Source organism: Emydura macquarii, unplaced genomic scaffold (genome assembly GCF_026122565.2).
Source record: "Emydura macquarii macquarii isolate MOO-44397 ecotype Brisbane River unplaced genomic scaffold, CSIRO-AGI_Emac_v2 contig_629, whole genome shotgun sequence".
In the NCBI taxonomy this organism is placed as follows: domain Eukaryota; kingdom Metazoa; phylum Chordata; order Testudines; family Chelidae; genus Emydura; species Emydura macquarii.
In genome coordinates this window covers 1,693,143-1,758,494 of record NW_027130766.1, presented here as the reverse complement: position 1 = coordinate 1,758,494, position 65,352 = coordinate 1,693,143, and the positions used below count along the sequence as shown (strand labels likewise).

At 46.5% G+C, this 65,352-nt stretch overlaps 2 protein-coding genes across 2 annotated transcripts; both read right to left on the bottom strand.

The window, feature by feature from the left end:
* Positions 1 to 8,815: 8,815 nt before the first annotated feature.
* METTL2A (methyltransferase 2A, tRNA N3-cytidine) lies at positions 8,816 to 30,577 on the bottom strand. The gene is made up of 9 exons (XM_067540977.1): positions 30,423 to 30,577; positions 28,994 to 29,085; positions 24,316 to 24,686; positions 21,582 to 21,631; positions 19,945 to 20,005; positions 17,039 to 17,178; positions 12,835 to 12,941; positions 12,555 to 12,620; positions 8,816 to 11,309 (listed from the first exon to the last, which is right to left on the bottom strand). Exons 1-9 carry the CDS (start codon positions 30,536 to 30,538, stop codon positions 11,137 to 11,139), a joined length of 1,176 nt encoding a protein of 391 aa, XP_067397078.1. The 5' UTR covers positions 30,539 to 30,577; the 3' UTR covers positions 8,816 to 11,136.
* A 936-nt stretch (positions 30,578 to 31,513) lies between these two features.
* EFCAB3 (EF-hand calcium binding domain 3) lies at positions 31,514 to 41,100 on the bottom strand. Its single transcript, XM_067540954.1, has 7 exons — positions 40,947 to 41,100; positions 39,279 to 39,350; positions 38,111 to 38,237; positions 36,770 to 36,994; positions 35,074 to 35,251; positions 33,656 to 33,778; positions 31,514 to 31,807 (listed from the first exon to the last, which is right to left on the bottom strand). Exons 1-7 carry the CDS (start codon positions 41,098 to 41,100, stop codon positions 31,514 to 31,516), a joined length of 1,173 nt encoding a protein of 390 aa, XP_067397055.1.
* Positions 41,101 to 65,352: the final 24,252 nt, after the last annotated feature.

Sequence of the window (65,352 nt, the reverse complement as noted above, 5' to 3'; positions counted from 1 at the left end):
GGCACCAATCCTGTTTAGACCTTTTGGGTGCTACTGTAAAATAAATGTTTAATAAGACTGTTGGTCCCTAAAGTAAGAACTTGTGGTAGCGGATGAGAGGGCATTCTCACTGATGGGCTATCTGCTATGGCATTTGCCCCTGCTGGAAATTGACAGCTGTGAACTGAGTGTAGAGCTGGTTGGGAATTTTTCAACAAAGCTTTTTTTTTTTTTTGGGTGAGGGAGGCGGGGGAGATCAGAAATCCAGTTAATCAAACCTTTTTGGGAGAAAGAGCTGGCAACAAATTTTTCAACTAGAAATTTTTCAACTGCCAAAATTGTTGATACATTCATTTCCTTTTCACTTTTTTTAAATGAAAAATTTCAGTTTTCTGGTTCTAAATGACTCCTTGGTTAGAATGGTAAGCTAAAATTAGTTAGAAGTTTAAAAAAAAAAAAAAAAAGGTAGTTTAAAAGATTTTGAAATCTAAATGAAATGTTTCAAAATTTTGATTGACCCAAACTTGAGAGCTAGGGTCCTCTCTTTTGCTGTATCCATCACTCCAGATGTTCTATTCCAAATATTGCTTCTGCCTCCTTTTGATCTTTCTGAATGACGATCACAGTATTCTTCGACAGGCCTTCTCTGCTGTCAGTACTATTCTTCATATACAGCACTTGTTACATGTTTCAGAAGAACTGTCCAGCTGCTCACTAGCTTTGAGGGTCCATCCTTCAGAGCCACATACCCTCATCCAGTTTGGCTTAGTAGTTCACCCCACATATTTTTACACTCAGACATTTTGAACATGAAGCAATAGGAGTAGCCATAGGGTAGGATCGTTTTGCCTCAAGGTGACAGCTTTGAATTCAGCCTAGGATAATGGCAGCTAAAATTTGTTAAGATGTAATGGCTAAGTGGAGGTCCCTGTGAAATGTGTTTGGTGGCTCTCCCCATAGTGCCAGCTGCAAGTTGTCAAAAATCATGTCAGGCTGCCAGAAATCATGAGATTAAATAATAATGATGATGATGATAATACATTTTGAATTCTCTCTCTTTATTTCTGGTTTATGAGCCTTTAAGATGAGCGCTTCATTTTTTCAATCATTTCTCCACGTTTTTTAACCACCACCACAAAAACAAACAAACACCACACACCTGAGATTTTCCAGTAATAACATGATTCCAGCAGCTGAGGCTTTAAGGAAAACACCAAGTATCACAAGACTCATGATTAAATTGTGAGCATTGACAACACTGCTGAGAGTCTAGATCCTAGTGGAAAGATGGCCAAAAAAAAAAAAAAAAAAAAAAAAAGAAAGAAAAAAACCCAGTATCACAATTGGCACTAAACAGCACTTTTTCAGGGTGTCTCAAGAGACTGGATAGGTTACAGAGACTAAATTAATCTTACTCCCCTATGAGGGATCCCCCAGTTCAGAACCAAGGATTATTGGTGGGACAGCATGGGGGAAGTTTGTTTGCTGCTACCCACGTTGTGCCTGACCTGTGGATAAAGAGAAGACTTCAGCCTCTGGATTATGAGTCCAGCACATGATTCACTAAAAAATAATATGCCATCACCTGACTTCCTCCAGAGGCCACTGAGAGAGCCTACTCTACCCTCATATATAATGGAGAGTCCTAGTTATGTTGCTCCCTTACCATCACCTGTTTACACACACAAGGACATACAGATACAGTTATCCAACGTATAGTCACTAAACTCTTCTCTGATCCCAGCAAGCACTTGTTCTACCTGGATGGTGAAGACAAGATACATGAGAAATGTCATTATAGTTTCAGCTATGCTTCTGACCTGTTTCTGCACGGATTAGGAAGACTCATGAACCATGGATATGAACATAACATGGTGACTGCATCTGCTTTCACCAGGGCAAATGGTACCATCAAGAACAGTCATTTACTCGTTTGCACAGACACTTAAAGTGATATAATTCCCCCTTATGTGAAAGTAAGCTCTCCCCTCAGCTTCTCTTATTCAGTATTAGGTTCCCAGAGCACACAAGAGGATACTATTCTCTCCAGGTCTAGTGTGTGACCTTGGATAGGCACAAATATGTTAAGTGATTTAAGTTCCCTCATCTGTGAAACGGAAATAATATCCTAACCTTACAGGGTGTTGGAAGGTTAAATTAAACAAACTACTTCTTATGTTCTTAGATCTGTGGACAGAAGTTACCGTGTAAGTGGGAAGTTAAATCATCATATAAATTGTCCAAAGAGGTTGTGGAACCTCTATCATTGGAGATTTTTAAGAGCAGGTTAGACAAACACCTGTCAAGGATGCTCTAGATAATACTTAGTCCTGCCATGAATGCAGGGGACAAGACTAGATGACCTGTTGAGGTCTCTTCCAGTCCTATGATTCCATGGTTCTACATGGTAAAGCTAGGGTTACTGCATGTGTGGGTGGATGTGTTTATAAAGATTTATTTTCTGTCTTACTGTAAATTAAATATCACATTGTCTCTTTATAAATCCATGGTATGCCCACATCTTGAATACTGCATGCAGATCTGGTCACCCCATCCCCCCAAAAAATATATTGGAATTGGAAAAGGTACAGAAAAGGGCAACAAAAATGATTAGGGGCATGGAAAAGCTTCCATAGGAGGAGAGATTAATAAGACTGGGACTTTTCAGCTTGGAAAAGAGACGACTAAGGAGGGATATGATAGAGGTCTATAAAATCATGACAAGTGTGGTGAAAGTGAAGAAGGAAGTGTTTACTCCTTCTCGTAACACAAAACCTACAGGGCACCAAATGAAATTAATATGCAGTAGGTTTAAAACAAACAAAGGTATTTATTCACACAATGCACAATCAATCTGTGGAACTCCTTGCCAGAGGATGTTGTGAAGGCCAAGACTAAAACAGGGTTAAAAAAAGAACTAAAGTTCATGGCGGATAGATCCATCAATGGCTATTAGCCAGGATAGGCAGGGATTGCTGCTTGCCAGAGGCTGGGAATGGCCAACGGGCTGGATCACTTGATGATTACCTGTTCTGTTCATTCCCTCTTTGAAGCACCTGGTATTGGCCACTATTGGAAGACAGGATACTGAGCTAGATGGACCATTGGTCTGACTCAGTACGGCCGTTCTTATGTTTTTATTTAAGTAGCAAAGAAGTCAAATACTCAAAAGCTAGGAACTGCCAGATTTACAGTTGCCCATGCAACCTTAATCTACCCCTTTGTGCCTCCATCCTATGCGTTGAATGAGGCAGGGGTCCTATGGAAAAAATAGCAAGTGATTATGCAATTAAAGACGGTATCATTATGCATACGCCCATGCGCTGCCCCCAGAGAGAGGCCTGGCTGCTGGTGCCTTATGCTCGATCCACAGGATGTTGAGGGATTCTGGCCCTGCTCTCTGTCCCTCTGTGTCCAGGAGTTGGGGGGAGTTCCAGCCCCAGTTGGTGCCCCTGGGGGGCAGGTTAAAGGGCCAATGGGCCATGTGCTGGGTCTGGACATTTACAGGGGGACGCCTGCCTTCTCCCCTTTTCCATTACAGCTGCTCCAACGGCTCCCTCATATTCCCCGTGCAGTCTCAGAATGTGTCATGATTTTGATAGGCCGCGAACGTTTTCCAAAGGCCACAAGTGAGGGCTGGGAACGGTGATTTCTCATGTTTTACATCTTAGCCAAAGCTGAGGTGGAATTTCATGGGCCAAAGAAAAGGAAGTTCTGTGGCCCCAGGGCCCCACCGGACTGAATACCAAAGACTTGCTGCAGATAAGGGCGGTGGGACCGCTTCTCAAAGAAATGGTTGCAAGAATCCTTTATAGTGGAAAGTTGGGCAGCCTAAATATAGGGGTCACTACAGGGCTCTCCTCTCCTCTCGTACTGGAGGAAATCAGAACTGCTCAATTGTGTGTCACATGCCCTATACTGATACTAGTTAATGGAGATTCTCCTTCAGATTATGCAGTAGTGGAGCTCTGGCTTTGGAGCAGAAGGATCTAAGTTCTCTCTCTCCTTTTGCCAGTAAGTTCTGGATGGCTGTAATGAGCAGCACAGTGACAGTCTTGAAATTCCCCAGGCTGCAGCTGTGTTAGAACAGGCATTCATTTCTGTTCAATGATAGCATTTGTACAGTCAGTACTTCTTTTCACACACACCACTTTCAGTTGGTCCACATGTTGCCAAGTACCAGTAAGTGTCCCATACTAGCTTTACAGAACATAAAACTTAATTGAAATGATATTCAATTTTACAATGCAGCTTTTACGATGGAGGTAAAGGGAAAGACAGGCATGGGTCAGGTGGCCCCATACACTGAGTTTCTCTCCATCTTTCCTTCATGCTTTCATCAACCATGCTCTGTCATAGGGCAGGTCATTAGGTCCCAGATTCCCTCTCTCCAGAAACAAGTCAGGCATCTCATGTTTACTTCCAATTGGTGCTCCAGTTGCCTTCAGTGGTAATTTCTTGCACTGGTAATTTGTCTTTTATCCTTTCAAGGATACACGTTCCAGTTCAGCTAAGCACTTGAACAGGTGCTTAACTCTAAGTTTAAACTTAAACTTCATTTGAGTGAGACTTAAGCAAGTGCTCAAGTGCTTTCCTGACTCAGAGCATGGTTCAGGTCTCTGACCTTCCCACTAGACCTGCTGATCCTTCAAGATATTTCTTTAACAGTCATCACTCCCTCCCAGCACTCTGATAACTTCTTAGATCCCTTCATACATCTCATTCCCGCACAAAAAGTGTGCCATTTTAAGGTACCATTCACTCCCCCCCCTCCCCCCCCCAGTGTGAACAGTTAAACCAATATAAATGTGCTTGTACAGGTATAGCTGTTCCCATGTGGGAAAGAGAATAAGCCATATCACTAACTGCATTCACACTAGAGCTTGCAAAAAAATCACATTCCTCATCACCAAACTGTGTATAGACACACACACACACACACTTTAATTTTCATCCCAGTTCTAGCCAGCAATAACTGCAGAATTTACACGTTGTACAGGCGTTGGTCTAACAACAAAAGTCCTGTCTACACTACAACCTGGACTGTTGGTGGTAATGAGTGCAGCTGCATGTGGTTTGCCCTAGTTTCTGCTTGCACTTCAGCTATATTCAGCTCTGGTTACTTAGATATACATGCAATGCCACTGACTCCAGAGGGACTGCTTGTGAGTGAAGGCTGCAGGAGCTGGGCATGAGCATTTCGATGATATATTACATGTTCCTTCTACAGCTGTACTTTGGCCTAAATTAAAGGAGGCTTGTGGAGTTGAACTTTGGTGGTGGAAGAAGGTTGCTCACGAATCAGTAAGTGCTCTTTTGCAATTGCATTTATTGCTGTGTGAGATTCATTCAAACACGAATGTTTGTACAAGGGGGAGAATCCTAAATATTATTTATTTGCATCACAATTGTGCCCATTGTGCTAATGGCTGTCAGATGCACAGTGCGAGACAAGGAGCTTGCAAGCCTGCCTCAAAGAGTTTACAATCTGAAAAGACAAGGTAGACTCAAGCCTGGACTATGCTAGAAACGAACGTCACTTAGGTATGTGAGAAATCCACACCCCTGCGTGGTGGAGTTAAGACGACTAACCTTTGCTATAGACAGTGCTAGTCTGATGGAAGAACCTAGCTACCACCTCTCAGGAAGGTAGGTTACCTACGCCAATGGGAGAACCCTTCCTGTTGGCATAGGAAGTGTCTACACTGAAGTGCAGCAGCTGCAGCCTTTCAAGTGTAGACAAGCTCTAAGGCTGGTCGGGAAACTGAGGCACAGAGAGGGGAAGTGACTGCCCAAGGTCACTCATGAGGTCAGGGCTGAGCAGGGAATAGAACCCAGGTCTCCTGATCCCCCGGACCACACTGCTAGGCTGTAATTTGGTTTCCAGATGGCTCCTTAAGGTAGCAAAAAGGCATGAAAGAGAATACACCTCATCCACCTTACTGTGCCTCCATTTTTTAATCAAGTCTGTCTCTTCACAGGGCTCCTCTGCAAATTCCTGAATGTGGCAGCCCAAACACACTGCCCTTTGCTGATCCCTCGCAATTTTAATTCAGTCCAATCAAATCTATTTCAAAGTAGTTTGATGTTTGATTTCCACACTTGTTGCAGGGGATAATCCCAAGGAGCAGCTGTTGACTTATCCCAATCCATCCTGCTAAAGAAGAAAAGTGGGTCCTTTTTCATTTCTCTATTATGGGTAGAGTTGCCCGAAACTGTTGGCATTTTTTTTTCTTTTCTACTTCAGAAATTCTGGTCGTGTTTTCCCTGTCTAGGGGCTACTGGAGAACTAGTAGGATTATGACAGCATGGATAGTAAGGAAGTGGAACCAAAATGATTGGAAGACAAAGCATTTGGTTAGCCCTATTTAACTAAAACACTCCCACCCCTTCAATAAAGGGTGGAGAAAGCGCCAACACACATCATAAGAGTCCCAGTGAATCTTCCCAGGAAGCCCACTTAACTTTTCTGATATTCCCCCATTAAAAAACAAAACAAAAACAGACCATACCCGTTAGGCCTTCCTTAGACAACAGGAAAGAGGCACACACTCATTTCTTCCCTGCATTACCTATCAACTTTAAACTCAAAATTCAATGAATGGAAGGAATTAACCATTGGAAGATCTTACCTAGTGATGGGGTGGATTCTCTTGTCACTTGAAGTCTTTAAGTCCAAACTGGATGTCTTTCTAGAGACTCGATGTAGCTCAACCAGAAGTTATGGGCTTAATGCAAGAATCACTGGATGTAATTTATGGCCTGTGTTATGCAGGAGTTCAGAGTAGGTGATAAGAATGGTCTCTTCTGACATTAAAAGCCAATGAATCTCTGGGGAAACTCACCAACCCCACCATCAATTTGCTGGTACTAGATGAGAGAAGACTCTTTATAACACAGCAGTAGCTGTTTCCAGGACAGGGGCTATTAAGAGATAAAAAGCCATCTCTTCTGCTGGGGAGACTGGACATGATACCTCTGCAGTGAGACTCATTACCTACAGGCCAAAGGACTGGGGGCCTGGGAACCAAACCTACTCCACCCACAAGAGGCTGTAGAACAAACCTGTTTAGAATGGTTTTAAGCTAGCATGGTGCTGCTAATTTACTCAACCTAGCTTTCATTTTTTTAAGCCACTACTGACAAGGAGTTTAATGATCTTATATCTATACATCATAAAACCATCATGCAGTTCAGCCTGATCAGTGTTCTCTGCTCAGCCGGCCCTAGACTGGAATAGCAGGGTTTGCTACACGTCAGAACAGGTACAGTAGCAGAGCTGTGTGGGAGGCACAGGACCAGAATGGCAGGGAGTGCAGCAGGTCAGGAGCAAAGATTACAGAAATCGACGGGGGACCTCAGCCAGCATCAGTCTGAAGTACCTCTGGTTTGAACAAAGGCCATTAAACCTGGTGCTCTCAAGAACAGTAACATCTAAAACCAGAGCATGTTTAACCAGCAGTTTTTTTGCGCTAAGTGACTGTTTAAATGTTAAAGCAGAACAAACAAGGTTTAAAAAAAAAAAAAAAAAAAGAAGAGACAGCTACATTCATGGCTTCAGACTTAAATGGTTGCAAGTTTTTGAATGAAGCCTAGGTTAAAACCAGACAGATGTGGTAGAACAATCATAAGAAACTTCATTTCATCTTTTAAAAGAGTGTGAAACTGCTTTTAAGGGACCCCGTCAGCTTTAACTGAATAATTTATCATTAAAGAAATATCTTTCCTTGTGTTACAACAAACCCTTGGGTGATTAATAAGGAATTTTTTCTCATTACTTTAATCCCCCCCAATTATGCTGCTTGTTTACTTCAGTAAATAACTCTCCTTCAAGGGAGATAAAACTATGGTCAAAAGGGACAGCTCCCCCTCTAGGACTCAGGAACCGCAGGGAACTGGCTCAGGTGCCAGCAGTATCTGGAGAGGCGACATTTAAGCAAAGGTAGGGTTGGTTAGATCAGTGGTTCTCAACCTTTCCAGACAACTGTACCCCTTGCAGGAGTCTGATTTGTCTTGCAGACCCCAAGCTTCACCTCACTTAAAAACTACTTATTTACAAAATCAGACATAAAAATACAAGTGTCACAGCACACTATTCATGAAAAATTGCTTACTTTCTCATTTTGTCTGTATGAAATTTTAGCTTGTACTGACTTTGCTTGTGCTTTTTATGTAGCCTGGTGTAAAATTAGGCAAATATCTAGATGAGATGATGTACCCAGTGGACGACTCGTACGCATACCCCTGATGGAGAACCACTGGGTTAGATGAAAGGCAAAGGGATGTCATGCCAGAGAATTACAGGATTCTTCTTTCCTAAACTTGACTTGATCTCTTGGGTGGGACGAGGGAAAGAGAAAAGCATCATCAGCACTTAGAAGGAAAAGAGATCCTGTGAGCAACGATGCGCTTGTTACCTTAAAAGCAGACATTTATTCTCCCAGTCTCAGTTTCAAGCTCCTCAGAGCAGAGACCCGTCTTATTCTAGGACAGTAAAGCACTAACGTTCTATAAATATTAAAATCTCTTCCAGGTCCAGCAGTCAATATTTTTTTTTTAAAAGGCTAATTGAAATAATACTCTCCAGGGTATAAGCTTGGCAGTGCAGCCATCCCAGGACAAGGGACAAGCCCTCCTCTATAAAGGTGACCTGGAAAGGAAAGGGAAAATTGAATTTGTGCCTTTATCTGCTTCTTAGAACATCTGTAGGCTTGGAAGAACTAGTATTTTTGTTGGCAAATGATTTCACTGTACACGCACAAAAAATATTTCCATCAATAACAATGGACATTTACAGATACCCATTGTAATAAAAATGCTTCTTGAGAACTTAAGCGTTTGATTTAAGGGTATTTACTTTATATTTTGACATGCAAGATTGACAATTTGTGTTTTAACAGTTATATAGCTTTAACTTTTTGAATCTCAACACCTACTGTCATTGAATTGTGATGGTCTGACCCCCCATAGTTTCCCACAACTGTGAAAATTGAAGTTGATTAAAAACCCTAAAATGAAATATCCATATTATCCATCTAAATGATAAAAAATACAAACTGAATTCTGCCAAGCCCCAATATCTGAGAAGGAAAGGCGCCCTCAAGTGGTTTTTACCTTAGAAATAGGAAGCATTTTGAGTCTGGTCTCCACATTCCTCCATGTGGTTTGAAAGTTCTCTCACCCCTGAGCAGAAGGAGCAGGATTGTAGCATGCTTAACTAGAGCTTTTCTTCCAGCTGTTTACTCCAGCATTAGCTCGGTACTAACAAAGAACGGTTTTGGAGTTGGAATTTAAACAGGAAAATAGCGTCCGCATGCACAGCACCCAGAGGGGGGTTCCAAAGGACTGAGGGGGTCACCTCTGCAAGTGAGAGCTAGAATGGCCCATACGCAGCCTTGGAACCCATCACCCCACAGAGCTGGCAATGACGATGGCAGAGGAGCGGGCCGGGCCGGCTGTGTGGTGGCAGTGTCAAGAATCAACAATGCCACCTTCTAGACATGGTGGCAGTGGCAGATGTCACCACGATTCCTGTGGGCCCTCCCGGCACCCGTCAAGTCAATAGGCCCACTCCTGCTTTCGATGACAAAGCTCCCACTGACTTGTATGGGAACAGGAGCAAATTCTTCTCTCTTTACTCCCCCTTTCATCCTTCCAGGCATAGGCTCTTGTTACGTCTCTGTCAGCGAGATGACGCAGCCTCTTACAAGTGGACATCTCCTTTCTACACAGGTACTCCGAGCCCAGGAGCATCTCGCCATCAAAACGTACCTGCTGTGACGTGGAATGGCGTGAGGTGCACCAGATTGCACAGCCACAGCTCTGGTTCCTCTCCCCCCCGCAGCAACAGGAGCCAAACCAAGCTGAGGAAGGTGTCAGGCTGGGCCCTCCCCAGCAGAGATCCTGAGAGGGGCAGGCACTAGGGGAAAGGAGGTGGTGGCAGAAGGTAGATGGAGAAAAGGATGGTCACATGCCGGCAGCTACTCGGAAGCATCCCAAATCCTCTCCTGCCTTCTCCCCACTCCTCTTCTGGATAAAGTCCCTCTCCCCCACACCTACCAATCTCATTTCCTCCCTGCGAGCCTGGTCCCCTTCTTATCCTGATAATTAAACAGGCTTGATGGGATTTCCCCCACCTTTTCCACTCTATACGCAGGAAAATCCAGTTAGAAATGATTAGCTGTTCTATTCTTTGACACTAAAAGGGGAGTACTGTATATCACACCCTGCTGTTTTTGTCCTCTGCTTGACTGAACTGGTCCCAAAGATATTCTAACTGGATCTCCACCGCGCAGATCAGCTGCAGTACAGCACAGTAGCTTGCTTGGAAAGGATCAAGTAGTGGTGTAAACCCAGGCTGGCACATTGTACCACAAATCAGTTCTTTATGTTATAACTGTAACACGGACTGTAGCACACACTTTACTGAAAACAGATTCCACAGGGTACAAAAAGAACTGGCTCCCGAAGGTGTAGAACACAAGGATAGCTTCCCAAGGTTGGGGTAGGCGTCCATTAAGTTAGCTACTGATCATCCGCCACCCCCAGTTGATTACCTTAGGCAGATGGAAGGCGACCCTCTCTAAGCGAGCCTGAATGAGGACGACAGGGCTGGAATGAATCCACACTCACTAGCCAGCCTGACTTTTCATACCTGTTAGGGCAACCCACCCCTCTCCGTATCTGATTTGCAGGTCACGTGACTTTGGTTTTCGACACAGCAGCAAGTGCCAAAAAGGTGACGCGGCGGGAGGATCTGGGGGCAGGGGGTGGGTGCTTGAAATGAACCCCACTGGCCTGCAAACTTGAAAACCTGAACATCAGGTCCCAACTCCTGTTCCTTGGCATGCAGACACGCGGAGGACGGAGGAATCGTTATTCCTTTCGCTCGGGCTCAACACGAGACAGTGAGTGCCCATTTCTTGGGTAAATCGGGAGTCAGCAGTCATTTTAAAAACAAAGACTAGTAACTGGATATCGTCATGGAGCTGCCCTGAGCACAACTCCACCTTGCCCTCAGAGCGCATGAACTTACGACTGATCTGGTCATTGCAGAAGGCACCAGAATTCAGCAGGACGCAGAAATTGGCTCACTGCCACACGCTGCGCAGGAGAGTCTCAGCGAGTCCGAATACAGCGCGTGACCGACGTGCCTCGCTAATGAACGGGTCCGTTCTCCTCACGTCCTGCGGGGAAGGGCTTGCGGTATTTACACTGGATCCACACTCGATGCATCGTCACTTGCTTCCCTCGGTTCACCTGCAGGCGCCGATCGACCAGATTCTGGACTTTTTCCAAGCCAGCCGTGGTGAAAAGAGCATCCAGTTCATCTAGGAGGAGTGGGGAGGAGGCGGTTAAGACAGCAGAAGTATTAGTTTGATCAACACTGGCTTATTGTGGGCTAAACTGCTCTAACTGGGGGCCAAAAGATACTGTTGAAGGCTCAAGAAAGTGCTGGGAAAATCAAGTGCTTTTGATCCCACAGTCACATGAAAGGATCAGGTGATACCAGGTTTTGGATGTGCCATGATCTCTATACTGGGCTGGGCAACCATGGTCATCTCATGGCAAGAGTGAATACAGTCATTGGGGTACATGTTCTACTCTGCCCTGCTGAGGGGGAAGGGAAGTGCTTGGATGATCGGCATTACAGAGAGCGAGGAGGAGGAAGGGAAGACAGCAACAGCCCTGGAATGAAGAGGGGGGCACAGGCCAGGCAGGAATGCCTGAAGGGACAAGACTTTCTGAGGTTAGGGATAGTTGAGATAGGAATGTTTTTCAAGGGGGTTGATCAAGATGATAAGCACCCTCAAATCCCAAAGTCCCTGGGAATGGAGGACACTCAGCACTCTACAGGATCAGGCCCATGCTGTAAAGCTCTCAGGGTAAGCTTACAGTCCTGTATGTCTGACATGGACTGTGGCCATTAATCCAAAAACACCCCCAGAAAAGCCATATCCAGATGGGGCTGATCTAGACACCGAGAGCCCTCCAGGCCAGAACAACACAATTGCCACGTAGTCCACACACACATGTGATAGGCAGCATGCTGCGTTTTGTGACAGGGTGCTCCAGTGCTCTGGCTCCATGCAAAGTCAGAGACCTGGTAGCACCGGGGGGAGATCCAGTGTAACTGCAGCTCTGGTAGCATGTGATTTTATAGTATTTCTGTAGCGAAGCGCTAACAAGTCCCAGCTTGTGCTCTTTTATCTGATACCTGCCATGCTGAAACCTTTGCCAGACAGCCATTTTCTCACTTTCATAACACCCTGTCAGATTTATTTCGCTGTAACCTATACGCCCTGTGCAGTCAACTGAACTGAATAGTTCACTGCAGTCGTACCATTTTACACTTGACCAATGTTCACCATCAGTCGGATGGAGGTGCCCGATATCACGACCGTGGCTGGATGTTCGGAGGGCAGGGGGTGACGGGTGGACAGGAATACAAGTCCCACGGAGCAGCAGTAGAGTTGTTTTGCTGACGATACCGCAGCACAGAAGCCAGAGTAGGCTTTCGTGCCCCGAAATTGGGGGTGGCAGAAGACAAGATCCTCAGAGTGCTAATTTCCTACCTTGCGTAAAGAAGTAAACTCTAGTTCCATCGCCTCTCACGTAGAAGTTATCAGACAGACACCGACCTGGGAGCAAGAGGGATTCGGACAGTGTTACCCATCTAACTCATTTTAAATCAGCTGCACAAGAAGCTAGATGGCAATCCCTTCTCTCTACTACACACTGTGCTGAAGGGGAAGTTATCAACCTGTCTCCTAGACACGGCAGCCTCCCCTGCAGACACTCTCACATCACCCATTAATGATGTCGCAAGGGCTCCAGGGCAGAATGAGGAAATACCTTTCTTAAACCGAAGCTGTGCTAGGTCGTAACGACCATAATCTCGTAACAGAATCATTCCTCCTGGTTTCAGAAGCCGGGTCAGACTGTTAATGACGCACTGCATCCTGGGAAAAGAGCACATTAGAAAAATTCAACAGCCTTCAAAGTTAGATTTCCTGTGACGGTTTGGGCAGGAATCCTAGATACCAGACAAAAATCAGGCTAGAAACAAGGTGAACATTTCTAACAATGAGGGCAATTAACCACAGAGACAACATACTTAGGGATGTGGTGGATTCTCCATTAGAATCATAGAAGATTAGGGTTGGACGGGACCCCAGGAGGTCATCTAGTCCAACCCTCTACTCAAAGCAGGACCAACCCCAACTAAATCGTCCCAGCCATGGCTTTATCAAGCCGGGCCTTAAAAACCTCTAAGGATGGAGATTCCACCACCTCCCTAGGTAACCCATTCCAGTGCTTTACCATCCTCCTAGTGAAAAAGTTTTTCCTAATATCCAACCTAGACCTCCTCCATTGCAACTTGAGACCATTGCTCCTTGTTCTGTCATCTGCCACCACTGAGAACAGCCTAGCTCCATCCTCCCTGGAATCCCCCCTCACTCTTCTCTTCTGCAGACTAAACAAGTCTAGTTTCCTCAGCCTCTCCTCATAAGTCTTGTGCTCCAGCCTCCTAACTATTTTTGTTGCCCTCCGCTGGACTCTCTCCAATTTGTCCACATCCTTCCTGTAGTGGGGGCCCAAAACTGGACACAATACTTCAAATGCAGCCTCACCAATGCAGAATAGAGGGGAATAATCACTTCCCTCGGTCTGCTGGCAATGCTCCTACTAATGCAGCCCAATATGCTATTAGCCTTCTTGGCACCAGGGCACACTGCTGACTCATATTCAGCTTTTCGTCCACTGTAACCCCCAGGTCCTTTTCTGCAGAACTGCTGCCTAGCCCATCAGTCCCCAGTCTGTAACAGTGAATGGGATTCTTCTGTCCTAAGTGCAGGACTCTACACTTGTCCTTGTTGAGTTACTTGAAGTCTTAAAGGTAAAGATATGCTATACAGCTCAACCATGTCATGGGCTTGATACAGAAATTATTGAGCAAGGTGCTCTAGCCTGTGTTCTACAGGTCAGACTAGGTGATCATAATGGTCCTTTGTGGCCTTAGAATCTCTGAATGTATCCATGACATTTTCATGAGCGCCCAGCCTACAGCACCTTGGGCCTGATTTTCAGAAGTGCTAAGCACCTGCATCCATCATGGACTACCGCTGCAGGTGCTTAACAGCTCTGAAACTCAGACCTTAAACTGCCCCTCAATGCAAGACACCTTGATGTCCAGCATTTCTGTTATAACCTTGTTTTTCAGGGGTTATAACTCATTCATAAAACACAGGGTGGCACTGATACTTATAGCGCAAGGCAAGGTTTCCCAATCTTTTGAAAGCAGAGCCTCCCACTTCAGAAGAGTGACTCATAGTCCCAGTGAAACCCTGCCAGACGCCATCCCATCCCAAAGCTTGGCTAGTCATGTCTCAATATGCTCTGGCATCAGCTCAGCTGCATTAGGCCTGGCCAAACAACCTTTTCAAGACAGCCTGAACCATTCCAAGTGGCATTGCCATGTTAGTGGTCAGCTAAGAATGTTATCCCATGGGTACACCATTACAGATGGATTCATTTTTGTTTGTTGTTATTCTAATGTATTTATATGATCATAGTGCCTAGAAGAACCAGTCATGGACCAGGACCCTGTTGTACAAACACAGAACTAAAAGATGGCCCATGAGTGCCACTGAGTAGAAACCCACTAATCATAATGTGTTTATTAACCACAAGCAGCTTCTCTATCACATATATAAAACGTAGCCGCACAGTCATCTTCTTTCATATGGCGACAGTGGAACAGTGAAAGCAATGGTGTGACTACAGGTGGATCTTAAGGTCTCTCATCCAGTCCGGGGCAGACAGGGTAGCCATGTGAATGGCTGAGACACCTCCAGGACAAGCATGGATTGGGCAATTGTCCATGACGTGGCCGATGATTTGCACCATACCACAGTCGCATTCCAACAATTCCCTCACTTTCCATCTATGGAGGAAGTATGTGCATCTTCCATGTCGAGTGTGGGTATTGTTTAGAGCTGTCCATATACGCAGAGAGGAGAAGAAGCCCGGCACTTTCACAGTTGGGTCATCGATTAGATTATTGTTTGGTATGTTGGAAGCTGCCCAGACTTCAGACCATCTTCTGTGAACGTCCTTATCTTCCACAAAGAGGACTGTGGCAGGAGACCAGAAGTGTTTCCTTGATTTTAGTCGATGGCGAGGGTGTTGTTCTAGGTCAGGGTGGAGCTGTAGCGTGGTATTTGTGATGGTCTTTACGCACTCCCTAACTGCTGCAGCATCTTGTCGGATATTTGTTGGCTCAATGTTAGCCAGCACTGATAGCCAGGGAAGTGGCCTTGATGTGAGGGTGCCACTAATTATGCGAAGAGCAGCGTTAATTTTGGTGTCCACTAAAATGCGGGTGGCCTTCCACTCCAAACTGTGGCCCAGTATTCCATTGTGGAATGGACCAGGGCTATTGTTCCTTCCCTCAACAGGTTCCTGCAAGCTTCTGCATGATGTTGACCCTGGCCTTCGTTTTCCTGTTAGCTTGTTCCAGGGGGTGATGGAAGCTGAGCGTGCAGTCCAGGGTTGACCTCAGGTACCATGGATTATGATTGTGCATCAATGATGACCTACAGAAATTGATGTTTAACGTCTTCTTGGCCTGGATATTGTTCAGATGGGAAGATGAGACAACTGTTTTCAAGGCATTTGGCTTTAACTGTCATGCCTTGAAATAGGTTTCTAGTGCACGCGGATGACATCGTGCTGGGTACTCAGGCTTCCTCATTTGAAACCTCAGGAAAGGTTCTGGAACAGGACCTAAAAACACTAGCCACACAGTAAAGAGTAGGTAATTAACTAAGTACAGACTGGTGTGTAAACTGCATTTACCTTCACACCATGTTACTATCTGTCAAGTATTCACATTTTTAAAAGCATTACTATGATCTCTCTATGTAGTGGAGTCAGCAGTCCCTTCCATGACTGTACTTTCCAGGTCCAAACTTCAGGAAACCTTGCGTGACGACATTCAGCAGCACATGTTGTGCTAGTCACTCTGATAGCAAGAAAGCCAAAGAGAGCCACGGGGTTGGTCTGTGACCAGCGACCAGAACAAGAAACCCCTTCGTACTCATACGATCACCAAATGTCTCTCTTTCCTGCCATGAGACGTCCTACCTACCTACATTCAGAATACATCAGTTGTAAGATATCTTGGCTCTCCACCTCAACGCTCCTGTGAGGTAGGTCAATATTATGTCGCGCCCATTTTTACAGATGAACCAAGTGAGCAGAGAGTTTATGGGGACATTGCCAGGTCAGTTTAGGACCGAAATTTAGGAGTGTAAATAAAATGAAGTTTTATGAAGCCTAATATTAAGAGAAGCCTTTTCAGGAGCAAAAAAAGTCCATGAGAAGAGTTTACTTGAATCCAGACATTCCCTGGTAGCATTTGCAGCCCAAACTTTGGGGTGCTGGTCTAAGGCAGCAAATCCAGAAAGTGGAATTGACTCTACGGCATGCTCGTTGTCCAAGCTGAATTAAACGCACAAGGTAAATACAGAGCAAAGGGTGATGAGTGCATTAGGCTAAACCAGGGTTCGACAAATTTGTTTTGGAGTTGGAGCCAGCCCAAAAATTAAGGAGCCAGACAACGTGGGCTCAGCGGCGGGGCACCCTGGCTGGAGCGCAGCAGCCACTCTCCCCTCCTGGTCCCGCCCCTTCCCCCCCCGCTCCTCTCCCGCAACGTGGGCCCAGTGGCAGGGTACTCTGGCTGGAGCGCGGCAGCTGCAGCGCTCCCCCTCCCAGCCCTGCCACATGGGCCCAGTGGCACCCTGGCTGGAGCGCAGCAGCCGCTCCCCCCGGAGAAATACTAGGCGCCATGACGACCTGGCGCCCGGGGTTTGTCGAGCCCTGGCTAAACTCAGAATGCCAGTAACATGGGTAAGGATTATTTCACTATAGGATTTTTAACCTGACAATATCACTTTATTATCCCCCATTAAAGAGCTTTGGCTGCATTGGCCACATGCAGCCTCTTCTCCTTTCGTTACAGGGAATGCTGGAGCTGTAGCAGAGGCGGACTTACTTTTCCGGGAGAAGAGCTGACAGGACAAAGATGAGAATAATGATGTCAAGACTTTCCTCTGGCATTGGATATGGGCTTTGGTCCTTGCACAGGTCATGAACGAAGGCAAAACAGCGAGAAGAATCATACTCTACATTGGTCTGTAATTAAAAGAGGAGCGACACAAGAGGACACAGACACTGTCAAACACAAAGACCAACGCTACCTTCCTGCATAGTCTCCATTTTACTTTCAGGCAGAAAAGCTGGAAGAACCAGGGTGTGACGCTGGCTAGATTAGGGGGGCTCTTGAGGTGTATTCAGGAGCTCTGATTATTCCCTTCTACACCAATCTCGTGTTGGGGGTGTCATGCTGGCCGGATGGGGTGGGGAGGGGGGCATTTATTATATTAATTAACATCAGTGTGTCAAAATCATAATAATTCATGTGAGATATGCCATGTTAGTTACTGTTAGAAAGGCTATAATGTGCTAAGTAAGATAACAATGTTTAAGTTCATGTGTTATATGTGTAATGGAAGTTATGGAGATGGTTGATATATCTGTATTTCAAATTGTGCTGTCTGGGCGACACCCCAGACAGGATGGCTGCAGCACTAGCCTGCTTAATGGCCCATTAAGAAATTCACTGGTACAGGGGGCCCTGGGGGAGAAGCCAGGGATATACCTGATGAGTCACCAGGACTTACTCATGTGACTCTGGACTCCATTTTATTCCTGTAAAATTCCACAAGCAGCATGGAAAAAGCCAAAGGACATAAAAGGCAGCTGCACTAGATCCATTTTGTCTTTAGTCAGTCTTCGTCTTCAGTCTTCACCTACCTCTGATCAACTCATCTACAACTGAACCGAAGCGGTGAAACAAAGGACTGAGACCTATCCAGGTACTGGATGTACACCAGAGGGATTATACAAGCCGCAAACCACACAACTCTACTAGAAACCTGATATATATATATGAGCTTTCAAATCATTTGTATGTATCAGATTGCTTTAGTCCTTTAACATTTCTCTTATAGTTTGTTTCTTTCTTTTTATAATCAACCTTTAGTTTTAGTTACTAAAGGGTTGGCTGGCAGCGTGGTGTTTTGGGTAAGACCCAAACTTATCTTGATCTGGTATTGTGGTTGACCCTTTGGGGTCAGGAGAAACCTTTTTGGTAAAGAGCATAGAGTTTTAAATAACTGGTCTCTTTACTGGACCTAGTGGCTGATTGGGAGCCAGAGACTGAAATGCAGTACAGGGGGCTGTGTGTATTTTATTTTGGCTTCTTGATAACCAGCGTGGGGAATGAGAAGCGCTGCTTGTGGCTGGTTAGGAAGTCTGACTTCAGTGTCACCCCCCCAGCGCTGGGAGAATCTGCTCTCCTTTTGCAGCCTGCACTGACCTTGGCATTTTCAGGTGGCTGCCCTAGGCACGGACGGGTCACACAGCGTATGTCTACACTGCAGTTGGGTGCGTGCCGCCCAGCCTAGGACAGACTTGCACTAGCTCCACTCAAGCTAGTGTGCTAAAAATAGCAGTGTGGACCTTGTGGCTCAGAGTAGCCATCCAAGTCCAAGCCTGCCCAACCAGCTAGCCTGAACCACCGCCCACGCTGCAATAGCCACACTTTTATTTTTAAGCATGCTAGCTTGAGTGGAGTTGGTGTGAGTCTGTGTACTGGGGGCTGGGAGGCACACCCTTTGCTGCAGTGTAGACACATCCCCTGGATGGATCCCCTGGGTCCATCTCGGAATAACCCGTGTGTACAACTATTGTAATTAGAACATTCAAGTGCTGTCAGACAGGGAAGTGGAAGGGAACTATGGAAAATTATTAAGTAGATATGGCAGAGTTATCAGAGTCCCAGACTCATTCTATTCAGTCCTTCACTACTGCCAAAAAAAACAGTGCCAGACTGCGGGACCAGCAACAGCTCTAAGGTCAAACCTCTCACAAATGATCAAGGCTAGAAATGGGTGATTTATACCACTAAGCTGGAATTCTCCCCTTTTTAGCAGCACAAAGGGTCAAGGCCTAAACCTGCTCCAGTGAAATCAATGGTAAAACTCCTGCAGATTTCAGTAGGGAAACACTTGGCCCTGAGGTGAAACATTTCAAACCAGGATTTCTAATGCCAGGCTCCTAAAACCATATTTAGATTCCTACAGAGAAGGGGTCTGTTTTGCAGAGGTGCAGAGCAACCCCAGCTCCCACTGAAATGTAGACTCTCGTCAGTTTTACTCTGCAGCTGCTTGGGAAGGCAGGGAGCAGCAGCAGTCATACTGGAGCAGCTGTCCCTTGCTACTATTCTCCCCCCCCCTCATGATCTCTCACATCAAACTGGCTGGTAAACTGAATACGCTAGCTAGGTTCTTAAACTCTATTCTAAACAGATTTGTTTGTTAATATCTGCTACTCCATGGCCAAAGTCAACCCTTGTCCCCAAACAACAAAGTCAGCATCCACCATGAAGCCGCCCCTGCAGTCTGCGCAGCAGCAATTAAATGCTATTTCCAGACCTGGGGTTACATCAATGATACATGTGAACCAAGAATAACAATTGATTGAGACTGTAAGAAATAGCTCTAAAGGTTTCAAATCTTCAGCAGTTGCCTAGTTAAACAGCACATGGTCTGGAAAAACGATGCTGACAACAGGAGACTTACTTTTCCAGAAGCATGGTCAAACTGCCTTTTTAAAAAAAATGAATCCTACACCCTTCCTTCCTTCAGCCTCCAATGGCCAGATCCGCTAATCTACTTGCACTGAGAAGCAGTATCCAGTTCTAGCTAAATATCAAGCTGCCAGCAGACTTGAACTAATGCAGGCAGTGCTAACTGTAGATCTTTGCAAATGCTGCATAGGATCAGCTGCCTCACTTAACTGTGACTTCATCTAGAACTTACACAATATTTAGTTTACCTGGACAAGATCCACAGCTGTGCTGGAAAAATCACAGCAATAAACAAAGAGCCCCGGATCACTGAAATAGAAAAGAAACAGGAAACAGTCATGTGCCCATGCGGGGCTTAGAGTAACAGGGTGGATAAAAATTGATGCTCATAAAAAAATAGATTTTAAATTTAATTTTAAATTTTAAAAAGAAGCCTATTTAAAATTAAATGTGAAATTATGACAGCCTACATTAAGACCTACACTTACTATAAACTATTAAAACAACAAGAAAAAAATATTCAAGCAGTATATGTTTGCTGACAAAGTTTTTAAGAAAAATCAAAGCATTGAACTGGTGGACGTCACTGACTGAACACCTATGACTAGAATTTGTTGAAGTGCTAAACTATTTTTTGACAAGAGCAGCTTCTTATGCAGGTGCAGAGCGAATATTTTCTTCATTTAAATGTAGTCAACTATTTCAGTTCAATGACTAATTCATTCAAAGTTAAGAAATTGATTGGAAAAATAAAACAAATTGTCTTGCTTTTTCAACTCCCAATTTATGAATAAAAAATCAGGCAAGAGAGGATGAAAATGACTCATTCTAAAATCTTGAAAGACATGGTGATCAGAAACAATCACTTCAATTCATTAACTACAGACAGTATTTTATTTGTTTAGTATTTAAAATGGACTGATGTTTTAGTAATCTTTTTTCCTATGTGTCCACCACATTTAAGGTAGTTTTATTTTAGTAATAAAAAAAAAATTAAAATGCTGGTTTTGTGCATTTTATTTGAATTCCAATTTCCATCTAAATGTAACTGGACAGAAATCATGAATAAAAATGAATCATCATCTACTAAAAAAAGAAATGCATCATTCACCATTTTCTAACATAATAAAAAAGTTAAAAATTAAGAATCTGAATAAATGTAAATTTTGAGATAGCGTATCCTCCTCGTTAGCAACAAGCAGGACCAAATGTAGTATAAAGGCTATATTTAATTTAACAAATCAACGTTTTAATGTTTATCAGCCAATGAGAAGCAACCTTTCTTTAGGGAAAGAACTAAAAAGTACAAATGCAAAACAAGATGAAAATTGTTGACTTAAATCAGCAAGCAGGAAACTGATTTAAATCAGGATAAAAACTGTTGGATTTAAATCAATTCACCTTGCAGAGTAGTTTTTAGGGAAAAATGTATCTAAAGCTTAGAGCATTCAGGTGGTGGTTTGGAGTGCTGGGCTTTATCCCCATCTCTACCAATGACTTGCTGTGTGGCCTTAGAGTCACTTAGCACCTCTATGCCTCCATCATCTCCATCTACACAATGCCGGGGATAGTAACGCTTACATTCCTGGGAGAGAGGAGGGAAAATAGAAATTGGGAAGCTTGTCTGCAGAGTGCTTTGAAAGCCACCAATGAGTGGATGCACAGAATTTCATGACCACCAAATGTATTCTATGGATCCTCAGCAACCTTTTAACCTAAATTCAATCATTCAAAGGTGTGTGGACAGAATGGACAAGTGGGTATGTTTGTATTTAGCTGCTTCTATAGGCGATGATTCTACACATTAAAAAAAGGACCAGAGCACAAAATCCTTTCCCGTTATTCATTTTTTTTCTGCAAGTAGTAAATAATCAGAGCTGCTTACTTGTTGGTTTGCAAAATTGGGAAGACCGTATTTCCAGCACCACAGCCAACCTGAAGAAAAAGAGCAGCCAGTCATACCCCTGTACTGGTTTCCTCCCTGACTCCTGCTTTCCAGTCTGCACTTAGCAGCTGGCTCCAAACATCACCCTCCAACCACAGAACGATGTTCCAGCAATCTACAGGGAACTAATCCCAAACGGCAAGGAACACCTTCAACGCCCATTAGTAAGAGATGAAGATGCTCAGCATCTTTCATGATCAGGCCCTATAGCCGGGCATCCATAGGAACCCACCAAACTAGCTACCTAATTCTATCAGCAGTTTGACAGATTGTGTGGATCACTGATATTCTTGAAAGTTGTTACTGCTGGAATTGCAAGCATAACAACTGGTATGAGTCACTCAAGCAGCCTCAAAGGCCAGGGGTTAGTCAGTTTCATTTCCATACAGAGACAATGAGGGAGAGTGTGGGAGGAGAAGGAAACTTGCTTTGTTCTCTTTTTCCTTTCTGTTATAGTTACACCCTATTATTTCAGTCTCCTTTTCTAAATGGCTCACTATCCCCCTGAGTTATAACTGGGCCTGCAGTGCTACTGCCCCATATCCAGCACCCTCATTTGAAGAGAAGGTAAGCCATACAATTTAGTTCAGCAGCTTTTGTTCCTGAATGTTTAGGGACTTCTGTGGAAGAATTGAAGCAAGCAGAATGGAATGTACTTATTAGACATCTGAAAGGCGGATGCAGAAAGCATACGCGTGGGATAGGAAAGCAGAGATGGTTTAAATAGTATGGAAAGTTGCTTCTAACAGGGTTTCAGGTGCCAGGATCCTGCAGAGAGCTGCAGAACTATTTATGCTGATTTGCCGCTGGGTGAATAGGGCTCCAACAGAACAGGTGGCCACAGCTATTAATACAACTCTTAAACTGAACAAGCCACAGATATGATGATTGATCATCCACAGTGACAGGTTGTGGGGCAAACGCAATACAAATAATTCAGCTTTAATAGTTTATTAGCCTGGTAAGTTCTACAGCCTGTTCTAGGAATGCTGTTGATATCCCCTTATGAATCAACATTTTGAGATTTCACAACTACCTGAGAACACCTTAGCTCAGTAGTTCCCAACCTTTTTGGCTCGAGGGCCACAGATATAATTTTTACAATCCTGAAGGGCCACCAGTCTCTGCCAGCAGCCCACCCCCGTGTACTGCAGTCAGACGGAAGGAGTTCAGCAAGCTCCCGTCTCCCTGGCTGCAGCAGAGAAACCACACACATCCTGTAGCCCTGTGCGCTCCACCTGGGACCCAACGCAGTGGCTCCCTTCCACAGCCAGGGGGACGGGAGATCAGTGCTCGCCTCCCTCTGGCTCCAGCAGGGAGCTCAGCACCTAGGGACCAGGCAGAGCGCTTTGCTCTCTGTTGGAGCCGGAGGACGGAAGCGCTGATTTCCCCTCCCTCTGGCTCCAGAAGGGACCCCAGTGCCTAGGTGGAACGCTTTGCCGTGCTTCCTGCTACAGCCAGGGGGAGGGGAGCGCTGATCTCCCATCCCCTTGGCTGCAGCAAGGAGCCTGCACCGGACTTTTAGCTCCTCTGAAATGCACTCCGCCTGGGTCCTTAGGCAGCAGCTCCCTTCTGCAGCCAACGGGAGGGGAGCGGTGGGCCACTTTTGGCCCCTGGGCCATGAATGGGGAACCACTGGCTTAGCTGTACTGAGCAGGGTTTTTTTCTTTTTTTCTGATCTGCAGTATGGTTTTCAGAGTTTTATATCACTCAAGTCAGACACCGAATCAGGAGCAGAACTCAGAAGTCAGGGACCGAGGGAAGCTTCCTAAACACAGTTAGCAAACCAGCTCTTTACACAACGAGAATGCATGTTGAGACCTCAGCTGTGACTTTAATGTCAGATAGTAATAACTTGCATTTTGAACCTCAGAAGGCCTGTGGGGGACACAGTCAGATGCGAATCAATTTGGGAACAACTTGGTCACAAAGACCAATCTGAACCGAAACTCAAACAGCTTAATTCAGTTCAAAATTGTCCTCATTGTTTTTAAATACTCTCCATAGAGTGCATCCAGTCCACCTCACAGATGCAGTCCTCTCTCTATCTCCCCACACCCAGCTTGTCGTGGGTTTTTTTTCTGCTTTCCTCTGCAGCATGTGGGTATATTCACTTGCCAGGATTATCTGGGCATATCTCACTTAATCACTTCTTTGCCATTGCAGGGGTCTTGTGCAATCCTATTCTCTGCCTGTGGCACATAATAGTTTAGTCTCCTGTGGGCTGTAATGCTTCGGTCTAATTTCGGTTGTTGTTTAGTGTACAGGTGCTAGGTAGTGCCTGTGAAATACAGGGAGGTCAGACTAGATGATTTCGTGGTCCCTTTTGGCCTTAAACTCTGTGGCTTTATCCCTCTGCTCAGTCTCACTACTGCTGGTACAAGGGTCTTCTCCTCTGTAGCAGCCTTCCTGAATCTTTCCTTCATATCAAATTTCAGCTGAAAATGAAGCTCTCTCTCTGCCTATATTACAGCTACTCTCCTATTATTCAGTTTTGTAAAGAACTTTGGGATAGATTTGTATGCAAGATGGTTCCGTATGTAAAGTTGTGTTGTGCTGTAGGATTTGGTGAGGTTGTACATGATGACCTGTTAGTTTGAAGACTGTCACCATGATGAACAGAGACACTGATTAAATTGGGAAAGATGTGGTTTCTCTCATTCATTGAAGTTACCTCTAGTATACGGTAAGTGGCAGAGGATCCTGGGAAGTCCCCATCACTTGATTTCAGGTCACCCAGCTTCAGCGTTGCTTTTCCGTCCATGCCAAGTCTGTGGATGATGTTATTACTGTCTTTCATAAAATCCAATTGACGATGCTCTTCTGTTCTAGTTTTCAATGAGCAAAGACCATTTTCACAGCTTCCCAGCCCTGCGTTTCTGGTGCTACCATCTTCGTGTGCAGAGGATGTTGGTTGACTTAGGTTTTGGTTTGGTGCCAGTTCAGGAAATTCAGTGAATAGCCAGTGTCTGTCCTTGAAGAAGCCATTTTCATGGATTTTATAGAAATCATTCCAGTATTCATTAGCATTGCGCTCATATTCATCTGTAAGCAAAGACATAGAAGAAAGGTCAACAGAAGACCAGTCAAAGTTCTTAGCTTGCCATCAGTTCAATCAAACGGGGGCCACAAGCTCATGCTGTATTTAGCAACTTCTGTAAGAATTAGAGTTATTCATTGAGGAGCATCCTGATTTGAGTTTGATTGCCTCTCATGAGAATTGATCTCCCCTCTCCCCTGTTAGGACACCACGCTACTGCATTAGGAATAAAAAAAGGAAGGTGTTTGTGAAAGAAGGTCTCTGCCTTTCTAGCTAGATTTCATGCAATTCTGAAATAGAAAAGACCTATCTGCAAAGAACTAGAGGAAAGATCATCTTATCTCTGCCATTGACTCTCTGGGGGACCTGAGGAAAGTCACTTCATCCCTGAGAAGTATTGAGCACCTATTACTCCCAGGAAAGTCAATGAGAGACAAAGATGTTTAGTATATTTTGGGATCAGGCTTCTCCATCTGAAAAATTGGGCAATACTTATTTACCTCACAGGGGTTGTGCAAGGCTTAGTTAGTATTTGTAGTGAGCTTTGAAATTGTGGAGTGAAATGTTCTTTGGAAATATTATAACAGTTTGGGCCATGTCTACATTTACAAACTTACAGCGGCACAGCTGTACTGATACAGCTGTGCTGCTGTAAGAGCACTTGTGTAGCTGTGTTATGACAATGGGACAGAGCTCTTCTATCAACACAATAAAACCAGCTCAACGAGCGGCGGTAGCTGTGTCATCTGTCGATATAGCGCTGTGCACGAGTGCGTATGGTGGCAAAACTTATGTTGCTCAGGGGTGTCTTTTTTCACACCCTTGAGCGACAAAAGTTTTGCCAACATACGTGCTAATGTAGATGTGGACTTAGTCTGATTGCTAGCACAAGACTGCTCCCTACAGTACTTTATTTTCCAGTTCTTTGTGCAAGTTAGAGCAACAGACGTTTCTGAGATTACAGACAGGAAAAGGAGACCAACAGAAAGGTCTGCTCCCCCAATCACTGGTTGAGAGGTTGTGTAGCTATATAGACTAAAGAACAAGACCTTAGCGATAAGTGTTATCACTTGCTGATTCTAATCTCTCAGATCTACTGGATCAATTTCATAAAATGAATAACACAATATAGAGCAAGAGCAGGAAGAACTCCCCTCTACTGAGGATGTGGAGTGGAAGTGATTGAGGTCTCTAACGGGATCAGAAACGGCCTGGACAATCTCCACCACACAACTGCACAGATTTCAGATACCTAACACAGTTCTTGGAGCTGCTTCCCTTCTTGGGAAATGGACTCAATGTGAGGAACTGACTGGCATCTTCCAAATGTGGTGAGCCGTTCTCTCAAATGAGGTTTTGGCATGAGCAGTCCTGGCCTATTGTGCTGGGAAGAGATAACTAATTTCAGTGCCCTTATGCATCTGATCAACCAGGACCACAGACTCCAACTGCATTTTAACATTATGCAAGTCCTTAAAATCTTTGGACAGTGACATGTTATTTACTGAACTCAAAAGATTCATGTATGATTATGATTACCCACACTTTTCTACAATTCTCACTCGATTTCTCTATCATCCACCAAGGACAGAAGGGTTAAGCAGGGAAAAGGGGGCATCCTTTAAAATGGATGTTACTCGAGACAGCCTGAGACACAGAAAATTAAGCTGGAATCTCCCTAACTGTTCAAGAGAGGTCTGAAGGAGGACAAAGAAAAGAAGACTGGAAATGTCTGGGGAGAAATGCAGTCTCAGTCTAAAAGGAAGCTTGGGCAAAGGAGAAAAAACCTGTTTTGGCAAAGAATTGAAAAGTCAGTTCTGGGTGTATTTTTAGCAGGATTTATTCTGAAGCACAAACTGCTAAATATAAAAATAATCCCTCTAACTTTATCTCTGTTACAAGGGCATTGTAAAGAGCCATGACCTCAGAACCCAAGTCAAGAGAGATTTTAATATCTGATAGCAGGCTGCAGTCATAGCACCTCATGCTGTGATCCAATCCGATCTCAAAGTAAGCAGGTCAAGCCCATGCAGTATATACACGGGAGACATTCAAGGAACACAGAAGTGGCAGAGGAAGTAGTACTGTTGATTCAGTAACTGGTGCTTTATCCTGAGCTCCATGGAACCAATGCCTTAATGTGGAGGCAAGGAAGTACAGTGTGAGTGGTGTCACCTTTCAGATGAGAAAACATGAGGTGCTGATAAAATTCTACAGCATTTTCATACAACTAGGGAATGCTAACCTTGGTGTCTTGGCAAGATTCCAACTCAGCTATCTACAGTCTAAGTACCTAAATGCCTCCTTTGACAGCCATTGGATAAGGTATTATGCACTTCCTGGCCGCAAGAACAGCATAGTAGTGCTGTGCATTACTCAGAGATGTTGTGGAGCTTACCGTTTGAAAAACAACGAAGACCTCAGATAAGTGCAGAGTATTAGCAGCAGTGTAAGAACAAGAAATCAAATAGCAGCTGATAAGTATCACTCTGAAAATAGATTGTAAGGCCAGAAAGGACCATTATCATCATCTAATTTGACCTTCTCCACAGTGAGGGCCAATGAACTTCATCCATATATTCCTGCTTCAAGATCAGGAATATTAAAAATATTCCTTTGCGTCAGGACATCCATGTGTGAGCTGATTCCTGCAATTCTCTGTCCCTGGTTGGAAGTTCTGATCTCTCTGCTCTTCCTTGTGAGGACTACCCCCAAAGTCCAGCTCATATTCACCCCTTCATACTAGAGGAATCTCCGGGATGAAGTATGTCCCCAAAGAAAAATTACTGGTCACAGAGGATGGGGAGGGAATCAGAGACTCCCTGGACCCAATGAACCATTGTCTGCAGTGAGAAATAGTAGAAGCCATACTGCTTTTTCCATGCCCCCAGCTAATTAATAACCCTTCCCAGATAGCATACATCAGACACCAACCCACCCCCTTCAAAATAAATTCTGAAGGCCCATCTATTCCACAAGACATTGCCGCTGTAATGACCAATATCCTACTCTTCACTGAACGTGTGTAGTGTAACCACCCGTGCTTTAGATTATAAACTCTTCAGCAGGGATTCCATTCTGTCTAGAATACCACTATGGCGCGCCATGCACGGAGTTATAATAGTATAACTATTATACGTAACAGATGTGGCACAGTTACCATCTGTCCCCTATTCTGGAAGTAAGCAAAGCTAGCGAATAGATGGGCAGTATCCTCCAATGGCCTGATTTTCAAATGAACTCAGCACAATGATTGCTACTGGGTACTGAGCACTTTTGAGAATCTAGACCCACAAGTTTAGGAGGGTTAGTCTTAGCCATAGTAAAAAGCCTGTTATTGTGAACACCATGGAATGCTAAATGGAGAGGGCCTGAATAGCATCATCAGAATTAGCATTTTTGCCTTACAGATGTAACAGACTCATGCCTTTAATTTTAATAAAAGAAGCAGTCCTACCTCGATCCCCAGGAGCAGCCTACTGTAGAAAACCAACATAGACCATTCCTATTTAGCTACATACAAGTGTGAGGTGGGATGTAACAAGTAACATCAACTAAATCCCTGGACTAGTTCTTGAGAGAAAGGTATACCAGAGGACAGCAGAACACTTTCACTGTCTTTTGTAAAGTAGAATGAGATCTCAGAGCAGGAGAGGAAAGGTTCTGTGTGAACTTTAGCCAGCTTTAACCAAAACACTAACTGCAGGGCTATGCCTCTCCAGCCTGATTCAGGTTTAGAACTATGGTGAGTTTAAATGATGGATACGCCAATACTTCCTGCACCAAGGTCTCCGCAAAGGAAGGGAATTTGAAAAACACCTAAGAATGTTAGTGCCACGTGATTTGATGCCAAACATTCAATGTAGGATCTTGGATAAACTAATGTTTTTCTTAGTCTCTAGTTCAACTATTACCATGTATCCATTAACTTGTCCATATTTATCCACATGACCACTGATACCGCTTATAACTTACTAGGAGAAAGACTGAGCTTATTTTACAAGCAGCATAACATCATGCAAGGAACTTGAAGATTAACTGTTAGAAGTCATTAAGCTGCTAGAGAGATAGACAGCTGTGAAGGCAGAACAGAATCAGCTGTGAGAAGCATTAATACTTAAAACATCAACAAGAACAGAATCTAAAGACATCTAGCAGTTTTTTCTTTTTTTCTGCATTAAGCACCTGACAATAGGCTCTTGGAAAATTTTGGGGGGAAATAAATGAAGAGGAATCTGTTTTTGGCTAGAACCGTCAGCTATTAAATCTTGACATGTCAATATGTCAGAAATAGAGTGGCATCTAGGAGTACCTTGTTTGTCTTGCGGCACAAGCTGCCTGCTGTTCTCTTGAACTTTGTTCCTTGCACTGGCTTCTCGCTCTTCAGACCATTCTACATTATCCCTGTTCGGAAAAATAAAACAAACTACTTAGTTAGGAAGGTTAAGGCTGAAAAAAAGAAAAAGCAGTGTAACAGCATTTCAATATCTAGCAAATTCAGAACAAAAAATTCCCTTAATAAGCAAACGAAGGAAGGGAATTAGACGGCTTGCTGAATTGATAATAATAGGGTGTTTCATCTGTAGGTCTCCAATTCGAATCTGGGCCAGCGAGGTAGTGATCTAAAGCTGATCAACATGTGATGGTTGTTCAGAGGTGTATGTGAATGGTTTTGGATGCCCCATCCAGTTTTAATGGACATAAATTCACATCACAAGATCACCATCACATCTGACACTAATAGGAGCCTTTTGCTGACTAAACAGATGATTCTCCTGTCATGCACTAAAATAGCTGTAATGCACAAACAGATTTAATATTGAACAATATGCATGGATATCTTAAGAGAGAGCACTGGATACAGGGAAGTTTTCAGATGTTAAGAACGTGTTGACGGTTTCAATGTCTGTACACAGCTGAGCAGGCATTGAAGTAAGTGATCATTTAAGGAGCGAAGCCAGATGATGCAAAGGAACCTGGACAAAGAAGAATGTAGGGGCCCGGAAGAATTATTCAGGCCCTAGAAGGGGTTATTCTTTCCATAACTACTTAACAGAGACAAAAGAGAGAGCAGCTGATCCCTAAAAACTTCTCATTCCTGGGGAAAGAGGAAACTGAGGATTTACATTTGTGAAATAGCTTCATGTCATGAAACCGAGAGTCCCGGAGCACCTTCGAGACCAACAAATCTCTGCAGGCGTAACCGTCCCTGGGCTGCAGCCCACCTCGCCAGGTGCATCGGATGCAGAAACGTCTGAGTCTCGGAGGTGCTGCAGGACTCTGTGGTTTTGGCTGCACACAGACTAACCCGGGGACCCCTCCGGCACTATTCATCGTGTCACAGATCCCGACACTGGATCACCAGCAGATGGGGGGAGGGGAAGGGCTGTGCGGGTGGAGGGGGAACATTTCCAACGGGGGGGGGGGGGGGGGGGGGAATGGGGGAGCTGTGCACGCTCGGTTGCCTGGGGCAGGCTGCTCGAACGTGCACGCGCAAGGGGTAGGGGAGTCACTGCGCACGCGCGAAGAGGGGGGCGGGACCCTCGGCGCTGGGAGAAGAGGGGGTCGGAGTACGCGGGTGCCCCCCACCCGGGTCTGGGAGAGGAGGGCTGCGCGCACGCGCGGAGGGTGAGGGGGGGGTGTGCGCCTCCTGGAGCAAAGGTGGGGGCCGCTGCGCGCGCGGAGAAGGGCGGCGATCCCGGCCCGGCCCTCGGGGGGGGGCGGCGGCGGGGTCCCCTCACCAGGCGTTGTGCTGGAAGAGGCGGCTCGGGTCCGTGAGCAGCCGGGTCCCGAACTGCTGCCTCCTCCCCCGCGGCGCCGATCCGGCTTCCTCCCCTGGCCCGCTGGTCGCCGCCATGACAGGCCGCGCGCCACCCGGAACCGGAAGTTACCCGCCTCCTCCTTCCCCTCTCCCCTCACATGACCTCAGCAGCCTCCGCTCCGACCAGAGAGAGAACCGTGTCGGCCGGCCGGCCGGCCATTGGTGCTGGGAGGAACGCCCCGCCCCCAACACGCCCCGCCCCTTCAGCGCCCGGCGCCACGCTCCCCTGGCCTAGTTGCTGTGCTCGCACTGGAGCGAAGGTGGGGCCGGGCGGGAGCAGACCCGAGGTCATTTAGGCCCGGCCTTTGCCTCTGTGAAATAATAATAATAATAATTTGCCCCTCCAGGGATTTCCTCCTTCACTCACTCCCTGGGGCAGACGCTGGGCGAAGCCCTGCAGCACAAAGGGTTATTTAGATCTCTTCTCAGCTGTGATCCAGCAGCTGGGGACTGGACCTGGCCGCTTATCGCAGGGTCAGGGGCAAAGATCCCCTGGGATTTCAGCAGAAACGAGTCTATAGTTGCCCTTGTTCCCCCTCGGTAGGCCAGCAGGCGTGGGGAAATCACACCCTTTGTACAATACCTTGATATTCTCGGGGGTAGAGCTGTGTAATCAGGCATTGAACCCCCACCCAGCCCCTCACTCTGAGGTAGGGGTGAGCCCCATCTTAGAGATGCAAAGAACAAAGAACAGAAAGTCAGTGGAAGAGCTAGGAATAGAATAGAGGAATCCTGACACCCCCGCCCCACAGACTAACCCCTCATCTAGCCCCTATTCCTGAAATCAGTGATCGCTATATAGAGAAAGAGCTGAGACTGGTAGAAGAAAAACATGTTTCTCTTTTAATTCTCATAGTATTAGCCGGTATGCAAAGGGGAAACAGTTCCCTTTCCTAGCCTCACACAGTGTGACCTGTGTAACAGCCTGAGACTGTTACAGGGAAAAATAATGGAGTGTGTGTGTGGGGGGAGAATAGCCAACAGTAATGTTAAGAAGATGTATCAGCATGGCTATTTCTTCTCATTTCCTTTCCTTTTCCCACCCTTGACCTCACTGGTGTCGGAGCAGGCTGAGGAATGTTCTCTGTGGTACAGTTTGTTATCGTACTCCTGAAGTTCATTGGCTGTCACCAGCTCCTGGCGGGCATTCCATGACCAGGAGTAGGTGGAGAAAGTGTGGTAGAAGCTGTGGTTCCCGGACTCCAGCCCAATCTGGCCACCGTGCAACCTCCGCCACAGTCTCAGCATCCTGTTCCTCTCCTTGAGTGCCATCCCCTGCTTGTACATTTCAGTTACCTTCTTCACCTATGGAGAAGAGATGGAGGTTGAAAGAGGCTGTGGAGTAGCATGGAGTGAAATCTTTACCCAAATGGAAACCAGCTACTGCAGAACTTTGGATAGAAGGGAGGTAATGAGGTTGTCAAAAATAGATCCTGGGTGCCCTTTATCACGCACTGACTGCAATTATATACCAGTAAATGCCACCAAATTCATGTAACTGAAAGATTAACTGAGTTACTTGTTATCCCTTTGGTTTCATACTTCCTACAATTCCTTGAGATTACTATGAAATTATGCACATGCTTAGTTCAAATCCTTTCACCAGAAAGTTAATCATCTTAGTGTATGCGCAACGTGCCTTGGGTGGCATGTGACCAGGATTCATCACTGAATTTGGTCTGCTGGTTGGATCATTAGCTTCCCCGTCTTGGGCTGCGTACTGACGGGGAGCGTGATGTGAACACTGATCCAGGCCCCTCACAAGAAAGTTAATCATATGGGTTACACCTTATAACTACATGAACTTCAGTGTAACTACAGTCACCGTATTATAAAGGGTAGTGTAGGCACCCCATCCCCTTGCTATTGGTAATATCTAATGGTATTTGTACTTGGTGCTCCTAACCCTTGCGTATGCCTCTGGGAGAAGAGGAATGGCTGCCAGGAGACAATGAGAGTGGAATGGAGATGGAGAACCAGCAATCCACTAATTTGTACTTTCTAGTTTACTAATACTCAGACATTTCTGTAGCACCTTTCGTCTCAAAGGGCTTCACAGCACCACTGAAATGCAGCCTCCTTTGAGGGCAGCAATCAGGCTGAAAATTTGCAAACAATCTGAGGGGAGGGACGTCTTGGCCAAGTAGACTGGGTTAGCTCCCCTGTCGATTACAGAAACTAGCAGATGGACTCTAATGTCCATGCAGAGCAGTGAGGACCTCAGGGCAACAGTCGCCAATCTGTAGAACCCTGCAATTCCTCAACTATTCACTTTATATCCGTGGATATCCGCTTTATATCCATGTCCGCAGACCATGTTTGCGGATTGGATGCGGCTACAGATTTTGTATCTGTGCAGGGCTCTACCAATCTGAGTACTTAAAATTAGGCCCCTATAAAAGTCTGATTTTCAGAGAGGCTGAGCACCTGGCACTCTCAGCAATTTCAGGGGCAGCAGCATTTGCTTACACCAGGTCTGAATTTCTTCCATATGCTAAACAGTTTTATGTTTCAACAAGCAAAATGGAGCAACTCCAGAGAGACACTGCTTACCCTCTGTCTTCAAGGTTAATGGAAGGAGTTAGATTGACAGCGCTGGAAGCTGAAATCCTTTCTTTACAGCATGGGCAGTGGCAATGCAAACGTCCCTGTGCTGCCCCCCCCCCCCCCCCCACTTACGTGTCTCAGCCCTGCCTCGAAGGGATGACTGCTTGGTGAAAGGTAGCATTAGGTGGCTGTGGCCATGGCCATCTCCTTTGACTTCCTTCCCTCCCCCCCCCCAAGGGGAAGAATGAGGCCAGCTGGGATGCTGGGTCTTGTGATGTGGCCCTTGTTCATCAGGACTGAAGTCTTTTTACAAAGGCCAGAAAATAGCTCTCTTTCCATTGCTAGCAACCCAGTCAGCATTCAGACTGGTGCCCTGGGAGTGAAAGGGCCCCCATAACCGATTCTCAGTATCTTGAGCCAGCCAGTCCCTAGAAGAAGAGTGTGTCTGATTGGCAAGGATCTGATGGAATGTACAACTGGTTAGCTCCTAAAATACTAAAGATGAGGGAGGAATCAGTGTGAAACCGGCTGCTTTTCTGGAGCAGAATGCAAATGCAGGGGACCCAACGGGAGTTCTCTGGGAGGGGTGCTAAACTTTGTACTCACATTTAGACGTATCTCACCCAGGTCATCGATAGTCAAGCGGTGTCGCCTCTCCATCAAGTGAGGGCCAAGACTAAGGGAGGTTTTCTGGCTTCTGAAGTAATCAGGAGGTTTGAATGCAGTTGCCTGATTGAAAAAGAAAAAGAGAGGCATTACCGATGGTCCATGAAGACAGGCCTCTGGCAGTGGCTATGCCCTACTGCTTTCAGGGACCACAAAACCCTCTCTAATGTACCTGGCCAATTGGTTTAGTGCAGCACATCTGGGGAAATCCCTTCCTGCAGGAGTCAGGCTGAAGCATGAGATTTGATTAGCTCTATCTCAGCAATGCAAGGGTACCAAAGTATATGTACAAGACAAGATTCTGCTCTCAGTTACACTGGTGTAATTCCAGATTCACTCCATTGACGTCAGTGGAGTTACTCTAGATTTACACTGCAATACGCATGAGCAGTGTTGGCCCTGACGACTTTCAGTACTGCTACACTCCAATACTGTCCTCAAGAGACGGAGGAAGCACAACCTGCTGCACAGGAAAGATCTTTCAGCATTGCCATGTACAGCCATGATTTCCCATCAGGGGTCCACATGTCTCAGGATGAGTGTTGTGGAGGACAACAAGGAGAATGTAGACATCTGCTGTAAGTGACTCGTGTGGTCAGAGTCACTTGATCATCTCCTGAGATTGAGAAATGAGAGACGAAGGCTGTTTGTGGGACAGCCAGGCAGCTGGTCTCTTCTGCTGAATTCATGGTAAGGTTCATTCCTTTGATCATCCCCCACGACAGCCAAGCAGGCTACCATGTTATCATATATTCTTTATCTCTGTGGCACATGGGAACATGGGGAATTCAGCCAGAATCTCCTGCCTTGAAGCTTGTAGGACAGCAATCAAACCCACACCCTTTTCAGCCAGCCTAATACGTTTAAGAGGAATCAAGGTTATTTCCTTCCCTGTAAAAGTGTATTCCTGGCTTACCTAGAATAGTTAAGCAGAGGTATCAGGCTTTGTGGGCTGTGAAGGGGAGAGCTATTCCATCCATTATACCTCTGGTGAATGCCAGGTGTACGAACAACCAGAATTCCCCACTGTATGTAATCTCAGACATGTATACAGCCACAGTATACCAACTGCAGGTTAAACTATGCAGTATACATCGATTAATTTCAAGAACATTTTTGGGAACAATTTTCCAGTGGCCCTATTCAGAGATGAGTCTAAAAGGATCTAAAAGGACGTTAAGTTTCTGTCATTTACACTTCCTTCCGACATCACTGAATTTGACCCACTGAGTCCAAGTGTTGAAGAAATGTGTAGGGTCAGCACACATTCTAATGGGGAGGCATCTACAGGATAACAGCTCAGATTTGACCTTGTGCTTCATGTGTTATTACATAGATTAACTGCTTCCTTATCTCACCTCATGCAGCCAGTTTCTTTTGTGGAAAAAGTGGTTTTCAAATGATGATATAGGCTCTTTCCTTCTCTGCATCTCCAGCTTCTGGAAGTCCTTTTTTGGCTTTGGCACTGTCATTCCATCCCGGTTGGGAAGCAATGGGAAGATGGGTACCTGAGCATACGGACTGTCGGAGGGGACGCTGCTTGCTGGTAAAGAGCAGGGGGAGAAAGGGGAGGAAAGAATGCATATCACTAATTGGACACAGTGCCCACCATCTGTTTCCTATCCTTTGGCTCTTCCCAGTCCATGACCAATCCAACCAAGGCAGGACTACACACATTCTGAGATCGTATTCGCCCTATTCGCTTTTCCTCCCTTTTTTGTACCCTACTTTCCGTAGAACACATTGAAAATGCGAACCAGACCAGCCTCTGATTTTGGGTGCCCAGCTTTATAGATCTAGGGCCTAATTTTCAGAAGTGTTGAGCCCCCTCTAGTCCAGCTGAAGTCAAAGAGTTGTGGGTGCTCAGGACTTCTTCATAGTCAGGCCACAAGTGTCTAAAGCTGGGAAATCATAAACGGAGGCACCCAAAATTAGAGGCCACTTTTGAAAGTCTTAGCCATTGGTTCTCAGAACTAGAGATGGATTCTTTGGTTGCTATTATACACTGAGTGGCCACCAAGAAGAGCTAAACAGTTATTTAAGGCTCCCATGGGTTAAGTGGTGTGTTGGAATTATTTATGCAGGATATTATCACGACACTAACCATAAATTCCTGTATTAAATCCAGGAGCCAAATGGTATTTATACAATTGTTTTAAACAGGCTACAAAGACTAAATTATAAGCAATTTACGACATCCAAACAGTAAAAAAAAAAAAAAAAAGAAAAGAAAACATTTATAAGCATTCACTCAAGAGACTTACAAAGGGGTGAAACACCCACGGGTGCTTAGACCCATATTGGTTGGCTCTGATGTGATCAGGCAGGTATTCGCAATGAACCCTTTAACAAACAAGTGATGTCATTGCCAATTACTGACTTCAGCTAAAAGCCAACTTGGGATAGTTCACCCATATTTCAGTCTTAATCCAGATAAGATTTACAACGTCCTTTCTCTCCAAGGCCTTTCCTCCCTATCTCTTCCCCCCACTTCTTGCTGACCCACAGTTTTTCCTTTGTACCTGGGTTAATATAGGCCTTATTTTTTGAGATTTTGTGGGTGGAGCATGGAAGAATACTCTGCCCCATCCTCCCATTTGAATCCTTATCAAATAAGCGATCTGGAGCTGGCAAATCTGAGTTCTAGTCCTGGCTCGGAGACATCCCAACTCAGTGGTCACTTCTATAAATCTGAAGTGATTTGCCCATGATCACCCAGTGAGTCTGTGGCACAACTGGGAAGAGAAACCAGCAGTCCTGCACTTTCACTACAAGATTATGCTTCCTCCTATCACTCCTGTCTTGGTTCAATCTCCAGAGGAGTACAAGTAGTGTCTGTTTTGGGTGGGTGCAGGGGTTTATTATCTGCAAGTAGCAAATAGGGTTTGCTAACCAAGGCCCTGCTTCATAGCCCAGAAATCCAACGGGGAGAGAGGATTTCTCTTTACTTGCAATGGACAGAAGATGCTGCTGTGAATACCCGTGACCCCCAAATAGGCGTTCTTCTGCCTCTTTGGCATCTCCAGTGAATTCCCACTCAGGTAGCTGAGCCACGTGCAATTCTTACCCCTGAGGGTTTCCACGTAGGCTTCCAGCTCTTTGTCATTCATCACTGAGATGCGGGCAGCGCCTGCAAAGGCAGACATAGAGGTGACTCTGCCTTTCGGAGGAGCTGGGGCTTTTCTGAACTTGTGGAGCTTCTTGCCATGGTCCATTAAGCTGCCAGGGTCCATCCAGGCCCGCCTGCCAGTGGACTCCAGGAACTTCTGCCGATAGTAACTAGAAGAGAAAAGATGGCTCAGTGTTACCAAATGCTGTATGCAGGACGACGCTAACCAGGGAAAAGCTCGCTTCTTTAAACAGGACCCGCAAAGGGGGCAAAAATGGAGCCTATGTCCTTTTACTACTTCTTTATGATGGATAGAGGAGGCTGGGGAGGATTTTAAAGTTTTTCCCCCCTATTTTTTGTTTTAGCATAAATTCAGCTCTTACATATCTTTGGAGACTCTATGGACAACTAGAGAACAAATAGGATTATGGTATCTCAAATATGCAGAAACTGGATCCTGATTCATTGTGAGAAGGAAGTGATTTCTCTTCAGACTGTTTAATGCTCTTTGGTCACAGTGGGACATCCCGGTGCACACTGACTAGCACTGTCCCCTACTGATTTCAACAAGACTGCTCATGGTGGAAGGTACTGTTCATTGCGAGACAAGCTCTCTGTCTTAAGGATTCAATTCTGGGCCCTGCTGATAAAAGGCAGAAAAGCTCTGAGACCATACCTCCGAGTCCTCCAACCAGAGCCGGAAAGGCAAGACTTGACAATCCCACTGCTTCCAAGGGGGGAACAAAATCCTTTCCAGGCCTTCTCTACCCATCATAAGGAAGCAAACCACAGTACCTCTTTCTTTGCAGGTCACTTTTTGGTGTGTGGTGTGCTCTTGATAGAAGTGTGTTTGTTCTCCAAGGAGTGGGGGGAGGCATGAAATATATCTACAGAGTCCTGCTTTGTCCTCATTTATGTGGCTTTCCTTGCCTACCCGGGTACAGTGCTCACTTATGTGCCTAAAGAACTGGGGCCAGACTTACAAAGTTATTTATTTAGGTACCTAAAGATGCAGATAGCCACTACTGTAAATTCCACTAGGTGCCTAAGTGAGTTAGAGGCCTAATTCCCATTGACTTCCAATCAAGTTAGGGGCCTATCTCACTTAGGTGCTTGTTAACCCCACGAGGTGCCTATCTGCACCTTTAGGTGCCTAAATACCTTTGTAAGTCTGGCCCTGGGCCCACTATTTGAGGCTGCCGGGCTACACCATGCATGAGTGTGCCTCTGAAGTAGAGAGCCCCCTTCTTCTCTTTGGAGATCTTGCTGGAGCTTTTAGTGCTCACCTGACTATCTCAAGCATGGCCTTCCTGGGCAGAGCCGACATTTCCACCAGCTTGGACAGGACTTCAAACAGCAGGATTCCCGTGGCGTCGACGGAATCAAAGTCCTCCATGCTGCCTTTCTCAGGAGCTGTGGAGGAGATACCCAATAATCAGAGCACCTCCCCCACCTCATCATCTCCTTCAGAGATCCCAAGTACCCCAGTCAGCACAGCACAGTGAATTCCACAAGGGTTTTGTTTGGGCAAAGTATGGCGTTGTGTGTATCTGGGACCGTGTCCCCTCTGGGGCAAGTGCTAGCTACATCTGCAGCCAGGGCTACTTCTCACTGCCCTCTCCCATCACAATATCTCCAGACAAGGCTGCTCCTCCTCTGCTTTGTAAGGGTATGTCTTCACTCACGGCGGCACCGACAGTGCCGCCGGATCGACTCTTCGGGATCGATTGAGCAGCCGTGGAGGCCTACTCAATTGATCTGGAAGTGAACTGCATTAATCCACCCCTGCAAGAAGATGAATGCTGCGTTGATGGGAGGGCATTTCCCATCGGCACAGCGTAGTGGGGACGCCGCGCTAATTGGATTTTAGGGAGTCGATGGGACATATGCAAGCTTGCGTATCTCCCGTCGACTGCTGCTGAATTTCGGCATGGGTATAGATCAGGCCTCAGCGGCAGATTTGGTCCTGGTATTCCAGCCAGAGAGACGCCGATTGAGTATGTGGAGCACAGCTTTGGTTTACCTCACCCTGGCTATCTGAATGCTGGTCATGTGCCCCAGAGTTCCCAGGCTCCCGTCATTACTCCCCTTCACGGCGTTTCCTCCCCTGGAGCCAGGCTGTCTCGGGGAATCGTGCCAGTGCTTCCACTCTTCTCTGGGCCCCCAGACTCCTTAGCCTGGAATCAGGAGCTGCCTCTTCCCCCTGAGCTGGACTGTCAAGGTTTTGGGAGGCTGGACAGCTCTTTCTAACGTGGGCCAGTTGTGCGTGAGCTCTTTCTTTGGGGGATCCCCAGATGCTGACTTCTGAGTCCACATCGCGTGAGCTCCTGATTGCCCCCAGGGTCGGGGAACATGGATGCCTCTAGGGAAGTGGGGTTCTGGCCACACTCCAACATCGCTGGGGGGGGGGACAGCGGCCAATCCCATGGGCTGGGCAGGGTTCACCGCACTCACCTACAGCCTGGATGAAGCGCTTGTTGTCACTGACAATGGTCAGAAAATCAGAGAAGTTCACCTTCCCGTCTCCTGCAAGGTAAACAGCATTTCCCACCGATCAGGTGCCTGTCACCCCAGGTAGCTCAGAACCAGGTTAGCTACATGCACGTTCCCCTGACTGCTGGCGGAGAGTTGTCAGCAGCACGGCTCGGACTAAGTTCTCAGGCCCTGCTGCTCAAGGGAGCCTGTGTCCGAGAGCGATCGCCGTATGGCTGGCTTGCTTCTGACCTGTGAGCATGGGATGGGCTGGGGAGGAGGGTGGATAATAATGGGGGGAGAAGGGGAACTACGGCAGGTTTGAAACCTGGATCAACGTAAGGGGCCAGTACATTTTGGGCCCCAGTATGGCTTTAAGTCACTGGTTCTGCATTGGAAAGGGGTGAGGAGGGGCCTTGGCTGCACGAGTGAGTGCTGTCACAGAGGGACTTGCTTCGGAGGCTTGCTGAGGGAGGTGTCCTTTGGCTCAGCTGGCAGCAGCGTGTTTCTTGGGGCATAAGGACGGGAGTGCTAGGCTGGACTCCTCACACAAGTGTAAGAGAGGTGTGCCGATGGTGCCTTGGTGCTAGTGTAAGAGAGGTGTGCCGATGGTGCCTTGGTGCTAGTGTAAGAGATGTGTGCCGATGGTGCCTTGGTGCTAGTGTAAGAGAGGTGTGCCAATGGTGCTAGTGTAAGAGAGGTGTGCCGATGGTGCCTTGGTGCTAGTGTAAGAGATGTGTGCCGATGGTGTCTGCCTTACATCGCTCGGTTCCCGTGTGCAGCAGGGGCAGCCCAGCCAAAAATTCTCCTGGACTCCGCCACGGTTCCTGTAGAGGAGGCAGGCACGAGCTGCTGGGCAAACTCCACTGCCTCTTCACATGGTGCCCTCGCGGCTGGGCTGCCCGATGTGGAGGTGGGGCATAGTCCTACCCTCCCTTTGCCCCACCCCTTTGGATCACATGTTGCCAGCCTGGCGCCCTGCCTACACTTGGCCCTGCCCAAACTGGAGCGAGCACTGTGCCCTCTGCCCCCATTTCCCCTGTAGGAGCTCTGCTTTCACACTGAATTGGTCTCACTTTGCAATCACCAGGTGCTCCACTGCGCCAGCTGGAGTTACCCAGCAGCAAGCCATGCTGGCACCAAGCGATGGAACCCCCCATCCTAATGCCCATGCCCCAGGGGGCAGAGTTAAGTATGTTTGGGCACCTTTAATTCCCTCAGTTCCTGGCTTTTGTGGCTATGAAATCTCACCCTTGACAGGTCCCTAACATGCTTTGGATGCCCTGTAAAAGTCACATTTGAAACCTGGTGCAGGAGACGAGGAGTGTGTTGGCGGCGAAGGCGCTGGCCTGCGACGCAGAAGATCTGGGCGCAACTTCCCAGCTTGTCACAGATTCGCTGGGTTGCCTTTGGCAAGTCACCAAATGCAGACATCATCCGTCCTTCCCCCACCCTTTGTGTTTCCTATTTAGACTGTAAACTCACCGGAGCAGGGACTGCTTCTTGTGGCGTATAGGTACAGGGTCTAACGCCGAGCTCTGCTTTCCCCAAGTGACGGGAGTTTCAAGGGAACAACTCCACACACTCACAAACACATACTCTTGGAACATACCACTGTGGAATAAACCAGCAACTACAGTGTACGCTCACCGTCCATATCAGCATACACCAACTCGTCATAGGCCTCTTGTTCGGTTAAACTAATCCCCAGCTGCTTTGCAGTTGTCTCCAAGCCTTGTAGGTCAATATTGCCATCCGCGTCCTTGCTGAAGAAATTGTAGGCATAACGGAAAGCTGTGGGCATGTAGGGAAAGTGCCATCAGTTACGTCAGGTGGGACTAGGGCCATAACGACTAGGGGGTTTTTGTGCCAACACAAGGATTCTGCCAAGGTGAATGGAGCACCTGTCCCCAGTGTAAGAGAATCACAGAACCAGAGGAAAGGCAGGATGATCTTGTGGTTATGGGGCTCATGTGACATTGGTTCAGCTCTTGGCTGTGCCACCCATTTCCTGTGTGAACTCAGGCATGTCACTTACTCCCTCTGTGCCTAAGTTCCCTATCTGCAAAAGGGGAAAAGTGACACTTCCTTTGGCTGGCGGGTCAGCTGAGATTGTAAGCTGTTTGGGGCAGGGGCTGGCTCTGTACAGCATCCAGCACAAGGGGGCTCTGGCCTCAGGTAGGGGCTGTTCCCACAGGCGCTACCTGCAGTAGAAATAATAAGGATCTAAAAAGCTAAAGAATAAACCTTGATCAGGATTCTTGTCAACCTGCATTTCAAGGTGGAAGACACATAACGGGGGCATCATTACCTTCTAGTTGGTCCCTGGTCAGGTTCTTTGCTGCTTTGCACTTACTCCTGTCCAGGAGGATGCCAGAGACCTCCCTGCTATACAACATTGAAGAAGAAAAGGGCAATGAAAAGGTGCAAACTGACACTCCTCTGCAGACATGCAGCTCCTGTTGATGGAACGGCAGCTGAATGCATGGATTCAGGGCAGGAGGCCAAACACCTCTCTCAGCTACACTGGTGCAATCACATGGACTTCAGTGGGTTTGCATTAATTTAACGGAGAAGTTTATTACCTGATTCTGATTCTGCTGTCACATCAGTTTTACACAGATGTAAACACCACTGCAATGCAGTGGAGTCACTCCAGAGTCACTTCTAGGATCTGATTCTGTTCTCTTATGCAATCCCCTTGACTTCTTCAGGGTTGCACAAAGACTTAGGCAGTTACAGACTAGGATCCCAAATGACTGAGTCCCCCACAGTTCCCACTGACTTCAATAGGAGATGTGGGTGCTCAGCACCTGGGAAAACCCAAGCCATTAATCTTGAACTCTGCCACTGCTATGCACCCTCGTCAGCCAGCCTGCTCCTTCTCCTCCCCTGGAAAGCAACAGTGAGGTAGCACTGATCTGGGAAGCTCCAGCTTTTGCCAAGTTACAGCATTAGAGAGAATGAAACTGTGTGGATCACATGATTCCTAGGAGGCAGATGGCTGCCTACTCCCAGACTTCCTCACTCCCCACACATCAGTTAGTCTCTAATGATTAATTTCCTCGCAAACCGGCAATGCGTTTGTCATAAAAGGTTAAATGAATCCCCTGGATAAACGTCAAACTGCTGAGTATGGAGCCCAATGAATAAATGAGAAGCAACAAAAGATGTCAGCCTGAGCAGCTGACGGGGGAGACCCCCAGGTCACAGCAGAGCCCAGCCCAGGATCTCGCGACACTGAAAGAATTCCTCACAGGCCGCCTGGATTCAATCTCCAGAGGTATCCGTGGCCTCACTAAAGATGCCTGTGGTGCAATTGGCTCACTTGGAAAATTAGCTGCAAACGGCTGCCATTGAAACCAGTCAGATTAAAGAAGAAATGGCCTTCTTAAAGCTTAGACTGGACAAACTGGAAGAAAACCAGGATGACCTAGAAAACAGAACTTGAAGGAACAACCTTCATCTCTTGGGCACTGCTGAGGGTCTAGAGGAGGCAGATCTTATCAGCTTTCTTCAGCAGCTTCTCCCTAACATATTTAAATTGCATCCCCTGCAGATATTGAAAAGGCTCATCAAATGCCTGGTACTAGATGGCGGGAATCTGACAAGCCCAGACCCATCATCTTCATGCTGCTGAAGTTCAGGGATAAATGATGGTAATGAATGCTGCCAGGAACACTGAAACCCTTATGTACAAAGGCCACAAAATCTCTCTTTTTCCTGTCTTCACAGCTGTGCTTAACAAAAAGAGGGCTGCATTCAATGGCATAAAGCAAGTCCTGAGTGGGATCAATGTCAGATAGAGCTTTAAGCATCCATCCTACCTTCACTATGCATTTAGCAGGCTCCACAAGATTTTGCAAAACCTGCTCTGAAGCTTGGCAGACACTTCTAAGACTGAGATCAGATTTGACCACAAATAGCAGAATGGGGCTTTTTTTAAATCACTAAAAAGCAAACCTCAACAAGTTTAAAAATCAGTTTGTTTTCCGCTGTATCCCTGTAGATATCTAGTCACTTACATAAACTTCCAACTCCTAGCAAATAACCAGCTAGGCTGAACTCTTCGAGTGATCTCCTTTGGAACTGAGCAATAACAAACGTATAGTACCACACCGCCTAGACTCAGAGAAGTAGTTTAACACTGAGGTCGGGGGTATAGCACCATCTACTGACTGAAGTATTATCTGCACTAATCATCAGATTGCCCTGCTAGACAGGAACGCTTCAATAACTTTGCCTCTGATGCATCGTATTATGGTAACCACAAGTCCCATGTGGAACAGTCAGTACTCCTGCCAGGTAAAACAGACTATAACCTAACATGAAATAGGGCTAGTTATTCAATTTGTGCAGGGCATTTGATATATTATGAATATGAAACTTTTTTTTTAATGTTGTATTTTTTGTAGTTAGATTTTGTATTAATTTGTATTTGATTTACCAAACCAACTGTAAAGTTTCATGTGATGAGTCTTATGCATATACATAGGCGTATGTAACTATACCTCAGAACTTCTGTATGTAGGAATATATTACACATATTTTTAGAAAACCCAATGGTATTTGCAGGGTAAGATATGACTTAAAATATATTTGTATTTAGAGATACTTAGGATATTATTAGATAATATAGGGAGGGGAGGAGAGGATAGAACTGAAGTCATCAGGATACGAATGTGCCCACATGGGCATGTTTTAAGTCTTAAATCTTTTTTTTTTTTTTTTTATGTTCCAAAGCATATTTGTAAGACACATGATATTTAACTATGGATCTTTTTGTATATCTGACACCCTTAAAGGCTCAGTTGAAAATATAAATTCATTCAGAACTAACCAGTGTCTAATATGTATAAATATAGACCATATCCTAGAGATGTAATTTTGACAATATCAAAGGGGAAAAATGAATCTTTATAATAAGATTATATATCTTAATATGTCTTTTACATTTTGCAATGAATTTTCTTAGTGTGTGCTCCTGGAATGTGAGGGACTTAATCAACCTTCCAAAAGAATCAAAATCCTGAGACATCTCAGATAAAAAAAAAGTAATAAGTAGCTTTATTGTAGGAAATGCATCTAGCAGAAAAAGATGCTGATAGAATCAAGAAGATGTAGGAAGGTGCTGAGAATCATTCATCACTGAATTCTAAGAGCAGAGGCACATCCATCTTAATTCATAAAAGTATAACTTTTCAATGTGTACAGTCTTGATTTGATCCTGAAGGAAGGAACATTCTTTTTGAAAGTGTTTCAACTTAAAAGAGTTAATTCTAGGAAGCATTTACAATCCAAGTGGAGGTAATTCTGAATTTTTTCAAAGACATTGCAGATATTTTTTCTAATAAAAAAGACATCCCTGTAATACTGGGAGGCAATTGGAATACTACGCTGGACAGACATCCGGACCAATCCAATTACATGAGACCCAGCTCTCAAAGCACAATAGGGCAACCCTCATTACTAATGAATGAACTTGATTAAAAGATAATAGAGACTGAGACATGCCAAGGAGCGTGATTATACATATTCCTCTACAGTGCATTCTTCTTACTTCAGCGCTGAATTTTCCTTGTGTCTTCAGAACTGATTCCAGCATGCCTGGAAGCACCATTGATAATTTCAGATCATGCTCCAATTATATTTAACATAGATGCTGGTTACATCTCATTAAAGTCTTCTAGCTGGAAGCTGAACATGCTGCTACTAAAAGATGCAAAATTTCATTGCACAGTTAATTCCGTCATCTCTCACTTTATACAAGAAAATAAGCACTCGGTTACCTGAGATACATCTTTTGGAAAGCTCTGAAAGCTGTGCAAAGGAGGCCTCCCAAAAGGAGGGAGAAAGACTCAAGTTACTCGACTCTCTGTCCAAGGAAATAGATGAGTTGGAGAGAAAGCACAAGACTGACCCCTGATATTGAAAACCTCCAACATTCTCTAATCAATGCCAAATATAAATAGAATAAATGTTTATCCAGCCAAGGCAAATTGACACTGAATAGGGTCAAACAAAGATATGATGAATGGGGAGATAAAGCCAGTAAACCACTTGCCAGGAGACTTAAGATGGAACTAGCCAACAATATTTCTTCGTTATTAGAAGAAGATGGGAGGGCCATCCTTGAACCAATAGATATAAATAATCAATTTAAGCTTTATGTAAATCAGACAACCAATTTGACTCAAATAAATTGGATCATTTATTAACAATCTGCCTTTTAATACCCTAAGTTCAGAACAAGTATTGTTTACGGACACAACTTTCTCAACACAAGAAATTGAACAGGCTACAAAAAATATGAACTCCAGCAAGGCCACTGGGATGGCTGGCTTTCTGGTAGATTTCTACAAAATATTTTGTAATCAGCTGTCTTCTATTCTTTCAAAGGTCTTCACTGAAACATTCCCAAAAAGAACCAGGTCTCAGGACATGAGAACTGATTTCATTACTTTAATATTAAAGAAGGACAAAGATTGTCACAATGGTGTCATCTTCCATCCCAAATCTCTATTCAACACAGATTGCAAAATAATTGCAAAAATTTTAGCAGCATGACTGAGCACCATCATCCCATTAATTATACATGCAGATCAGGTTGGTTTCATTAAAGGAAGACTGGCTGCTGATAATATGAAAAAAAAAATTGCTCACTTGATCCAGAAAGCTCAGCTGTTAGACATTCCATCCATAGCCTTATCTCTAGATGCAGAGAAGGCCTTTGATAAAGTTGAATGGCCTAATCTAATGGCTGTTCTAAAAAAAACCCCCAAAATCGGATTTGGACCAATATTCCTGAATTGGCTCAATGTGTTATACAACTCTCCCCTCACTTCACTATCAACTAATGGAATTATTTCTCCCACATTTCAGCTAAAAAGAGGGACACAACAGGGCTGTCCCCTCTCACCCCTCCCTTTTAATCTCTCTTGAACCGCTGGCAATGTACATGTGTCTGCACTCAGTCATTGAAAGTGTGACTGTAAACAGGAAAGAATACAAAATCAGTTTGTATGCCGATGACATTTTTATACTACTGAAGAATCCATCCTCATCAATCTCATGATTACTAAGTGTAGGTGACATTTCTGGAGAGCTCTGGTTTTCGCATGAACTGGAATAAATCACGAGCAATGGATGTATCCAAAAGACCAGATCCCTCTCAGTCTCAGCATTTTCCATTCCCAATATGCAAAGAAATAACTTATTTAGGTTAAGATTTATCCTGATCTTCCCAGAATTGTTTCTATAAAGATGGACTATATATAAAAACAAATATCCAAGGATGTAGAGAGGTAACGTCTCCCTGTATCCTTACTGGGGAAAACTAATAGCTAGGAATTTGCCAGAAAGATTTATTTATATCATTAGCCTATTGCCTTTCCAGGCCACTCCCTCAAACCTTTGCTCAAATAAATAGGCTTATCATGAAATTTAAAAGGGGAGAAAACCAGTCTCACTTGTCACACAAGACCCTTACAAAATTGTGGGCAACTGGAGGTATGCCATTATTATCTAGCATTCCAAATGCATCCTACTGTAAGGTGGATGCCCTCCAGTTGCTCTGCATACACACTGGCCTGGTCTGAGATTGAAAAAAGCTTAGCTATGCCATTTGGTCCCCTCTCTTCCTTTGTATACCTTAAGAGGTTACCCACACCCTTAAGAAAAAGTCCAGTCATTGTATCTACACGGGACATCTTTCAGTGCACTAAGATGATTGCAGCATCCGATCTTTTCTTCTCGTACCACTATGGGATAACCCATGCCTCAGGATCAAGATCAACTCCATGCTTAAGATAAACGATAGAAAAAGGATTAGCAAAAATTGGAGATATAATACAAGATGACAGACTGGCCTTCTTCGATTAAATGTGTAACCAATATCAGCTACAGCTGTCTCGGTGTTTTCTTTCAGCAGCTCAAGGATTCATGCAAGGTTAGGGGACAATTCAACTCTTTCACCTCTAGAAGAGGAATGTTAAGAAATGTGGAAACAAAAGTCATTTTGTAGGAATTACTTAGAGGGCTTAATGCTTTGCAGGATCCTCTCAATCTCAGTCTCAAAGAAAAACGGGAAATAGAATTTAGCCTTACTATTACAACAGAAATCTGGGAAGGTATCTGGCTTAATGCGAAAGATACTTTAAGTTCTTTAATATCTTGTTCTGGAAGAATCACAAGGCACTAAACAGGTACTGCTGGACTCCAGAATGCATAAGGCTAGATTAGCAATGCATAACGAATACTGGAGATGCAAACAATCACATGCCAACCTTTTGCACATCCTCTATACCTGTCAAAATTGCACATATTCTGGAACACCATATTCAAGACATTAAGTTTGCTATCTTTCCTTCTCCAAGCTTATGTATTTTAGGGGTGTTGGAAGAGTTGGTGTTACTAGTTACCAGTAAGAAATGGATTGCAGTAACTAGTTTAGTGGCCAAAAGAGTTATTTTGAGAAATGGGAATCTGCAATATCTCCCTCATACGCAGACTGGCTTAGTGAATTCTCAGCTACTGCATTAATGGAAAAAATAACCGTCTAATAAAAATGCTTGGAAAAAGTAGGAGGATATCTGATCACACATGAAATGATTGCATAGTTTTGCAGTTCAGTAGATATTTGTTCCTATTTCTCATGGGTTATAGTCTCATTTATCTATCTATTTAGTCACTTTATTAATTGATGCCCTGCGTGGCCAGTATAGGTTCAGGATTCTCTCCCCCAGATTTTGTAGATAACGAAAGTTGAATTTTGTTATTTATATGCTATTTCTATCTTCTGCATGTATTTATGTGTTTTGTTTCATTATGTGTTTATATCTTCTATAAAAACAAACATAAATAAAAAGTAATAAAAGAAAGAATGAAACTCAGTTACACATACAGCATCACAGCCACAGAGCTTCAGGGGGGCATAGGAGAGCCCAGCTCAGCCAGCTCCTTCAGCTTGCACATTCACTGTTTAAAAAACGGCAATTAATGCTTATTATTGCCCCAAGCGTGCTGGGTGTTTTACTGGCAGGAGGGAAGGCAGGGTCCCTGCTCGGAGGACCGATGGCATCGCTCTATTCCACACTCACCTGCTGGTCTTTTTGGGGAGGGGTTTCAACATCATCTTCTTCGGCAGGGACTTCAGTGTCATATTGATGTCAGAGATGGGGCCAAAGGTCGTCTGAGGTTTCTCTGGGGTGCAAGACAAACATGCAGAGAGGGTCAAAGGCTCTTCTCCTCCCTCCCACTTTAAACCTCCTTTGATCCCTGAACTTGGGACTGGAGACAGAGTTACGGATGAGGGCAGCGAGAGGAAGGCCACTGGACAGATGTTGCAAGAAACCCCTGAGTGATGAGCTGCTCTGCAAGCACTTAGCTGCCCTGTGCCTCCATTTCCCCATCTGTGCAATGGGGATAATGGCACTGTCCTCCCTCATGAGGGGGGTCCTGAGGGAAAATATATTAATGATTGGGAGGCGCCCAGATTCTACAGCAATAGGGCTAGATAAGCACTACAGGTAGAAAGGGGAGGAGGTGTGGGGGAGACTGAGCGAACAGAGCTAGTTTCCCTCTTCTTTCCCGGCTACCTCACCTCATGGATCGGGGCCGTCAACTCTGTGACTTGCATCCAGAATCACGAGACTCCTCCAGGCTTAGCAGCCCTGGGCTTGAGCTACTCCTAGCGCTCCAGAGCCTTGACTTACCCCCCGTGAGATGCCGATCTCACTGGGGCTCCTGCCAAGCAGCCAAGCCTGCCATGATGCACCTCAAATAGCGGCCTCGGTACTGCCCCACCCTGACCGACTAGGGGGTCCTATGTCCCCATTGTTGTGCAAGAGCTAGCGTAAAAAAGGTGAAACGATGGTTAACGAGGCACAGTCAACTGGGGGATGCACTGGAAGTGGGAATCACCACAAGCTTCATTCAACTCACCAGCCCTCAACCTTGCTCAGCCATGGGCACTAGATCATGTGATTATGACCTCACCACACCACGTGCCCAGACAATCCGGAACCCTCAGCCTCCAACAATCCGGAACACCCAGCCTCCAACAATCCGGAACCCTGGCAACGCAGAGTAGCTGAGAGACAGCCAGCAGGAGCCATTCAGGAGACACCACCCTTTACCCACACGTTAGCACCCCCAAGCATGTCTCTGTGGGGACCGCTGGGGGGCGACGACTTTAGAACAGGAGGCTTGTTGGCACCGGCTCCTTTCTTCTACATGAGGGCACAATTCTGATCTAGCTGACACCAGTGTCACACCGCTGACTCAGAGGAGTGACTCCTGAGTTGCACCCATGGGAATGAGAGGGGAATCTGGCCGTCAGTGTGGGTAACCGTGGCTGACAAAGCCCTTTGTAACACGGGGCTGGATCTGCCAGGCTTCCTACCAATCAAACCTTCAAACCAAAGGGAATTGCTGAACTTTAGAGTGCCTCCATTAGCAACACTGTTCCTCCAGGCAAGCCCTGTCCAGGTCCTCTCCTCTCAGGGCCACCTCTCTTTATTGGCTGCAGAGCACACTGGTAATCTACTATAGCTGCAATCTATTTTAGGCACTTATCTGGCCCCGTCACTGTAGTATCTGAGCACATCACAGTGCCTGTGAAGTTAACAGGTACAGATGGGGAACTGAGGCACAGAGAAACTAGGTGATGTGGCCACAGTCACGCGGGATTCCTGTGGCAGAATAAGGAATTAAACTTGGGTCATGTCCAACCCATTTCTTCTCCATCACAATGCAAGCCTGTTACCAACAAACTGACCGCTAACACTGAACGCCAAATGAAGAGGGGACTCTAGAAGCAGGCTATGTCACAGCCACTTCCTCCTCCCAACCCCTTACTGTGCATGTTACCCCAGCCTCAACTCCCTCTAGACGTAGCTTCATGCCCACATATCGACATGCAGCTTCCATCACTGTCGCGCGTGGTTACAACTCACTCTGAGCGCTGGAGAGGCACCGCGTGGCATTCAGCGCCCTCATGAAGTCTTTCAGATTCACTGTCCCGTCTTCTGCAAAGCAAAGAACAGTTTGGGCCAGGGCGGGAAAGGGAAACAGATGCTGGCTCCCCACGCTAGGAGGCAGCCCAACTGCACCGAGTTATTTCAAACCACAGCAGTCAGGTTGCAGATTCAGATGCTGGAATTTTCCTCCTGTAATTTCAACACGTCATGTTTCTGTTAAACGCACATTTGAGCCACTGAGGTTATTTATTGTTTGCAAAGTGCTGCTGATGCATTTGGCGCTGGACAAGGCACAGACTGAAGAGGGTGCCTGCCCCAACGTGTTTATCCTCAGATAGAAACAGGCCCACTGGGAAGCTTATAGTAAGGGAGCATTCAGGGTACATCTGCACTGCAGTCAGAGGCGGGACTGCAACACTGGGTTACCCACGTTAGCTTTAATCTAGCCAGATCAGTTTAAAATGAGCAGGGATGTCATGGCAGCCCAGGCATCAGGGAGGACTTTCCAAGCCTGCTTGGGACCTTATGTATGTACTTGTTTTCCTAGCCAGGATAGAAGCAGATGCTGCCGTGTCGTCACCGCTATTTTAAACATACTAGCTAGATTAAAGCAGGCATACCATCAAAGCCGTGGTTCATTTCTTGTAGGCACAGTGGAAGAAGGGACTCTTCAGGAAGGGAACTCATGCTTCAGTAGGTATTGGATCAGGCCCTGAACGTGGGCAGAGTGGGAAAACCAGGATTAGGAGAGCTCCCATGCAGAGCGGGTGCCGTTAAAGCAGAGGACAGGAATGAGAAGAGAAGACAATCAGAGAATCACCGCGATGCACTCCCTCAAAAAGAACATTGGACCAAGAGATCTCCCACAAGAGGGGTTCAAGTCTATTGACCACAGAAGAGCTTTCAGTCACTGCACCTTAGGATTTCATTCTAAACGGATCCAACATCCCTAATTCAGAGTTATCCCAGCCTAGGCATGTGCACAGATAACAGTGCTCGGATGATATAAACCTGTGCTCCACCGACCACCACGGAGAGAGATTCCCAGCCCTCACCGTTAACCGGAGTGTGCTTCAGTGCCTCTTGCAGCTCCTCACTGGTTACATGGATCCCCAGGCTGGCCAGGACGGAGTCCAGCTCACAGACATTAACCTTTTCCCCTTAATAAATAAAGCAAATTGAAACGTATAAAAGCTACAGTTATGTCTACAAATGGATGCCAAATGATATGCATGGTGCTGTATCTACCCATACTGGAGACAATTAGTCTCACAGCGACACGTAGCATTATCTGACTCCAGATTCAACAGCACTGTGGGACAGAGAAGGCCCCGGATAGAGACAGACTTTATTTCAGATAGGTCTAGAGAAGGCCAGATCCTTAGCTGGTGAAAATGGATGTTGCTCTATGGAAACCAATGCATGGAGAAAGAGACTCTTCAATAAAGCTCTCGCTCACCGGGTCCTTGTGTCATTGGCTGGGCAGTCCTCACGCCTTGCATGAATTTGCTCAAATTCACCTTCCCGTCAGCTGTAAAGGAAAGCACAGCTCAGGCATTCACCCCGTTTTCTGGCCCTGATGCGAATGCTGCCGCGGAGCAGAGGGAGATAGGAAAGACTCACCATCAACCGGTGCGAACTTCAGCACCTCCTGCAGCTCCTCATTGGTTAAGTAGATCCCCATGTGGGCCAGGATGGAGTCCAGGTTACGGAGATCAACTCTGTCCCCTTTAAGTAGACAAAAGCATGGGGGGATTTTCCTGTTGGCTTTCTTGGAGCTATGACAACTGCTCCAAATTCTTACCCTGGGCACTTTTCCCGCTCCCTGCCATGCAGCCCATCATTTGAAATAGCAGAGCCCCGCTTAGACCTTTGGGTGCTACCTCTTTCAGACGTAAAAAAATCTCACTTAAGGCCACTGGGCCAAATCCTCCTCTCACAGACCCTGATGCAAATCAGGAATCTTTCAACTGGAGCCAGCTCCCATACAGCAGTGTGGCTCCATTGGCGTCAATGGATCTGGTCTAACAGAGTTAAAATGGTGTAACACTGGGTGTAACTGCACCCCCGGCACCCAACCCACTCATCTTGGGCCAAATTCTGCTCTCAGTTACACAGGCACTCAGAGCAGAATTCACACCCATGTGAGCTGGTGGTTTGCTACCTTTGAATAATGACATGCAATATATTAAGTGAAGGGTCCTTTTGGCTTTGTCTGACGGCACTGGTGAAGTTCACCCTGGGCAGCGAAGAGAGCCAGCACAAGGGCTAAGTCCCACGAAAGAGGTCCAGCGAGGGCCTATGTGGCACAAGCCATTTGCTCATGGGTGGGCTCGGCCCTTTGGGTATATAAGGAAGTGAGTGTCTCGTTCAGGAACGTCGATCCAAAGTGATTATTTGAGCACGGCACCATCTTTACTGTATTTCTCCTCACAACATTAAAAAGGCAGGATTTGGGCTATTATCCCCATTTTAAAGATGGGGAAACTGAGGCACAGAGTTTTTTTTTATAGGGCTAGATTTTTAAAAGGTATTTAGGCACCTGTAAATGCACACCGGGGCCTAGTGGGATTTGCAATTTAAAAAAAAAAACCACCCTCTTACTAGGTGCCTAGCTACATCTTTAGATGACTAAATACCTTTAAAAACCTGGAGTTAAGTGACTTGAATATGATCACACAGGGAGTCTGGGGCAGAGCAGGGAATTGATGCCAGCTCTTTTGAGTCCCAGGTTAGCACCCTGAGCACTGGGCCATCCTGCCTCTCCTGTATGGCTGTAATACTATTAATGCCCCTGGGAATCAAACCACTGCCGGGCGTGGCTGGTTCTTGTGTTTTCATCAGAGCTTTGAAATCGCCCGCACTCCAGTGGGAACGGACTGCTCAAGTTAAGTGGCAGAGTCTGGCTCTTCAAAACGGCTAGTGGTACTAAATGCTGAGCTGAGTCCTCCAGTCTCTACTCACGTGAATAGCTCCACTGACTGTCCTAGGCGCTACCCTTGCAAGTCAGACTTGCCGGATCAGGCTCTTAAACCCCGCATTGGTGCTTGCTGCTGTTTTCCAGGAACCCCTGCCCTGTAGTCTCAGTGGAGCGGTTTAAGACATGGCCTAGCGACATCTTTTCCAGCAACTCCAGCTCGGTTTTAAACGTACGGCTACAAGCACGCTGGAGCTGCGCAAAGCAGGATCCTGCGAGCCTGACTGCCAGGAGGCGCTCACCGTACCGTGTGTAAAGCCAGGGATTACTCACATAAGATTTTGCAAGATGGGGCACATTCCCCTGGCGTGCATTCATTCAAGTGCAATGCTGGGGGTTTTCCTCAGTGCCATTAAAAATTGGGGCCTGTATTTTCACAAGGAGGGGGGTGGCTGAAGTAATGTGCCTCAAAAGGTAACATGTAGGTGTCTAACTCCCATTGTGCGCGTAGCTTTGAGGATCTGGGCCTATGTCCATAGGAAGGAACCTAAATCAATGGCCTAATTTTTAAAAAAGTGCCAAACAAGCAGCTTCTCCCCTTCAATACCAGGGACGTGAGCGATTGCTGAACACCTGCAAATCAGGCCGCTTTACTTGTGGGGACTGAGCATGCTTGAAAATCTGGGCCCAGGTGCTTCCCTTTGGGCACTCGCTTTTGAAAATCTTGGCCCGATTTGTAGGGCGGGGTTCTGAGCATTGGCCTCGCTTGGTGCCCAAGGAAGCCAACGGGCATTTCAATGGGAGCAGAGCCACATTCAACAGTAAGTGCCTTTAAAGTCCACTAAGCGCAGGGTAGGGGGGCACCTCCGGGCAGATCTACACTGAACAGGCTGCACCACTGCAGTGCTTTTAATGAAGAGGCTGTAAGCCAATGGGAGAGAGCTTGCCCATCGGCACTGTGAATCCACCTCCTCGAGAGGCGGTGGCAATGTCGGCGGAATACGCTATCTACACGGGGGATTCGGTCGGTATAACCTGCGTTGTACTTTTCACACCCCGAGGGAAGTCGTTAGACCGATCGAGGACTATAGCGCAGACCGGACCTTGGAAGCACAAACACCGAAAGAAGATGGGACTTGTGGCTGATATTTTCAAAGGAGCAGAAGGAAGGGAGGTGCCCAAATCCTGTTCACATTCAATGGGAGTCGGCCACTGAACCATGTTTGGTTCCATTGAAATCCCAGCTTGTGATCCTAAGTCACTTAGGCCAGATCTAAACTGCTACCGTGGCACAGCTGCATGGCACGAGATGGCAAGCCCTTAGACTACAGCAAGGGGAGGAATCCTGGGGCAATGAGCAGAAGGGTGGGCAAGGTGGCAGCTAGCAGACTGGAGAGGATGGGCTGGATTGAGGCCCAGCGTAAGCAGCGGTAACTCCACTGCAGTCAGAGGGGTTGCACCTGCTCTCCCGAGATCGGGAGATGGGGCTGTAACTCTGGCCCTGAGATCAAAGCCCCAGGAGTATTTAAACGCCAGTTCTGGGATGAAGCTCCCGTCGAGAACAGAGGTGGCTGAACAATAAGCCAGGAGAAGCCGCGTCCTCAGAAAATGAAGCGTAGAAAGTGAATCGACGCCTCTCTCCGACGGTCCAGGTCAGGCCAGTTCAGCAGCGCATGCGAAGATCGCGTCTGTTCTCACTTACTCTCGGCCTGGGAGGGTCTCCGCGTACCCATCACGCTCCTCATAAACGCACTCAGGCTGACTCTGTCATCTCCTGCACAGGAAAAGCACCACTCAGAGATGCAGGCCAGACGCAGTCATGGTCAGGGACGCAGCTGAGTGAGCGGGGCCTGGGACTCTGGCCTCTATTTTCCCTGTTTTACAGCACAAGGCCAGAGAGAATTGCCAGGTGGGGTAATGGCTCGATGCCACCCCCTTCAGAGCCCCCTGCATAGAGGGCATAGGGTGGCATAGCTGGAGGGGAAGGGTTGTGGCCAGGGAACCTGAGAACCTGGTCATTCCTCACTGTCCCCTTGAAGCCATCAGAGCTGGGTGTAAGTGAAAGCAGCCTGTGGGTCTAGGGGAGATCAGCTGACGTGAGGTGAGCGTGGGGTTAGCACCTTCGACATGCCCAGGCAGACTCTGCCCACCCCCAGGTTGGCAGCAGGAGCCTTTGCCCCGCACAAGGGGGCTTCGACCATAGATCAGGCTGCACAAACAGAGCCAGAGGCCTCACCCCACACAACGGGGCTCTGACAACAGCTCCGGCTGCACAAACGGAGCCAGAGAGGGAGAGGAGATGCTCACGGTCAATAGAGCTGTGTTTCAGCGCCTCCTGCAGCTCCTCCTGCGTTAAATGGATCCCCAGGTCGGCCAGGACGGAGCCCAGGCTCCCCACGTCCACTTTGTCCTCTGTGAACGGAGAGAAAATACTGGAATCTACTTTGGATCTTTAACCATACGTCTAAGAAACATTTTGAACAACCGAACGAGGCCTTATTGTGCTACGCGCAGCTAGGGTGGGGATGGACTGTCGGGAATATGACAAGGATAAAAAACATTCCTTTGCCTTTCTCTAGCTACTTCCATCTGAATGTCTCAGATCACTTCACACAGAGGGGTGAAATACAGCGCACACTCGCCCGGAGAAGTAGGGCACAATTAACTCCATTTTACAGGAGGGGAAACGGAGGCATGGACTGACTAAACGATTGGTTCATGGCATTAAGAGATTTGCTCAAGAGTTTGCAGCAGTGATTAGAAGAGAACCCAAGTTCCTTGGCCTGGAGACATATCCATACAGGCAAAACCGTTCCTTCACTCTGTATACTGCCTCTAAATAACCCTGAAGCCTTGCAGATTATGAGCGAGTGGTGTAATTCCCCAGAAGCCAAGGGGAGTAACAGCAGGGTTGAATTTAGCCCTACACATTCCTTATTTACTGTGTTAGAAAAATTCTGTAATGTAACCTAGCCACAAATCTTTGACGTTCTGTAGGGTGGCATTTAAAGCATCCTGTATGTCAGCAGATACACCAAATTTACCATACATTATGCAGCTTGCACCGAATAAAGCAAGAACTTCTAACATGCGTAAGAAAAAGCTTGGAGTGGAAAGAATCCAATCCAGTAAGAATCTTGCCCTTGCAATTAATGTTTCACGATAGTTCACTGAATCCTTTGTTTCAAGCCACAACTTCCTCACTAAGTAGTCCTCCGTTAGCACCGTTTCCCCTAGTTTAGTATCCTTGAGAGCTCACTCATGTACTGCAAGTAGTATTATTGCATCCGAAAACCTCTGGTAAAAACGCTAATAAGGCCCGAATCCCACAAACATTAATGGATGTTACCCAGGACCTTCAACGAGAATTCCTGTGAGCAATCCCGCCCGTGCCCATTCGCAGCATCAGGGTCTAAGGTTACAAAGTCAGGTACTCAGGACTTAGAAATGCCAGAATTAAATGGCTGATGTAACCTTAACTCTGCCCCCTTCGTTAGGAAATGTCTTTAATGACATGATCACATGGCGCTTTTTGCCCCAGAGGGCTCCTAGCTCATTCTGACCACTCTCATCTACCACCCATCTGTATTATTAGATTCTCACTCACCTTCCCTTGGGGGAAATTCCTGGACAGTCCTCACCCCCTTCATAAATTCGCCCAAATTCACCTTCCCGTCAGCTGTAAGGTAAAGCACAGCTCACAGTCGAAGGAAATGACAAACACACGCTGCCGGACAAAGAGGCAGAGGGGACTTGACCTCACTGCTACAGCTCCGGTAAGTTAGCACAGGATGGAGACACTTCCGCAGCCACACAAGTTGCTTTGAAATGTCTTCATTACATTGGATGGAATCCTTGAAAGGTGTCACGGGATTAGGACTGGGAAAGGGTGAATATGACAGTCAAAGGGCCAGCTCCTGCTCCCGTATCGAGTGATGTAAATCCAGATTGTCTCCAATACTCACATGACTCTCGGTGTGGTACAAATATAACTCAGTCTGACCTTAAGGGCCCTTCACACTAGGAGCGTGCGGAAAATTGGCCTTAATATAAAGAGGCATCAGTCAATCAGTTCAGTGGTGTCACTCCAGATTTACACCAGTGTAAGTGGGAGAAGAATCTGGGCCTAGGATTGATTGTCCCTTGTACCTATTGTCCACTTGTCACATCGCTGTCTTCTGACAAGCACGAAGCACAAGGGAACAGCAGGATTTCCAATGCTCCCCATCAGTTCTGCTGATTTCCAGGCCCCCGCTGGAAACTGTGAGATTTGAAATACCAACCGTCAACAGTAGCATGTTGCAGCGCCTCCTGCAGCTCCTCGCTGGTTAAACGGAGCCCCATGCTGTGCAGGATCGAATCGAGGTTCTGGAGATCAACCTTATCTCCTAGGATACATGGGAAGACAAATAATTCAGTCAATGGGGAGCTTTGCCTGAGCGAAGAGAGAGTAATAACAGAGGAAGGATCTCACAGGGTCTGTCTTGCGTGGAGAATTTACAAGGTCCCCCTACACTGCTTTAACCCTAATCTATGCCTGCCTCCTACTGTCCAGGGAGGGGTGCACCCAGGGACAGCGCTAGACCAAATGGTGCCCCCGGCTAGGGGTGTCTTTGGCTCGCCCCTCTCCATTTGCTCAGCTTTTGAATGCCTTATTTTTGATTGCAGTTGTAGCAACTCAAATGCAGGATTTATCCCGGTCATACAAGCTGATAAATGTACACATGAGGATCTGTAAATCTGTATTTATTCATGCCATAGGTAAGCAAATAAAAAAAATTAGTTTCCTCTAATCTAACAAGAGAAACAGCATCCTGGGGCCGGCGTCCCTTGAACCTGGCACCCCAGGCGATGGCCTGCCCATACATCCAACCCTGGACACACCAAGAAAGAATGTGCAGAGAGAGCAGCTGTACTCACTCTCGGCCTGGGACGGTCTCCGTGTATTCATCACGCTCTTCATAAACGCGCTCAGGCTGACTTTGCCGTCTCCTGTAAGCAAAGGCAACACTCAGAGACACAGGCCACAAAAGGACACGGGCAGCGGAGCGAGCGGGGCCTGGGATTCTGGGTTCAGTTCCTCCTGGTTTACAGCACCCCCGTGGCACAAAGCCAGCTTCCAGCTCCCCGGGAATCCCTGTGCACAGAGGAAATTGACAGATGGTGTTTTGGTCTATGTCCCTGCCCCACTGCAGTGTCCGGCAGAGAGGGGGGAGTGGGGAGTAGCTGGAGGGGAAGGGCCATGGCCTGGGAACCTTTGCACTCTGGTTCTTCCTGGCTGCCCCCTTGAGGCCAAAGAAGCTGGGTGTAAGTGAGAGCAGCTTTTATATCTAAAGAGGAAGAGCAGCTGAGCTGAGATGAGGGTGGGGTTTGCACCTCTGACATGCCCAGGCAGCACAGGGCGGGAGCAGACTTCCCCACTGCCTCTGCCCACCACCACGCTGGCAGCAGGAGGCCTCGCCCCACACAACGGGGCTCTGACAACTGCTCCGGCTGCACAAACGGAGCCAGAGAGGGAGAGGAGATGCTCACGGTCAGCGGGGCTGTGTTTCAGAGCCTCCTGCAGCTCCTCCTGAGTTAAATGGATCCCCAGGTCAGCCAGGACGGAGCCCAGGCTCCCCACAGCCACTTTGTCCTCTGTGAACGGAGAGAAAATATTGGAATCCGCACTGGTTCAGTACTTGAATGTTTAACAATCATCCCAGACAACTGAACTAGGCGTTATTCCCCAACGTGCAGCCAGGATGTGAGAGAGATTCGGCAATACCCGAATCATGATATAATAATAATAGTAATCTGTCCGAGATAAGTAGTTATCAGCAAGCACGATCCCTCTCTGCTTGTATCCCTAAGAGTTCACTAGCATATCACAAGTATCACTATTATCACCATCTTCAGGTATAAAACACTCTGGGAACGGAATGCTATTATGACCCCAGCCCTACAAGCAGTAATGCATGTGCTTAACTTTACCCCTTTGACTTCAAGGAGGCATCACGTGAGAAACGCAAAGACTGTGCAAGTTTGCAGGCCCAGGACTAAGGTTACAAAGTCAGGCACTCAAGAGTGTGGAAGGGCCAGAATTAAGAGCGCTGATGTAACTTTAACTCCACCCCACGTGCGGATTCATTAAAAGGTAGTTTGTAACTACATGATCACACAGTATTTTTTCAGAAGACACCTGCCCTATTCAGATAACTCTCTCCTACCGTCTGTCTGGATTAGTAGATTGTCACTCACCTTCTCCTGGGGGCAATTTCTGGACAGTCCTCACCCCCTTCATAAATTCGCCCAAATTCACCTTCCCGTCGGCTGCAAGGAAACACACAGCTCAGCGTCATTGCAGGAAATGAGAGACACTAAAAGACACAGAGGCTCAGGGAAATTGGCCTCAGTGCTAAATTCAGCTGGATCAGTACAGGAAGGAGACAAATTCCCATAATGGACTTGGAACTGCCTTCATTCTACATGAAAAACTAAGGAATGCTTGAAGGCGTGCCGGTGTTCTGATTGGAAGGGGGAGATATGAAATCCCAAGGGCATGATCTTCCTCTCACTCGCACTGGTTTCCTTTTACCCTATTTACACTGGTCTAGTTGTAGATGCAAATACAATTTAATTCCAAATGAAGGTCCCTTTACACTGCCAGGGCTGGGTAAAGAGGCCTTACTGTAAAAAGAGAATTAGTCAATCAGTCCACGGTGGCAGTGGCGTTATTCCACATCTACATCCCTGTCGGTGGCAGCAGAATCGGGGCCTAAGATTTGATTTTAAATAGACTGACTGTCTTTGCCCCTGCTGCGCACACCTCACGCCGTCTGCTGAGAAGCACAAGGGACACACATGCAGCAGGGTTTCCAATGCTCACCGGCATTTCTGCCGGCACGAGCCCCGCCCGCTAGAGAACACAGAGCAAGATCTGAAATACCAACCCTCAAGAGTCACGTGTTTTAGCGCCTCTTGCAGCTCCTCGTTGGTTAAGTGGACCCCCATGCTGTCCAGGATGGAGTCCAGATTCTGGAGATCCACCTTATCCCCTAAGATACACGGGAAAGACACAACTGAGTCAATGGCGAGGTTTGACTGAGTTGGGAAAGTGTAATAATGGAGTGAGGACCTCGGGGCTGGCCTGCACGAATTTTGCAAGACCCTCTGCTTACTACTTTAACCAGCTGCGAGGGGAGATGCTCATTAACCTGGAGTGAGAGCGTCTATTCTCACTTACTCTTGGCCTGGGACGGTCTCCGCGTATCCATCACACTCTTCAGAAACGCCCTCAGGCTGACTCTGCCGTCTGCTGCAAGGGAAAGTGCCACTCAGAGACCCGGGCCAGACACCTCATGGGCAGAGGGAGCAGCTGAGCGAGGTGGGCCTCGGGTTCTGGGTTCTGTTCCTCCTTCTTCACCGCACAAAAGCAGCTCCCAGCTACCCAGGAGCCCCTGTGCACAGAGGAGACGGCCAGGTGGGTTACAGCTCTCTGTCGCTGCTCGATTGCAGCCTCCTGTACAGAGGGTGTAGCGGGGGAATAGCTGGAGGAGAAGGGACTGGGCTGGGAACCTCAGTGCTCTGGTTGTCCCCAGCTGCCCTGTAAGACCGTAAGAGCTGGGTGTAAGTGGGAGCAGCCTGCAGGTCTAAGGAGGGGAAAAAAAAGCAGTGGTGAGATGAGGGTGGGGTTAGCACCTTTGACATGCCCAGGCAGTACTGAGAGAGACCAGACTCCCCCACTGCCTCCGCCCACCACCACGCTGGCAGCGGGAGGTCTCGCCCCACACAACGGGGCTCTGACAACAGCTCCGGCTGCACAAACGGAGCCAGAGAGGGAGAGGAGATGCTCACGGTCAGCGGGGCTGTGTTTCAGCGCCTCCTGCAGCTCCTCCTGAGTTAAATGGATCCCCAGGTCGGCCAGGACGGAGCCCAGGCTCCCCACGTCCACTTTGTCCTCTGTGAACGGAGAGAAAATACTGGAATCCGCACTGGTTCAACACCTGTACATTTAGCAGTCTTCCTGAACAACTAAGCCAGGCATTATTCCCCTACAGCCAGACAGGATATGAGAGAGATTTGACAATTATTAATTAATAAATAATAATGAAATAATAATAATAATAATAATATTAATAATAATAAAAAAATAAATCTTTGTTTTTCTCTCGCCATTTCAATGAGGGGATCTAAAAGGACTTTACACAAATTAGAGAAATAAATCTCATGCTTGGCCTGGGAGGGGAAACCGAGGCACAGAGCGATTAAGTGATATGTTCCAGGTCACATGTTATTAGGTGATTGGCTCAAGAGTTTGCAGCAGTTGTGCGAACCCAAGTGTCTTAGTGTCGACAACTATCCTTATCTGCAAAACCATCCTACTTCTGTACTACCTGCCAAGGAATTCTGAAACCTGAAACCCTAAGAGCTGGTGGTGCAATCCCACTGAAGCTAAAGGGAGTTATAGCAAAGAAGAATTTAGGTGTTATTATGTTTGAAATATTTGGTAAAGTACATTTGATGCAAATCTCGTATCCTCTTTGTCATCCCTTAGGATGGCACTGAAATCATCCTGCATCTCTTCAATACGCAGAGAACTTACCACACAATATTCAACACGTGCATCTAAACTCCTAATATGATTAAGAAAAAGATTGAAATTGAATGAATTCAGCCCATTAGAAATCCTGTGTGCCTAACTAATTTTTCTGAGGTAGTTAACAGACTCCTTTGTTTCATTCTGTACAACCCCTCTGTCCTACATAAGACATTAGCTGTGTGTACATTTCCTCTTAGTTTTGTATCCTTGACAGCTCACTGGCATATCACAAGGATGACCATTATTACATACAAAAACATCAGGTAAAAGAATATTATTAATGCCCCAATCCCACAAACACTGACGCATGTGCTTAACTTCACCCTGGTGACGTCACTGAGATTTCATGTGAGAAAAGTGAAGCTTGTGCCTGTTTGCAGGATAAAGTCAGGTACTCAAGAGATAGAAAATGCCAGATTTAAGATCACTAGTGTAACCTTAACTCTGCCCCTTGCGTGGATTCATTATAAGATAGTCTATAATTACGTGATCACATGGGACTTTTCCCCTACATGTCTCCTACCTCATTCAGTGCAATCTCATCTATCCACTTGTATTAATAGATTCTCACTTACCCTCACCTGGAGGCAATTTCTGGACACTGTTCACCCCTTTCATAAATTCTCCCAAATTCACCTTCCCGTCGGCTGCAAGAGAAAGCACAGCTCAGAGTCAATGGAAATGACAGACAGACACCAAAGGACAGAGAGGCGGAGGGGAATTGATGCAAGTGGTAAAGTTTATGGCAGTTGCAGAGGAAGGAGACACTCCCATCATTTACTTTGAACTTTCCGCTTTCTAAACAAAAAGTGATGGAATCCTTGAAACGGGTCATGGTGTTTTGATAAGAAAAGGGACAGGAGGGCATTCAAAGGGCCAGATCCCGCTCCCACTTGCACTGGTGTGAATCCAGATTAACTCCATTGGACCAGATTTTTGTTTGCACTGCTCTGGTTGTGAATGCGCTTATTATTTAATACGTTGAGAACCCTTTACACGGCCAGGGCAGGTTAAAGTGGCAGCGTAAATGAGACTCAATCAATCCACTGACGTCAGTGATGTTACCCTGGATTCACACCATTGTAAGTGGGAGCATACTCAGGGCCTAGGATTTTATTTGAAATAGATTGATTTTCCCTTGGACCGATTGTGCACACATTTCATCCCAAGTAAAAAGCACAAGTAAGCACAGCAGGATTTCCAACTCCCAGCATCAATTTCTGCTCGTTTCACACACACACCGTCACCCCCCGCAGAGAACACAGCAAGCTCTGAAATACCGACCATCCACAGTGACGTGTTTCAGCACTTCCTGCAGCTCCTCACTGGTTAAATGGACTCCCATGCTGTCCAGAATGGAGTCCAGGTTCTGGAGATCAACTGTATCCCCTAGAGTAGGTGGGAAAGAGATCTAATGTAGTCAGTGGGGAGGTTTACCTGAGTAAGGAGAGAGTAAACACTGAGACGGGGCCTCAGGGTTTGGCTGACACTGAGAATTTGCAAGCCCCCAACTCATGTCGACGCCTCTCTCTAACAGGGCAGGTAGGAGCACATCAGCACTGACTGTTCCAACTCACTCTCGGCCTGGGACGGTCTCCGCGTATTCACCACGCTCTTCATAAATGCACTCAGGTCGACTTTGCCGTTTCCTGCAAGGGAAGGCAACAATCAGAGTCGCGGGCCAGACCCGGCCATGGGTAGGGAAGCAGTTGAGCGAGCGGCGCCTGGGATTCTGAGTTTGGTTCTTCCTGCTTTACAGCATCCCGGGAGCACAAAGGCAGCTCCCAGCTCCCCGGGAATCCCTGTGCACAGAGGAAACGGCTACGTGGGGCAATGGTTTTATGTCCCTGCCCCACTGCAGTGTCCGGCAGAGAGGGGGGAGTGGGGAGTAGCTGGAGGGGAAGGGCCATGGCCTGGGAACCTTTGCACTCTGGTTGTTCCTGGCTGCCCCCCTGAGGCCAAAGAAGCTGGGTGTAAGTGAGAGCAGCCTTTATATCTGAAGAGGAAGAGCAGCTGAGCTGAGATGAGGGTGGGGTTTGCACCTCTGATATGCCCAGACAGCACAGGGAGGGAGCAGACTCCCCCACTGCCTCTGCCCACCACCACGCTGGCGGCAGGAGGCCTCGCCCCACACAACGGAGCTCTGACAACAGCTCCGGCTGCACAAACGGAGCCAGAGAGGGAGAGGAGATGCTCACGGTCAGCGGGGCTGTGTTTCAGCGCCTCCTGCAGCTCCTCCTGGGTTAAATGGATCCCCAGGTTGGCCAGGACGGAGCCCAGGCTCCCCACGTCCACTTTGTCCTCTGTGAACAGAGAGAAAATAATACTGGAATCCACATTGGTTCAGGACCTGTTCATTTAACAATTATCCCAAACAACCCAGCTAGGCATCATTCCCCTACAGGTAGCCAAGATGCGAGAGAGATTTGATGAGATAGGAATAGTAACAATAACCCTTTTCTCTTTCTTTAGCACCGTCCATGGGAGGATCTAAAAAGCACTTAACACACATTCGTCAAATATATCTCACACTCCCCCTGGGAGGGGAAACCAAGGCACAGCGAGATTAAGTGATTTGTTCAAGGTCACACGTCTTCAGGTGATCGGCTCAGGAGTTTGCAGCAGAGGTGGGGAGTACAGGCCAGGTGTCTTGGCTTCCAGATCTATCCTTCAGGCACAAAACCATCCTTCCTGTCTGTACTGCATTGTAAATAATACGGAAACTTGAGAAGCGTACGAGCTTTTAGTGCAATTCCACAGAAGTCGAAGGGAATTACAGCAGGGAATTTGGATCTCAATGTTGTTTATTCATTATATTTGACAGCATGGTAATGTCTCTTTCATGTCCTTTAGGCTGGCATTGAAATCGTTCTGCATCTTTGCAAATACACAGAGAACTTATCGTACGTTATTCAACTTCTGCACCGAATAAAGCAAGAACGCCCAACACCGTTAAGAAAAAAACGCGAGGTGGAAAGGATCTTGCCCTTCCAGCTAATTTTTCCAAGATAGTTAACTGAATCCGTTGTTTCACCCGGTACATTAGCCCCTAGGTGTTCGATAAGTAGTTATCTGCGAGCACAGTTTCTCTTAGGTTTGTATCCTTGAGAGCTCACTAGTGTCTCACAAGTATTAGTGTAATTATCACATTCAAAAACTTCACTTAAAGGGTGTGAATCCCACAAACGTAAAGCCTGTGTTTAACTTCACGCCTGCGACTTCACGGAGATTTCACGGGCGTCAGCAGGAGGCTGCGCATACTTGCAGGGTCAAAACCTAAGATTACGAAGTCAAATGCTCTCGCGTGGTGGTTCTCAACCTATTTACCTTTGAGGGCCACATACGCAGCTCTCTACCTGCAATATCTATACCACCCTGCCTGCTGTGGCTGCCCAGGCGGGAACACATCCCTCGACTCAGGGGTGATCCCACCCACCGAGCCATGGGGGACCCTAGCCAGGAAGCCGCCCAAGGGACAAATTTCCACCCTGCACCAGCTTTCCCTGCAGAGATGGGACTTACAGGACAGCCTCCTGCTCTGGCTGTGAGCTCTGGGGCTGGACATGGCCAGCATGGGGC

Bases quoted from the DNA above. Each gene is read 5' to 3' on its own strand.
- EFCAB3 (XM_067540954.1), bottom strand. From the start codon at position 41,100: ATGCCCACAGCTTTCCGTTATGCCTACAATTTCTTCAGCAAGGACGCG. The intron at 38,238-39,278 runs GTGAGTGCGGTG...TCTCCTCCACAG, and splicing joins GCGCTTCATCCAGGCTGTAG to CTCCTGAGAAAGGCAGCATG. The intron at 35,252-36,769 runs GTGGCTCAGCTA...ACCAGCAAGCAG, and splicing joins CTCAGGGGTAAGAATTGCAC to CGTCCCCTCCGACAGTCCGT.
- METTL2A (XM_067540977.1), bottom strand. From the start codon at position 30,538: ATGGCGGCGACCAGCGGGCCAGGGGAGGAAGCCGGATCGGCGCCGCGG. The intron at 12,621-12,834 runs GTATTTCCTCAT...TCTTGCTCCCAG, and splicing joins ACAGCTTCGGTTTAAGAAAG to GTCGGTGTCTGTCTGATAAC. The intron at 11,310-12,554 runs GTAGGAAATTAG...CACTCCTCCTAG, and splicing joins AGTTTACTTCTTTACGCAAG to ATGAACTGGATGCTCTTTTC.